Raw genomic sequence first — 72,089 nt, 5'->3', positions numbered from 1 at the left:
GGGTCAGCAGTAGCACAACAGCCTGTTCTGCTGTAGAACCTGTGATTCCAGGTTGACTTGACAACAACACTCTCACTAAGAGCAGTCCCTCTAAAACCACCAGGAAACAACTGTTTGGACCATGTTTCATGAGGATGAGAATAATTCTTTTTGGCTACCACACCATTCAAGTGGAGTCACCAAATGTCTCTACATCCACCCTTATAACACAGAGGTAAGCTCAATTAAAAAAAGACAACCGCCTTGCTGGTTAAGATTTTCTTAGCTCAGCATGAGGGGATATTATCAATGCCAGAGAACTCTGAGGTTGCTTTCGTTATTTCTGCGTTGCAGCACGTGCGTGTTGCAGATTTTGGTGAAGGAATTATTAGGTCAAAGTAGTTGTAGTCCCAGTAGAGAAGCATTGTTGAAAATGTTGGTTTTGCTGCTACCTAAATAGCACATTTTAGTCATCTATAAAATGAGAGGGTTGAACAAAATCATCTCAAAGGTCCCTTTTTGTTCTCAAATTCTATGATTCTGTAATCAATAGCTCAACTTTTTAAAATGTAAACAAGCCTCAAGAAATCTTTAAGCTTCTAGCTTGTTTATGCACATTTACAATTTATTCATTGGGGATTATGTTACATAACAGTAGTAGTTATACATGTTCCTAAAAATGAATTCATTTTATTTCTGTTGCCCTTTGAATACTTTTGATGTTGCATTTTAAAGTTCCTCAGGGTATAGTCTAATACCTTATACTACATTAGTCTCAATATCTAAGTACGTCACTGAAAATTTTATTTTTTTATTGATTCCCAAAATGATGTTTCTATATAAAAATACTCGATTTTAAGAGGAATATTTCCTGGGGTGTGGGGGGGAGGAAATGTTTTGGTCTCTGCTATAAAATAATTTACTTTGAAAACTAAAAATAGAGGTTTTTTTAAATGTTAAACCTTCCTTCTTTAATGAGAATTACTATGCACTGTTCATTTTATTTATAAAAAAAGATCAGCTGAATTTCTTAATACCAAATGGGCTTCTCCTGGTGTTTCAACTCTCACTGAAACTAAGGCCCTTATATCTGAGTGGAAATCTCACTAATTTCAGGGAAAAAATTATATATAATTCAAATGTGTCCCTTAATTCCTTCTTTTATTCTTCTAACCTTCACTGTCCTCTCTCCAGCTATCCTTTTTCTTCTCCTTCCTTTCACAGATCCTTACTAAACAAATAAAAAATTTATGTATCTCTTGCCCATATAGTTCTATCCCAGAATGGTGATTTCAAAAGAACACAATCCAAGAACAAAAAGGACTTTTAAAAAATTCAAATACCAAGAAGAGAATACACAATTCACTTCAACACTTCTTAAAATCCCCTGTATTCTCTCCCATCCACTGTCCTCACACATACCAGGTAGTCCTTTCCTGCTTTTGTACCTGCCCCCAGAAAACTTTTCACCCAACTCTAGCCCTCTGGTTCTTTGCTTCACACCTTTTTTGGTCTCAATTCTTATTTTTAAAAAGTCCAAAAGAACCAGGACAGAAGAAAAGCTGGTAGTTCGTATATTTGTAATTTGTGTTCAATTACCCTTCCCAAGCAGTTTAAAGGTATATGAAGAAGCACAGACTCTACCTTTAAAATCCTATAATCAATGGAGGATATTCAACACTTGTTGGACATCTAAATACATCAAATGCTATGCCAAGCACCATGGATGTAAAGATTAACAGGCAAGAGTCTCTGCCTTAAGGAAGTTGACAGCACAAGGTGCAGGCGGCCACATGGACAGACAACTAGAATGCATTGTGATAAATGCTAAAGTAAACTTTACACAGAAAATGCTATGGAAACTTGACCGAACTTTAAAAATGACTCACTATCCAGTACTCTTAATGGTATTTCTCTTTGTTACAGGAACTCCAATCTTGAATTGAAAATAATTCATCACTATTTTGTCACTGTCTCTGCCTCTCTGCCTAACTTGTCCCCTGAGTTTTGCAGCTTCATATCTATTTCTAATAATATCCTCCAAATATGTGGTAAACTGGAGTGGTGATGGTGAGGGAGAGGGGGGAAAAAAACAAAAAACAACAATAAAAGAAACCCTGGCCCTTATCTCCCAAAGGAAAGAAATTTTGAAAATGTCAGAAATGTGACTGAGTTGTCAGAAGGACATGGATTCAGCATTATGAACTTTGAAACATATGATCTGTGTTTTTGTTATTTGGAGTTTATTTTCTACAATAGCAGTATGATCATCACAAAAATTTCATGAAGATTAAAAAACAAAAGCCCACTCTGTCCAAGCAATCTGTGTCTTTCCTAATATTTTTAATTACATTCTTCCAATGCCCTTAGCATCATATTCAACTTCTGCAACATCTTCCTAAGTGGGCTCTGCCCCAATTTCTCCCAATTAAAGTATATCTAATCTGCTTCCAGATTAATTATCCTAAATAATATTCATGTCACTCCCTTTTAAAAGCTGCAATAGTTCCCAATTTATATAGGATAAATCTCAAACTCTTTAGCTTCACATAAAGATTCTTGAAATTTTGGTACCCCAAACCATCTTTACAACCTTATTTCTTACTCCTAACTCAACCATATGCTCCAGTCAACTCAAATGCTCAGCCTCTTCAAGAAACACTTGCTGATTGATTTGCCTAGAAAAGCTTTTTCTGAAAACTGCTCCTCCTTCCTTCCAACAACATGGTTATAGTTACCTTGCAAAGTAACTCTGATTACCATTGGTGATTGATCCAAGAGTGACACCTGACCCAAACTGATCCAATGAGGAATTTTAAATGGAAACTGGAATAGCCCAGGCTCAGTCTGGTTGTCATTTTCTGCCATTTTCTGGGACCGAGAAAGAAGAGCTGATATGAAGTAAGGAATGAAGCAGATATGTAGACAGGAGCAAAGACAAGACACAGAAAAAAAAGGACTGTAGTCTTCATCTATTGTGTTCATCTGACCCAGCAGTATTCTGCCTTTGGGGCCCAACAGACACTGTGTAGTCATAATAATAAATTACCTCCTTTGCTTAGGTTATTTTAAATGAATTCTGTTACTTGCATCCCAAAAGAGTTGTAATTAATCTAATGATATTTGCCTTTTAGAGAATTCTCTCTGTGCACAATGTGGAAAGAAGATGGGCTAATAAGGGAAGAGAACAGAGGCAATGAGACCAGACAGGAGGCCACTGGAAGCATCCAGGAACAGGACTTAGTGATGATTAGATGTGGGAGGTTAGCAAGGGTGGTGGGGACTATGAATGACCTGAAGGCTGGATGACTGGTTGGAGAGTGGGAAAGAGAATACTAAAGAATTTAAGGTATGATGATGAACTCTGCTCTACATGAGATAACTCATGTTATACATGAGATAGCACAATTCCTAGGCCATAGTAGGTACTCCACACATGTCAGTGTCCACATCCCCCAACTCCATTTACTTTTGTCTCCCTTGTTAGGCCATGTGTAAGCTCCTAGAAAGCACAGATTATACACTATTCCATAGCCCTCACAGTGACTACTCAGGTCCTGGTATACTGTAGACATTCAGTAAATATTTGTTGATTTCATTTTATTTTTATGCTAGACAACTTTGTTTTGATTGCTTATAATAATATATGTTCTCAAAGTGAACACTCAGAATATATTGTATAGACTTGCTTTTTTAGACAAAGAATCAAAAGAATGCTTTCCTCACTATAATCTTGTTTGATTTTGCAGTGGTCTTGAAAAAGTCTGAATTCTAATAAAGGGTCATTTTATTTTTGATTGGTAAAAAATAAGTAAGATCCAGACACAAAAAGAATAAATAAATAAGTTTTTCATTTATAAATATGTGTGAATCTAAAAGTTCTCAGTAAACATCATGCACAATACTTAAAAATAAATCTGAAAGCTGAATACAGAGGCTGACTCCTAATATAAACACAAACTAATCAAACCCAAGAATTTAAAATTTGAAACAGCTCTTGTTGTTGAATCTCAATCTCTATTTCACATATAACTATAAGGCTTTTTGGAAATTAATTCTTTTCTAGTTCTCTATAAAAAAAGATTATTCTTACTATTTAATATATATTATCTATATAAAGATCTAATATAATAATTGTATGAAATATATAATTACATAATAAATTTGTATTAAAATTCTAATATGTATTATTTATAGAGAGAAAAAGAGTGCAAATGTGGCAAACATATTTAAAGATTTAAAAATTCATCTTGGGGGGCGCCTGGGTGGCTCAGTCGGTTGAGCATCTGACTTTGGCTCAGGTCATGATCTCTCAGTCTGTGAGTTCAAGCCCCGCATCGGGCTCTGTGCTGACAGCTCAGAGCCTGGAACCTGCTTTGGATTCTGTGTCTCCCTCTCTCTCTGCCCCTCCCCCGCTCATGCTCGCTCTCTCGCGCTCTCTCTCTCTCTCTCTCTGTCAAAAATAAACATTAAAAATTTTTTTAATAAAAATAAATAAATAAATAAATAAATAAATAAATAAAAATTCATCTTGGGGCATGTGGATGGCTCAGTCGCTTAAGCGTTTGACTCTTGATTTCTATCCGGATCATGATATCACAGTTCGTGAGTTTGGGCTCCACATCAGGCCCTGTGCTGACAACTTGGATCCTGCTTGGGATTCTCTCTCTCTTTCTCTCTCTACCCCTCCCCTACTCGTGCTGTCTCTCTCTCTCAAAAAAAAAAAAAAAAAAAATGAAAAGAAAAAAACTCATCTTAACAAATTATATTGCCATAGACATTTACAATCAATCCGAGAAAAATCATGACTAGGTAGTTAATTTACTAGCCATAACTGAAGAGGAGAGATGAGCCATGATTCATGCATAGCTGCTATACATGGCCAATATACCTCTGCAGACTCCTGGGCATTGAGGGAAGCAGATACAACCCGAGAAAGAATTCTCTAATGTGGGAAATCTAGGTCACCCAATATAAAATGTGATCTGAGAGGCAGTGAACTGCCCACCAGTGGAGCATTCTTTTGAGTTAAGGAGATTATCTCTAGGAGACTTCGGTTACAATGCATATATTAAGGAAACCTGATAAAGCATTGACCTGCTCATATCTATAAACACATTGTTGGGCTTTGTTCGTTTTAGTAACTCCCTATCACCTAAAAGAGAGCCATGGTTTGGCCCTTTGGCCCTACCTACCTCCTTAAGCTCATTTCTTGTCATTCTTTCCTTCCCAGCAGACCCTCTTCTCCCTCTCCATAACTGGTGCCTTCTCAGTGCTTCAGGTTTCAAACTAAATGAGATCTCTCGGGTATTCTAAGTTCCTTGAACAAGCCTTTATTGTGCAAGTCCTGATGTAATTAATATTATGTAAAAATTTCCCAGGAGCATCTGAGACCAGTATGTCTCAGATATTTTTACCTATTATTTTTTTATACTCTAAAAGATTAAGAAAAATGCTCTATCTCAGCACAAATGCATACCAGGGTACATGACTGCAGGTGGCAGCTGGTCTGGAGCAGCCAGACATAGCAGCAGATATGAAGGGCACAGAAAAGAATCCTTCATTTGTATCACCAGCCCTTTTTCTGGAAGGAAGAGAGGAATCAAGCTGATTTAATATACTGGGTATATGGTACAATCAATGCAGCACTCATGTTTATGTCATGATCATCCCTCATTTGAAGGGTATTTCAATTCAGTTGGGTGGGGTGGAGGTGGATGGGTGAAACAGTAAAAGGGATTAAGGGTATACTTCATGATGAGCACTGAGTAATGTATAGAATTGTTGAATCATTATACTGTACATCTGACAATAATATAACACTGTGTGTTAATTATACTTGAGTAAATAAATAATAAATTCAGTTTGGGGGGATTACATGAGCAAAGCTGTACATAGCGGTGACTAAGTTTCTCAGTCCTTTGTCTCATGCAATACCCTAGAGTTACCCTTACATCAAAGCCTGGAAATAAAGAATTAGAGAATTTGCAGCCACTGCCTCTGTTCTCAAGAATCATAAGATCCCATGTGAACCATAACAAAATATGAAATGACTACCATAGACACCAACTGAATGAATATTTAGTAAATTTAAAAAGTAATAAAATATTTATAGTTTACCAAAAGATCCTCTAGACTACTTGAAAGAAAAAAATGTGCTTTACTTTTCGGCCTTAATCTAAAACTTAAATCATGAATGTGCATTTAACTCTTATTTTGAATAATTCCGAGTTTGGGGAACAACCCATTATGCCACTATGCCAGTGTAATAGCTAAAGAAGCATTCTTACAAAGTAATATATTAAAATCAATTCAGTTAGCTTCAAAAAGGGAAATCTGCTATATTTTTTAACTCTCCATACTTAACATATTACATGACTCAAGTATACCTATTGATTAAATAACTGTCTAGAACTATTGCCACTGTTCTCACTATATTTGGTGCCTTTAGAATACGTCTACATAAACATCATAAAAAATACATTGTTCTAACTAAACAAATAATACAACACATTAAGTAAACTAGGAGCTGGTTCTTTGAAAAAATCAACAAAATTGATAAACATTTGGTCAAACTCATCAGAGAGAGAAAGAGAGAAAGAGGAAATTCAAACAAACAAAATCAGAAATGAAACAAGAGAAGTAACAACCAAGACCACAGAAATACACAGGATTATAAGAGAATATTACAAGGGCTCCTGGGTGGCTCAGTCGGTTGAGCAACCAACTTCAGCTTAGGTCATGATCTTACGGTTTGTGAGTTCGAGCCCCGCTCAGGCTCTGTGCTGACAGCTCAGAGCCTGGAGCCTGTTTCTGATTCTGTGTCTCCCTTTCTCTCTGCCCCTCCCCCACTCATGCTCTGTCTCTCTCTGTCTCAGAAATAAATAAACATTAAAAAAAATTTTTTTTTTAAATAAGAGAATATCATAAAAAAAAAAAAAATTACATGCTGGGGCGCCTGGCTGGCTCAGTCAGTTAAGCATCCAACTTCGGCTCAGGTCATGATCTCACAATTTGTGAGTTTGAGACCCACATTGGGCTTGCTGCTGTCAACACAGAGCCTGCTTCAGATCTTCTGTCCCTCTTTCTCTCCCTGTCCCATCCCCATTTCCACACAAGCTCCCCTTCTCAAAAATAAATAAAACATTTAAAAAATTACATGCTAACAAATTGGATAACCTAGAAGAAATGGATAATTTCTAGAAACATATAACCTCCCAAAACTGAATCAGGAAGGAATCCAAAATTTGAACATACCAATTACCAGTAATGAAATTGACTCGGTAATCAAAAAGCTCCCAAAAAACAAAAGTTCAGGACTAGGTGGCTTCACAGGTAAATTCTATCAAGTATCTAAAGAAGAGTTAGTACCTATTCTTCTCAAACTATTCCAAAAAATAGAAGAGGGAGGAAAGTTTCCAGATTCATTCTATGAGGCTAAAATTACCCTAATACAAAAACCAGATGAAGACATTACAATCTCTGATCTATCTCTGATGAAGACAGACACAGAAATCCTCAACAAAATATTAGCAAACTGAATCCAACAATATATTTTAAAAAATCATTCACCACAGTCAAGTGAGATTTATTCCCAGGATGCAAGGGTGATTCAATATTTGCAAATCAATCAAAGGATACAGTACATCAATAAGAGAAAGGATAAAAACTAGATAATCATTTCAATAGATTTAGGAAAAGCACCTGACAAAGTACAGTTTCCATTCATGATAAAAATAACTTCAACAAAGTAGGTTTAGAGGGAATATACCTCAACATAATGAGGTCCATATATGAAAAAACCACAGCTAACATTATATTCAAAGGTAAAAAAACTGAGAGCTTTTCTCCTAAAATCAGGAACAAGACAAGAATGTCCACTTTCACCACTTTTACTCAACATAATACTGGAAGTCCTACCAGAGCAATCAGACAAGAAAAGGAAATAAAAGTCATTCAAACTGATAAGGAAGAAATCAAACTTTCACTATTTGCAGATGACATAATACTATATATAAAAAACCCTAAAGACTCTACCAAAAACTACTAGAACCGATAAATGAGTTCAGTAAGATGGCAGGATACAAAATCAATATAAAGAAATCCATTGCATTTCTACGCAATAATGATGAAGTAGCAGAGAAATTAGAAAACAGTACCATTTATAGTTGCACCAAAAATAAAATACTTAGGAATAAACTTAATCACAAAGGTGGAAATCCTATCCTCTAAAACCTATAAAACATTGAAGAGGAGAGTTCTTGGAGAAGATGGTAGAGTAGTAGGACCCTAAGCTCATCTCGTCCCAAAGATACAACTAGATAATACCCACATTAGTGTAAATAATCCATAAAACAACCTAAACACTAGCAGAACAAACTCTTTACAAATATATGTAGAGAAGAGGCCATTTTGAAGAGTGTAGGAAGGTAGTTGGGAGCTAAAAAGAACTGCAGGACTGTCTATGGGAGGAAGGGATGCTGAGGGCACAGAGAAGGGAAAGAAACAGATTTTCACACCAAGTAGCTCACATAGAGAATCCCCATAACATTTGGCTTTGAAAATCAGAGGGGCTAAATTTCATGCGTTCTTACAATCAGCAGTGATTAACACCTGGAACTTTAAAAATCAATAGCTCAGGGTGCCTGGGTGCCTCAGTTGGTTAACATCTGACTTCGGCTCAGGTCATGATCTCACAGTTTGTGAGTTTGAGCTTCGCGTCAGGCTCTTTGCTGACAGCTAGGAGCCTGGAGCCTGCTTTGGATTCTGTGTCTCCCTCTTTCTCTGCCCCTCCCCAGCTTGTGCTCTCTCAGTCGCTTGGCTCTCTCTCTCTCTCTCCCTCAAAAGTAGATAAACATTAACTTTTTTTTTTTTTTTTAATTCAGCAGCTCAGCTCTGGAAGAACCAGAGGGTGAGAGGAAACTGAGCCCCACCCTTAAAGAGACAACACAATAAACAGACCCAAGATCTACAACATAGAAGCAGCAGGGTTTGTTTGTTTTTTATGTTTTTTAATTTATTTTGGGGCGCCTGGGTGGCGCAGTCGGTTAAGCGTCCGACTTCAGCCAGGTCACGATCTTGCGGTCCGTGAGTTTGAGCCCCGCGTCAGGCTCTGGGCTGATGGCTCAGAGCCTGGAGCCTGTTTCCGATTCTGTGTCTCCCTCTCTCTCTGCCCCTCCCCCGTTCATGCTCTGTCTCTCTCTGTCCCAAAAATAAATAAACGTTGAAAAAAAAAATTTAATTTATTTTGAGAAAGGGGTGGGGGAGAGAGAGAACAAGCAGGGGAGGAGCAGAGAAATAGGGGGACAGAGGATCTGAAGCAGGCTCTGTGCTGACAGCAGAGAGCTCCATGTAGAGCTCAAGCTCATGAGCCGTGAGATCATGACCTGAGCCGAAGTCAGATGCTTAACTGACTGAGCCACCCAGCACCCCCCTTTTTTTTAAGTTTTTTAAATTTATTTTGAGAGAGAGAGAGAAAATTTGCAGGGGAGGGAGGCAGCAGTTTGAAAGACACCTGGGGTATACAGGAGGGAGATTTGTTTAGTAATCTCAGGGCATGTGCTGGAGGGACAGGAATCATCAGGAGAACTTCTCTAGGAACAAAGGACATGGCAGGAGCCATTTCCCTCCCCCCAGCCACCTCAACCTACACACAAGGACACCTGCAGCAACCAGCCAGAACCAACACTTACCACCTAACTTGCTAACTGTGCCCAGTCCCTATGCAGACACACACCTCCAGCCAGGCCTCTGCTCTAGGCCCCTGAAGTACCCGGTTCTGGTGAATAGAGGACATGGCACTGCAGGGCACTACAGATCCTCCTCTTCGTAAGGCCACTACTTTCAAGAGTGGGAGACAGAGCTGAATTTTCTAACACTTAGAAACAGATACAGGGAGTTAGACAAAATGAGAAGACAGGGGAATATGTCCCAAATGAAAGAATGAGACAAAATCACAGCAAGAGAGCTGAACAAAACAGAGGTAAATAATAAACCTGATAGAAAATTCTAAGTAATGGTCATAAAAATACTCACTGGATTTGAGAAAGAGTGGACAATCTCAGTGAAACTCTTAACAAAGAAATATAAAACATAAAAAAGAATCAATCAGATAAAGAACTTAATAACTAAAATTAAAATTACACTAGATGGAATAAATTGTGGAGTAGAGAAAGAAAAGGATAGAGTGGAAACCAATTTGACAATAAATTTCATAAAAAAAAATAAATAAATAACTTATACTAAAAAAATAAAAAGAAAAGGGTGGAGAAAATTTATGTGAAGAAATAATAGCTGAAAACTTCCTGAATCTGCAGAAGGAAACAAACCCAGATCCAGAAGGTATAGAAAGCCTCCAAGAAAATCAACCCAAGGAGGTCAACACCCAGGCACATGGCAATTAAAATTGCAAAAAGTAGTTACAGAGAGAATTTTAAAAGCATCAAGATAAAAGAAAACAGTTACATAAAAAAGAAACCCCATAGGGCGATCAGCTGATTTTTCAGCAGAAACTGCAGACCAGAAGCAGGTGGCATGATATATGTAAAGTGCTGAAAGAAAAAGACCTGCAGTCAAGAATACTACACCCAACAAGGCTATCATTCAGAACAGAGAGATAAAGAGTTTCCCAGATAAGCAAAAGTTAAAGAAATTCATCATCACTAAACCAATGCTACAAAGAAAAACCATAAGTAGAAATTAAAAAAAAAAAAAAGGAAGCACAAAAGCAATAAAAATAAGTGTATCTATAAAAACAAGTCAAAGGATTTACAAAATAAAAGAATGTTGGGGCACCTGGGTGGCTCAGTCAGTTGAGCATCTGAGTCTTGATTATGGCCCAGGTCATTACCCCAGGGTCATGGAATTGAGCCCCATGTCAGGCTTCACGAAGTGTGGAGACTGCTTAAGATTCTCTCCCTCTTGCAGTCTGCCCCTCTCTCCCCACTCATGCTCTCTCTCTTTAAAATAAGAAAAAAAAAAATTAAGGATGTAAAGTATGTCACAATATACCTAAAACAAGGGGTGGGGGAGAGGAGTAAAGAATGGCTTCAAACTTACATGACCACCAACTTAATATAGACTGCTACATGCAGAAGATGTTATATACAAACCTAAAGGTAACCACAAATCAAAAACCAGTAATAGATATGCAAAAAATAAAGAGAAAGGAATCCAAGTGTACCAAAGAAAGCCAACAAACAATGAGAGAAGAGAGCAAGAGGAAGAAAGGAATAAGAAGAACTACTAAAACAACTATAAAATAAAAAACAAAATGGCAATAAGTATATACCCATCAATAATTAGCTTGCATGTAAATGTATTAAATATTCTAATCAAAAGACACAGGGTGATAGAATGGATAAAAAAGCAAGACCCATCTATATGCTGCCTACAAAAGACTCATTTCAGAGCTAAAAACACATGCAGATTGAAAGTGAAGGGATAGAAAAGCACTCAGCATGCAAGTGGAGTGAAAAGAAAATTGGGGTAGCAATACTTATATCAGACAAAATAGACTTTAAAATAAAGACTATGAGGCTCCTGGATGGTTCAGTCAGTTAAGCATCTGACTTCGGCTCAGGTCATGGTCTCATGGTTCATGAGTTTGAGTCCTGCTTCAGGTGAGCTCGAGCCCCACCTCGGCTTCAGGTGAATATGAGCCCTGCTTCAGGTAAAAACAGGATCCCTGCTTCGGGTGAGCCCCACTTCTCTCTCTGTCCCTCTCTCTGCCCCTCGCTCACTGTGCCCTCTCTCTAAAAATATAAAAATAAAAATAAAAAAATAATAAAACAAAGACTGTAACAAGAGACAAAGGACACTATATAATCATAAAGGGAATACTCCAACAAGAAGATATAACAATTATAAATATTTATGTACCCAGCATGGGAGCACCCAAATAAATAAAGCAGCTAATAACAAAAATAAAGGAAGTAATCAATAGTAATATAATAATAGTAGGGGACTTTAACACTCCACTTACATCAATGCGTAGATCATCCAATAACAAAAAATCAACAAGGAAACAGTGACTTTGAATGATACATTGGACCAAATGGATCTCACATATATTCAGAACATTGCATCCTAAAACAGCAGAATACACATTCTTTTCAAGTACATGTGAAACATTCTCCAGAATAGATAACATATTAGGCCATAAAACAAGTCTCAACAAATTCAAAAAGATCAAAATCATACCATGCATCTTTTCTGACCACAACACTATGTAACTAGGAATTAACCACAAGAAAAAATCTGAAAAGAACACAAATACATGGAGGTTAAGGAATGGGTCATCTAAAAAAATCAAAGAGAAAATAAAAACATACATAGAGACTAATGAAAATAAAAACACAACAGTCCAAAGACACCTGAGTGGCTCAGTCAGTTGAGTGTCTGACTTCAGCTCAGGTCATGATCACATGGTTTGTGAGTTCAAGCCCCACATTGGGCTCACTGCTGTCAACGCAGAACCTGCTTCAGTTCCTCTGTCACCCTTTCGCTGCCCCTCCCCCAGTTGTGTGCACACTCTTTCTCTCTCTCTTTCAAAAATAAATAAACATCAAAACACACACACGCACACACACACATACACACACACACACACACACACACACACACACACACAATAGTCCAAAATCTTGGGATGTAGCAAAAGCCATTCTAAGAGAGAAGCTTATAGCAATGCAGGCCTACCTCAGAAGCAAGAAAATTCCTTTTTTTTTTTTTAAGTTTATTTATCTATCTTGAGATAGAACACACAAGCAGGTGAGGGGCAGAGAGGAGAGACAGAAACCAAGCAGGCTCCATGCCTTCGGCACAAAGCCCAACAAGGGGCTCGAATTGACGAACTGTGAGATCATGACCTGAGTCAAGATGAAGAGTTGGATGCCTAAATGACTGTGCCACTTAGTTGCCCAAGAAGCAAGAAAAGTCTTAAATAAATCACTCAGGAAAGAAATTGAAGATGACACAAATGGAAAGATATACCACACTCATATAATGGGAGGACAAATATTGTTAAAAATGTCCATACTGACCAAAGCAATCTACAGATTTATGCAACCCCTATCAAAATACCAATAGCATTTTTCACAGAACTAGAACAATCCTAAAATTTGTTTGGAACTACAAAAGATTCTGAATAGCCAAAGCATTCTTGAAAAAGAAGAACAAAACTGGAGGTATCACAATTTCCAGTTTCAAAATGTACTACAAAGTTGTAGTAATCCAGACCATATGGTACTGGTACAGAAACAGACACAAAGATCAACAGAATAGAATAGAAAGTGCAGAAATAAACCCACGATTATATGGTCAATTAACGGAACCAAGAATATGCAATGGAGCAAAAAGAGTCTCTTCAGCAAATGGTGTTGGGAAAACAGGACAACTACAGGCAAAAGAATGAAACTGGACCACTTTCTTACACCACACACAATAATAAACTCAAAGTGTATTGAAGATCTAAATGTGAGACCTGAAACCATACACAATAATAAACTCAAAATGTATTGAAGATCTAAATGTGAGACCTGAAACCATAAAAATCCTAGAAAAGAACACATACACACACACACACACACACACACACACACATATATATATATATCTCCATCCTTTGAGGATGGCATTTCCAGATACAGAGTATTGTATTACAAGCACAAAATGAGTATCATGCTCAAAATAAAAAGAATATTCAACTGCCTCATTTGTCAGGTATAAACTTATTCTGACTGTCAATGAACAATCAATGTCTTAAGAGAGGAATTTTCAAAAAAGAAAATAAAATTAATGAAAAGACAAAATTTTCAACTTCAAAAAAGGTAAATCAGAATAACAATAAAGAACATTTTATTAATAAAAGATAGTTATTGGTGACAGGTTGTTTTAGCCTTTCTGCTATGTTACGTCAACACACAACTTTTTCTTTGAAGAACTGTCCCTTCCCTATTCCAGTGATCTTGGTAAGATTGACAGTCACAGTTGTCCTGTGACCCTCCATCCTTGGATGAGCATGTGATATGGGTTGGATCAGCCAGAGTCCTTCCCTAGCACTGACATTTGAAAAAAGTGAAAATGCTCTCTTCCCATATTTTTCAATGACATTGAAGAAACATAGGCCTGGAGATGGTTACTGGCCAACCTCTCCAGCTGTATGAAAGAATTCATTTCAGTAGAATAGAAGAGGCCAAGTTGGGCAACGCACAGGAGAGATAGTATAAAGGAGAGAGAAGGAAAAAGAAGGAAGAAAGAGATCTAACCTCAGAATATCATTGATGCTGCTTAGTAAATTCTGAAGCTTAGTTCAACTCCTGTTTTTCCCTTGGTATATGAACCAGTAAATTCCCTTTTATTGTTTAAACTAGTTTAGGTTAGTTTTTGTTATTTGTAATCAAGAGTACTAATACAGTGCCCTCCCCCCAATTTGAGTGACAATACCCATTATTTTGGAGAAATAATTATGCACAAATATTATTAGATTTTCTTTTGGTTTTATGTAACAGAAATATGACTACAGTTTCTTAACTAAATATGGATTAATTTAATCACATAAACAAAAATTCCAGAGGAAGGAGTCCAGAGCTGGTGCAGGAATTCAAGAAAGTCACAAGCTCCTAGCTTCCTGTTCTACAAATTTTAACTTGCAGCTTTCATCCTCAAATTTTCAAGAAGTCTGCTCTAATTTTAGTCAGGAAGAAGAAAGGAAGAAGAAAGAAGAAAAGGTGTGTGCCAACTGGTGCCTTTTAATTAGTAAAACAAAAATATTTCTAGCTCAGTGAAGCAATCTTAATACACCAGAACACAGTCATAGGAACATACCTATCTGCAAGGGAGTCTGAAAAGTGAGGTTTTTATAACAGTACAGATTCAGATTCCTACCAAAGAAAGTCTTTTATTAATAAAAACGAGACTCAGTATTGAATAGGTACAAGTATGATTTATTTCAGAGGCCTTATAAGTTGATACAGCATTTGTGGAAAGCAATTTAGACTAACTGTAAAAATATTCATACCTGCTGATCTATACTACCACTTATGGAAATTTATTCAGAAATAATTCAAAATATGAAAAAGCTTTAATTACAAAGATACTTATATTGATGATTTTAAAAATTGGAGAAAAATCTGAATAACAATCTCAATATTCAAAAATAAAGCCATGATTGCAAAAATTATAGTAAGTTTGCAAATTACATATTGAACAGGCATTAAAAATTATAGTTCTTAAAATTATGAAGTAATATAGGGAAATATTTATGACATAATGTTAAGGAAGAAAATTGACTACCTGATTTTAGATGCATTAAAATTTATATATACTATAAAAATTATTGAAAAAATACATCAAAATGCTAACAGTAGTTGTATCACATGGGCTATTGGGGTTATAATTTAGTTTTCTTACCTCCAAGTTAAAATTTTAATTGTTTCTTTTACTTTAATAAATAAATAAAGTAGAACATTAGTTTCTAAATCTATTAGTTTTATCAGCTATATAACTACCCTTTTTGAAGTGACTCTCAGGTTTATAAGAATTCTCTGCAAATTGATGCTATTCTAGTACTTCTCCCATTGTTCAGGATAATATTAGGATCAAAATGGTACCAAACAGATATTTGTTCATAGATTATTAGATGTTTGTTCTTAGTATTAACAGTGTATAGGCAGAGGTCTCCAGGGAAAGAGAACCAATAGGATATATCTATAGAAAGAGAAAGAGATTTAGTATAAGGAATTGGCTCATACAGTTATGGAGGCTGGCAAATCCAAAATCTCCAGGTCTGATGCCCCAGTTCTAGTCAAAAGCTATCAGACAGAATTCTCTCCTACTCGAGGGAGGGTCAGCCTTTTGTTCTAGTCACACCTTCAACTGATTGGCTGAGACCCATCCACATTATGGACAGCAATCTGCTTTACTCTGTCTACTGATTTAACTGTTAAATCAGTTAGAATCTCTTTCAGAAACACCTCATAGAAACTTGCAGACTATTTGACTGAATATCTGGGCACCCCCTGACCAAATCAAGTTGATAAATAAAATCAACTATCAGGTATAGTCTAAACCAATCATATTTCACATGTTGGACTAGATTTATGCCTTTTTAGATTATCTGTCCTTTTCTCTGTTTTATGTTTGTGTGTTTATACATTTTGCATTTGTTCAGCAAGACTTTACCTCCATACCTTTGCTCATTCTGCTCTCTGCACCTAGAATGCTTTTCCTGTAATTGCCACATTTCTAAATTCTAAATATCTTCAGGTCCTGCTCAAATGCCACATCTTTCAGAAAGCCTCCTCTGATTCCTCCTGTCTGACCACCCCCCACTGACACATCAAACTAGGAGTAATTTTTCTTTCCCAACACCCATAGTGCCCTGATTCTGCTCCTCTAATGGTGTGTCCAACAACTACATTATTTTATAGATTTTATGTACAGGTTTTGTAGACTATAAATTTATTGAGAAAAGAATTCATGTCCAAGTCAGTCTTAAATCTCCTGATTACCATACATGGAGTAGATGTTCAACATTTATTAAATTAATAGATTTTTTTATTATTTTCTGTGCAGTAAGAGTCCATAATTTCTTGGACAACAAATAATTCAAAGACATTTTCTAATGAAGTAAGTTGTCTCTTGATAAATCTACATATTGATTAGTTTGAGATAACCACACCTTTAGCTGATTAGATTTTCACTTTATAACAGCTATGTTCTTCTTCATATTTAAGTGTAATTTTAAGTATTAATTGTCAAATTCACTTAATGTAAAGTATAGAGAAATTGCTTTGGTTATTATAGTATTTTTCCTTTACTGCCACTTTTCTCCCCTGTGAAGCCTGAAGCTAATCCTTTTATCATTCATCCTTAAATATGTTTCTTTATTGCACTTACTCTTTCGGTTTAAAGGCACAAATTGCACAAGACTGTAATTTAGCTGATCAACCACAGAATATGTAGTTCATCATGCTTTAAAGAAGCCACATGATCTTTCTGTTACCTTATTTCTATAGGATCCCATAGAATTTGCAGATGTCCAACAACCAACAGTATCTGTTAATGCCTTCCTTGAATCCTTGTTCGCTACAATTAGCACATTTTACTACTGACATCTAACTAATCTCTCAGATTCATCAAAATTTTCAAAGCTTTTCTTGTTTCTCCCTCTAGTGGTCAATAACATTCATTGAAATGGAAACCCAGACTAGGGTGATCTTAAAGATGGGTGAAAGGCGGAAATGAATATTCAATTCTGTTGTAAACAAATGTGAAATGTATTCAAATCTATGTCTCATAATCTGAAAAGAGGTTTATTTGAGATACAATCTCTTTAGATACCACTGATACTCTCTATATTTATTCTTTGAATAATATATATTTCATACTAATAATTTTTAGACATTCTGTATAATTTATTTTTCATAAAATGTGATTTTCATCTGATTTCTGAAATCATTTGATTTCAGCAAATTATCTGATAAATTTGAGCAAAAAGCACATCATTAATTTTAATTTTTTTCTTTAATAAGATAATCCTTTTCCCTCTTCCCTTGCTTGTCATTGACTCTCTGCTAGTATGTATCTTCTTCCTTTCAAATTCTAATTTCTTGCTTATAACATGTTATGAAAATTTTGATTAGAAATAAATTTTAAAATTCATGATACTTCTCTGAAATAATGAATGGTAGAATGTGAGATAAAGAGAATATATGTGTGTAATAACCTCTGATTTGAGAGATGGAACTATGGTCAAGTACTTCTAAACAGGAAAGCTTATTTTTTAAAATTTAATTTAATAAGATTAGTAAATAGTAAATCATCTTAAAAGGAACACTGTCAAACATAATGATATAAAAATTGGCCTGTTTTGCCAAGGTTCACAAAACCATACTCTTAAGAATGAGAAAGACCATTTTATTAAAGATAGTGTGACCACACAAGTTATCATTCAAATCAGGATGCTTTTGAGACTGAAAAGAACACTATTAATAACATGAGACAACAGGTATAAACCAGGATCATCCCAGGCAAACTAGAATTAGGTCACTCTAATGATCTCCAATTTATTAAAAACATAAATTAATTGATTTATTAAAAATGTGAAGGAAATTGTAGTAGTCCTTCTACTAAGAAGGTTATGATGAGTGAGTCACACAGTTTTATTTGCTTTAGATTAAAGGTTTTTTTCTTCTAAGACCACTTAAGGACCCAGGATCCCAGTTCTATTCAAATCTTTATAGGGTAACCAACTCATAGAAGTTTCCCCAGGACTTTCCTAGTTTTAGAAGTGAAAGTACCTCGGGGCACCTGGGTGGTTCAGGCAGTTAGCGGTCTGACTCCGGCTCAGGTCATGATCTCACCATTCGTGGGCTCGAGCCCCACAACAGGCTCTGTACTGACAGCTTGGAACCTGGAGTCTGCTTCAGATTCTGTGTCTCCCGATGTCTCTCTCTCTGCCCCTCCCCCACTCACACTCTGTCTCTCACTCTCCAAAATAAAGAAACATTTAAAAAAATAATAATAAATAAAGAACTGAATGTTCCTCACCTCAGAAACCTGTCTGACCAAGGCAAACCAGGCAGATTAGTCACCCTAAATCCTTACAGCTGCCTTTTAGCAAGGCTGTATCTCCTCTTTAGCCCTTGAACTAATGTGGGGAAGGGCACTCAAGAAAATCTTCTATTACCAGGACTGACCCAGCTCTTTCCTGGTCTCTGACTTAGCTCCAGCCTGCTTCCAGCTGCCCCAAAGTTCAGCCTTCATTTCAAGGATACCACTAACTGTGACCATGGTGCCAAAGCTCACTGCCTCTTGACACTGCCTTTCTGTTCCCCATCTACCACTAACACACCCTTGCTCCCACTGAGGGGCCATCAAATCCCCACAAAGCTGTACTGCCTGGGACTCTATGTTGCCACTAAAAAGGCTCTCTGTTCTACCATCTACATCAGAGTTTTACAGACCTCATTTTTAGTGCAAGACTTCATCCTTTCCTAAGTTCTGGCATGCAGGAAGGAAATGAAAAGATTTGTTTTATCCTCAAGAAGAGGCTTTAACATTAGGCAATTTCCTTAAGCATGTTAAGTCACAAGTCAAACTAAGAAAAATTGTTAAAAGAAATATTCCACAATATTGACTATAAGAAGCTACCAAACCCTAGTCTAGCAAACTTTGAGAATAAATTTCTAAGGATGTCAAGAGCACATTTTTGAAGAAGGCTACAGACTTTTCCTTAGAAAGTAAATTAAGGGCCAGGTAAGAGCAACTTTGTCTATTATAGACGTTTGTATATATGATAATCAGCTCTGCCCGTTACAAAGGCTGATTCCTTCTCCAGTAAACAATCTACTCATTATCTCCACCTGATGACTGACAGGCACCTCAAATTCAACATGAGAAGAACGAAACCCATCCTCTTCCCCAGAAACCACTGTTCTATTTCTCCACTGTTCTTTATCAAAATAAAGTGAATCACTATCTAGCCAGATGCAAAAACCAGAAACGTAGGAGTCATCTTTGACTCCTCCCTCTCTCTGCCCCTCACTCAGATCTCATCAATCCCCCACCAAAATCCTTCTCAGACCCGTTGCCCTTGCTTTATCTTCACAACACACACCCTCATCAGGCCACCATCGTTTTTCTCAATAGACTCCTATGGGTATTCACTATTGCCCTTCACCAATCTATTTTCCACAATACAGGCACATTAATAGTGACACAATAGGGCTGAATTGTGTCCCCCCCCCACAAGATTCACATGTTGAAGTCCAAACACCTCAGAATGTAACTGCATTTGGAGATAAGGCCTTTAAAGAGGCAATTCAGTTAAAATGTGGCTATATGGAAGGCCCTAATCCAATCTGGCGGTATTCTTATAAGAAGTGGAAATTTCCATACATAAAGAGACCCTGGGGGCATACACACACAAAGGAATATCATATAAAGAGGCAGCAAAAGGGCAAAGACCATCTGCAAGCTAAAGAGGGAGGCCTTAGAGAAACTGATTCTTACAGCACCTTGATCTTGGACTTCCATCCTCAAGGACTGTGAGAAAATAAATTTCTGTTGTTTAAGCCATCCAGTCTGTGGTATTTTGCTATTGTAGCCCTAACAAACTCATACAAATGATATCTTCCCTCTTCCCACTACCCTTAAATAAAATGCAGTGTAATATGCATGGCCTATATAGCCCTATATGATTTGGCCCTATGCATATCTCCTGCCTCATCTCTCTCCCTAGCTCTTAGCCCTCTAGCCTTACTGCACTTTTCTCAGTTCTTTTTTTGTTAGGTTTCTTTATTTATTTTGAGAGAGAGAGATTCACAGAGAAAGAGAAGAGGAGAGAGAATCCCAAGCAGGCTTCGTACTATCAGCAGTATGGAGCCCAAAGCAGGGCTTAAAACTACCAACCAGGAGATCATGACACAAGTCAAAACAAGAGTCAGACATTTAACCAACTGAGCCACCCAAGGTGTCTCTTTTCTCGATTCTCAAACACACCTGGGACTTCTCACAAGATGTTTCCTTTGCTGGAAGTGCCAGTCCCCCACCCTCATTACCCATCTAAACTCAAGTCTCAGTTCAAATGTCACTTCCTCAGGGAAATCTCCTTGAATTCTGGTCTAGGTCAAGTTTCCCTAAACACAGTTGCCATTATTTGCTTCATATCACCTGTTTTTTACACTCATTCAGAAGGTCCACAAGAATTGAACTATTCCCATTTGTTTACTTCTCTATCTATGGTGCCAGCACAGCACCTGACAAATAGGAGGCCTTCAATAAATATTAATTAACCATATAACAGGTTCTCTCTTTAAATATTCACAACCACCTCTGTTGAGGAATTGAGACATCAGCTAGCTTAGTTGGAGAAGCCATCAGGACAGCACCATAAGATGTCAATATGCAGCCCGTCTTCCCAGCAGTCTCTATTTTCACCAGCATTCATAGCTCAGAGTATCCTCCTCAAGAGATGTAACATATAGGAGGAACAGCTAGCAATAGACCTCAGAGTTCTTCTCGTAGATCCAGCCCTATGTGACTTAGGAGACATCATGGAGCTCAGCCCATAGGATCTGTGTCAATCCCAGAGCATCTGAGACTACTTCTATAAAATGGTACTCAGAGGACAACTATGAACTAGTCTGGCGAATGTTACATACAGTGTTATGAATTGCAGCCAAGATCATTTACAAAAATAATTCTTGGAATGTTAAAGAGAGAATTTTAAAACTAGAAATGTAGTAGGAGGAACACACATTTTCAAATAGAAACCTGAAGTGTTCCTCATGTTCTGATAATCTTCCTTAAGGGGAAGGTCATTAACTGAGTTTTGTTTCACAAGGAAGGGAACAAATACTTCCAGGGTGCTGGAAATAAAGGACTTCACAGAAATGAAAATTAACTTTCTGTTCTGAGAAATGATCTCTGAGAAAACCTCTGAGGGTCTGCTGGCCTTCCAGGTCTAGAACCAGTTATAATACATATTTTTGTTCTCGAAAAAGCATCAATATTATTCCATTATCTACCATCAGACATACAAATATCTCTTATGCAGGTCCCTGAACTACCTTCGTTCTGATGCCTATGGTGATGTCTGAAACACATGAATCCTGGTCCTGACATAGGAAGCAATTCTGTGTGGAGGTATTGCTTTAAGGGGGCTGGAGACCACCTGCACTATGGTGGCTGGCTAGCAAATGTCAATCACCAGGCTAATTATATGAAATCTGAATTTCAATAACATTTATATCCTGTAGTTGCTTTTAAATTATTATATGACAGTTATATGCACATATTTTATCACATTTAAACCTCAAAATCATTTGAAATGGAATATTACATGATGATACAGATGTATATTTATTAACATAGTTTATTCATATGGCAAACATTTATAACATATTATTAAATGGGAACACAGCAACAAATCTAGTGAGTTATATACTTGATTTTTATTATTTATTTATTTATTTATGTATTTATTTTTTGAGAGAGAGAGCATGCACAGGAGGGGGGTTGGGGGCAGAGGCAGAGAAAGTATAGGAGAGAAAAGGGAGGGGCAGAGAGAAAGGGGAAAGGGCAGAGAGGCTGGGAGGGGCAGGAAGGCTGGGAGGGGCAGGGGATCTTAAGCAGGCTCTGCACTGACAGCAGAGAATCCAATGTGGGCCTCAAACTCATGAACCATGAGATCATGACCTGAGCTGAAGTCAGACACTTAACTGACTGAGCCACCCAGGCACCCCTGAATTATACACTTGTTTTAAAAGCTCTTTAAGATAAACAGGGGACATCTCAAACTTAGAGAATCTAAGTAATAATACTGAGGCCATATCTTATAAAAAGTAAAGCCAGTATTTGAATCCAGGTATATCTGAAGCCAAAGATCCAAAGCTTTTTTTTTAATGCTTTCTTAGGTTACTTACTTGGTCACCCTTTATTTATTTTATTTTATTTATTTATTATTTTATTTTATTTTATTTTATTTTATTTTATTTTATTTTATTTTATTTTTGAGAGAGACAGAGATGGTGCAAGTGGGGAAGGGGCAGAGAGAGAGGGAGAGAGAGAACCCCAGGCAGGCTATGTGCTACCAGCACAGAGCCCAATGCAGGGCTCAAATGCACAAAGCTATGTGATCAAGACCTGAGCCAAAATCAAGAGTCAGAGACTTAACAAACCCAGGTGCCACCAGCCACCCTTTAAGTGGTGGCCCAGGCTTTTCAGGGGAATCCTTCATTTATAAAACAAGGAAGTCTATTCCATACTCCCTAAAGAGTTCATAAAAATGAGATTTTGGTAGTTAGTAAACTTATCATCTCCAAATTGGGTATGGCTTATGTTGATTAAGCTACCATAGGCCCGAGTTGCCTTAGTTTTTATACTGTCTACATGTACAAATTGGGAGAAAAACATAAATGAGCCACATTTGACCTTGGCTTTCATAAAAGTATCTTAAAGGATGCAATTATGTAAGTGTAAGTACATTAAAATATTTAATTCCTTGGGGTGCCTAGGTGGCCCAGTCGGTTGAGCTCAGGTCATGATCTCACGGTTCATGATTTCAAGCTCCAAGGTGGGCTCTGCACAGGCAGCAATCCATAAGCCATGGAGAAAAGTTGAAAAATCATGAGCCAAAGATTCCAATAAACGGAGATACACAATTAGAAGAGCAAGAGCAGATAAGAAATAGAACGGAGCCAATATGGAACTGACAGACATGGGCAAGACATAAAGTAGGTCCAAGGTAATGCTCTTCCTCTTTTGTGGGAGGGTGAGGGGGGCAGAGGGAGTTAGATGGTAATTTTTTTTAAATTTTAATTCCAGTTAGTTAAAATACAGTTTCATATTAGTTTTGGGTATACAATACAGTGACTCAACAATTCCATATTATCACCCAGTGCTCATCACAACAAGTGCACTCCTTAATCCCCATCACCTATCTCACCCATCCCCCCACTCTCACCCCTCTGCTAACCACCAGTTTGTTCTCTTTAGTTAAGAGTCTGTTTCTTGGTTTGTTTCCCCCCCACACACTTCTCTTTTTTCCCCATTGCTCATTTATTTCTTAAATTTCACATATGAGTGAAATCATATGGTAATTGTCTTTCTCTAACTGACTTATTTTGCTCAGCATTATACTCTCTAGCTCCATCCATGTTGTTGCAAGATTTCATTCTTTTTATGGCTGAATAATATTCTGTATTCATAGATAGACAGATAGAAAGATAGATGTCACACCTTCTTTATCCATTCATCAATAGATGGACACTTAGGCTGTTTCCATATCTTGATTACTATAAATAATGTTGCTATAAACAAGGGAGTGCATGAATCCCTTTGAATTAGTGTTGTTATATTTCTTAGAATGGTAAATTTTTAATGCTTTTTGATGGTTCAACATTTGAAGCCAAGAATCAAATACATTAAGTATTTGACAAATACTAGATAAATGAATTAAGTTTCAGGCATACTCTGCATTTTCTTTAAAGACCTCCAAGTGATTCTGACATCAGCCAGAATGGAAACCACTGGGCTAATACCTACACTGTTGCTCCCCTTTACTGTCCCTTTACTGGGACATAAAGGGTGGTGAGAAATGATCTTGAAAAATGTAAAACCAGGCCAACAAATGAAGATTGTTGTCTTTTGCTAAGCCTTTTACCACACTTGTTCCAAAGCCTAGCGTTTGTTTTCCTCAACATTCCTAAGCTAGTCAGTTCAGGAATCATCTTTTTTAATAACTATAAACACTGAAGACAATTATTTTGAATTATTTACTTTGTTTCCCAGTCTCAAACACTTTGGCATGTATTAGATACTCAATAAATATTCTTTTATTTTTAAAGTTTATATATTTATTTTGAGACAGGAAGAGACACAGCGTGAGAGAAGAAGAGAAGGAGAGAAAGAGAATCCCAAGCAGGCTCCACACTATTTGCCCAGAGCCTGATGCAGGGCTCAAACTCAGGAACCGTGAGATCATGACCTGAGCCCAAATCAAGAATCCGGTGTTTAATCGACTGAGCCACCCAGGCGCCCCCTCAATAAATATTTCTTGAATTGCACTGCTCAGAGATTTTTCTTCAGCCTGATGGGCTTGCTACAACTTACATATTAATACTAGTTATCATTAATTTGATACTTACCATTTGCCAGGAACTGTGCCAAGCCCTTACCTATAATATCTCATTTACTCCTCAAAAGAATACTTCAAAAGAGAGGTGCTTTCTTTCTTTTTTTTTTTTTTTCACATTTACAAATGAGAAAACAGAGGCAGAGAGGTTATACATATGTAAGTAGCAGAGTTATATCTAGGAGGGTTTTTTTTCTATCCTTTCCTTTATTGTGTAGTCATATACACATCAGTATTTTTAGTGTACATTATTTCTGCCTCAACTCATTTATTAACTAATAATGAGATCTAGGACAAGCTCTCGAATACCTGTATGGGTCTTAGTCTCTTCACTTATAGGATCAGGAATTAGATGAAATTAACCTCTTGGACTATTCCAGCTCTAAAAATCAGATGCAAACATGAGTTCCTAGACTTTTGAGCATTTGATTTTGCAACACTATCTGCTTCTGCATTTCTATATATTTCATACTGTGATTATATCAAATCTGCATAAAACAGTTTCCATTTCTCTGAGTTTCCCTGGTTTCTTGAAACCACCTCACTTAATTTGAAATGAAAAGTAAAATGAATGCAGCCACATCAACAAAGCCACAAAAGAGAAAATACTTCCTCAAAAGCAGTGTGCATATTGCCCAAAGGAGTTAATGTCATTGGTTTAATTACCTATTTGAAGAAAATGCTCACTAATGAGAGTATTTCTGAGAACAGTTAAGAAAGAGTCAAATTTTAGGCTATCTAATGGTGGTACTAGTCCTTGTGCATTTGGTGAGAGGGGTGTTAAACACTCGTCCTTGATATATTTGTTATTTATGAATTTTACTAATTGTAAAATTTAGAAATACAGAGTGAAAGGAAGAGGAGCAAGAACCTAATCCACACACATCCCCCTTTTTTAATTAATGAAATAGCATAGGACAGTGGAAAGAGCTCTCTCATTCTTTTGTTGCTGAAAACCTCTTCTGAATCACTTAACTCTGCATCTCAGTTTGCTAATCTTCAAAATTAGCAGGTTTGAACTGAATAGTAGCTCAGGTTCCTTCTAGATGTGTGAATTAACCCAAAGGGCATGAAAACCTAGCAAGAAATCACTCTTAAAATGCAGTAGCAAGTTTGAAAACTTATCCTGAAGCAAAGATCAGTTCTTAGGTTGAAGGTCACAGTCCCAAAGAATTAAGAACTAAATTTAAGCCTATTTCTAATAAGTTTACAGTAGCAATGAAAGCTTTAAAATTCTAACGCAAACTGGATAACTGATTCCCAAGCTTCAGCACTGAAGCCACACACAGGTTTTGATGTATTTTTCTCTACTGGCAGTGCAGAGATCAAGAGGAAACCAAGCAGGAAAGAAATCAGGACACTGAGGTCAGCACAGAAGCTGATCCTAAAAAATGTCAGATAGGGACTGGAGAGAGGCAAATAGAAAATGTAAGATTCAGTTCATAAATACATGATCTGTGTTCAGGATTTTCTTATAATGAGATCGTCTTCCAGGATATGGTACCCAACTCTGTGTTCTTTCCAACCATTATCAACAATTGTACAGATGTAAATGAAAGATAAAAGTCTTCATCTTCCCAAACTAAATAATATTAATCTTTGGTCTGTACTCATACATTTCATTTTAATGTGAAACTCAGTGTTTGCTTTTCTTCCTGACCATCTTCACTCTAAGGGGATTAGATTGCTAATTTCCAGATTCAGTTTTTTCCAAGCTTGGTATTTACCCAGTCTCTCTATGTACCCAACAGCATGCTCCATATGCTAATGAATGTGCTACACTCGAGGCAGAGTGGGTGCTTAGTGGGATGACCATATACAGAAGATAATTTTTAATCAGCATTTTAACACCTGAAATGAGCTTATCAACCTTAAGTAGAATGGCTTTGTTTATGGAATTTTTTAAATCTCCTCTTAAAATGGAGAAATGATTTGAAGAAGTACTTAATTTTCTATCTCCACCTCTTTATCATACATTACACAGAAAAAGGAACTGGAAAAGAGCAAGAAGACCTCACGGAATATTTAAATAGTAGCTTCAAAGTTGGGGAATACCATCGGCCAGAAGAAAGGCAGATGAAATGAAGTCAAAGTGTCACTGATTTTTGCCTGTCCGTGGAGAGAAGATTGCTGATTTAGAGTCACTCTGGCCTACCTAAGACTATCTGACATGGGAATATAACTCCAAGGTAAGGATCCCGGGGCCAGCAGGTTTATCCTGGTGCTATTATCTGAATAAACCCTCCAGGCATGCTCCACAGCAGCTTTCCAACCCCAGAAACTACACAGGTGGCATCTCTTAATGATTCACTGAATCACATGAATCACTTGATGATTAAAACTGAATCACTTGCTGTAAGGAAATTTGGGGAAATGAGTGTGCAGCTTTCTAGTCCCTGTAGCGGGCAGTGAGGAGCAGATTGTAAATGGCTGTGCTATTTGCCAGGGAACAGTGTCCACCAGAGCAAGTAACTGAACAGAAAATTCAGATGTATGGCCTAGAGACCCTGCGACCTCCAACATGTATCAAAAACCTCCAGATGTGAGCATCCTAAAGGAAAAGTATCATTTGGGGGAAGGCCAGTGCTTTATGTTTTAATTAAATGCTGTTACATTATATGGGACAGGCCATTGCTAATGATGAACAAACTGTTGAGGGAATATCACATGAATCTGTTTAATTCTGGGGAAAGTTTTTAGAGCTTTAGTGGAAAGGTTAGAAAAGAACATACCAATTAATGTTACTTCTGTACTACTACATTACAATAAAGTATCTAAATTAACACAGATCAGTTTCTGGAGGTTCTCATGCCTACCCTCCCATAGAAGCACAGTGTTCCTAAGCAAAGGTGGCATCTATCTGAAAGCCACTATGCCAAAGGTGTCACTACAGCAAGGCCTCAAAATAACTCTAAATCTGAGAACTTCTGTCCCAATAGATGAACACTTGGATTTTTTTAGAAATCACTGGTAGTACTCTAGAATTCAATAGGGAGGCTTTGAGGACGAAGGAATGTGGACTGCCGTATTAAAAGGGGGAAAAGGAAGTACTTGCTAGCCTTAATATAACAAGTTGAGCAAAATAATAGGTAAAAAGTTACTGAGTGCTTAATATGTGCCATGAATGGAGCTAAATTATGTCATTTCATCCTCATAGAAGCTCATTGGGGTTTAGAAGGTAAAAGGGACTCAGAGTTAAGAGTCCACAGAGCTGGTAAGTGGTACAAATAGAATGGAAATCCAGTTCTGTGGGATGCCAGAGCCCAAGTTCTGCCCCACTAATTTATACTCATGTACTTTAAAACCATGCATGGAAAAAGATCTTTAAGAATGAAGAAATCTAAAAACAAAGGAGAAGAAGAAATCCCCTGGTTATATGCAATAAATCAAGGTTCCTAGGAAACTTAATATGCTATTCAGAACCACTACCCATGTTGATTTTGCTCAAGTCCCACATTTCTTTCAGATGCCCTTCCAGATCTCAACCACACAATTGTTTAAAAAACCTCCCGAGGGGCGCCTGAGTGGCTTAGTCGGTTGAGCATCCGACTTCGGCTCAGGTCATGATCTCGCAGCCAGTGAGCTCGAGCCCCGCATTGGGCTCTGTGCTGACAGCTCAGAGCCTGGAGCCTGTTTCAGATTCTGTGTCTCCCTCTCTCTCTGACCCTCCCCCGTTCATATTCTGTCTCTCTCTCTCTCTGTCTCAAAAATAAATAAACGTAAAAAAAAATCTAAAAAAATAAAATAATAAAATTAAAAAAATTAAAAACCTCCCTATAGGGGCACCTGGTGGCTCAGTCTGTTAAGCGACCTACTCTTGATTTCGGGACATTACACCACGTCAAAGCATAGCACATGGATTAAAACTGAATATTAGAAATTCCTCATTTTAAACCCTCTCTGTCATTTCTGCTTTTCAGAATATCTCATTGAACTTTTCTCCTCTTCAAGCCTCCTAACGTCCCACATGTCTTTCCTGTGCCCTCCTCTCTGAAAACCATCCTCACTCCTCCTTCTTCTCATGGTCCCAGGACCCTCCCACAGCATCTTTCCCAGGTTCCCACTCTGTCATTCGCCATTGCCTCTCCATTCATTGTCCTTAGGCTTCACTTTTTATTCAAAGCAGACTAGTAAGGCATTTTCCCGAAGAGAGCCATTTTTCTACTTTGGAGAAAAAGTTTGCAACTCCCTTAGAAGGCAGAATTAACTTAAGGAAATTGTGGTCTTGATATAGCAATTATTTTATTTATTCTCTCTCTATATTCTTAGAATGTTTTTGCTTAGTGGAAAAAAATCATTAGTAATTTCTACTGCTATATCCAATTTATCAAAAACCAATTTGTTGATATGACTGTTATATATATTAGCTATTTCCAAAACATTCTCAGGTTCATATTTTCAATACTCTAGGAATCATTATCCAAGAAGTGGGATGTTTTGGATAATCAAATATTCTGATTCATGGAGCATTATCAAAACACTACACATGAATTACCAATTCTCAAAGAAGTAACACAACCACTGGTAGGGTTCCCCACCTGCCACAACGAGGGCATGGTGGGAAATGCTGATAAATAAGAAATTTAACTCCTGCAAACCTCACTTTCTCTTCTGTTTAAATATTTGTTTTGTGAGAAAAAAAGAAATTACTTTTATAGAAAGCTATTGGCATATAAAAAGTATTAGATAAATATCAATTCCTTGACTTCTCTGCCTCTTTTCCCTTCCCAGGTAAGAAAGAACTACCACTATATTCAACAATTCATGTTCCCCTTTGATGATTGTAAAGGCACCTCACAATCATACAGTGCCCTAGCCTAGGGTTCCCAAATGAATATTGGTTCTTATTACATGCTGACTTTAATACTAGCTAACAGCATTTACTGTATATAATTAGCTCATGGAAGAAATCTAATTATAGCTCCAAATTATTATTGATTTGCAGCAGTTGCTATTTTTGTTACTCAATTTCATTAACAACATTTGCTCTGATCAAGTCTTAGTCAAGCAAAACTGATCCTACAATGGCTTATTCAAGAAGCTATGACCATCAAGGAAGGTCAGACTTACGGCTCATGTCTAAATAGAAGATTTTTAGCTACCTAAATTAATACTTAAAGTCAAAATATTACAAACTTCATTTCTCTTTCACATTAATTTCATCTGTAGTATTTCCATTTTTGATGCTCAAGTTAATCTGATCTTAATTCTTCATACCAAATAAAAATATGGACCTTAGGAAAATATCTGATTTGCATTTATTGTGGAAATATTATGCTTGCCATTTTACAATTTTCTTTTCTTTAAGTAGGCTCCATGCCCAATGTAGGTCTTGAACTCAAGACCCTGAACTCAAGAGTCACATGTCCTACTGAATGAGCCAGCCAGGTGGCCCTGATGTTTGCCATTTTTAAAATAGTGTCATTTTGGGGGCACCTGGGTGGCGCAGTCGGTTAAGCGTCCGACTTCAGCCAGGTCACAATCTCGCGGTCCGTGAGTTCGAGCTCCGCGTCAGGCTCTGGGCTGATGGCTCGGAGCCTGGAGCCTGTTTCCGATTCTGTGTCTCCCTCTCTCTTTGCCCCTCCCCCATTCATGCTCTGTCTCTCTCTGTCCCAAAAATAAATAAAAACGTTGAAAAAAAATTTTTAAATAGTGTCATTTTGACTTTTACTACGCACAAATTACTGTTCAAATTTCTATATTTAACCTTTTTTTTTTGCTTCTTTTTTGTGATTATTTTCAGTTTCTCTCTCCACAGGTAATTATGGATCTGATCAACTTCACCAATTTGCTCAATGTCTCCACTCTAGTAAGAAACAGCACTCACTTTCCAGCTCCTGCCTCAAACGTGATCATTGCCCTTCTTCTGTACTTGTCAGTTATAATTGGTACCATCACCAACGGGCTCTACCTATGGGTGCTCTTTTTCAAGATGAAAAAGACTGTCAATACGCTCTTATTTTTTCATCTCATTTTCTCATATTTTATTTCAATATTGATTCTACCATTTATAGCTGCCTCCTACCTTCAGGACAATCACTGGAGCTTTGGAACTGCCATGTGCAAGGTCTTCAATGCCACTTTGTCTACAGGGATGTTCGCCTCTATTTTCTTCCTCTCAGCCATCAGTGTTGACCGTTACCTTCTCACTCTTCACCCAGTGTGGTCACAGCTGCACCGAACCCCACGCTGGGCTTCCAGGATCATCCTGGGAATCTGGATCTCTGCCACAGCCCTCGGCATGCCTTATTTGGTTTTCAGAGAGACACATGATGACCATAAAGGAAGAGTGACCTGCCAAAATAACTATGCTGTGTCTACTAACTGGGAAAGCAAAAAGATGCATACATTCAGGAAATGGATTCATGTAGCCTGTTTCATTGGCCGTTTTTTGCTAGGCTTCCTTCTGCCTTTCTTTACCATCACCCTTTGCTACAAAAGAGTAGCCAACAAGATGAAAGAGAGGGGCCTGTCTAGGTCCAATAAGCCCTTCAAAGTCATGATGACTGCCATTATCTCTTTCTTTGTGTGCTGGATGCCCTACCATGTGCACCAGGGCTTAATCCTCACTAAGAACCAATCAGTACTTTTACAGTTGACTCTGATACTTACAGTCATAACCATTTCTTTCAACGCTATTTTTTCTCCTACACTCTACTTGTTTACTGGGGAGGACTTCAAAAATGTTTTCAAGAAGTCCATTCTTGCTCTGTTTGAGTCAACGTTCAGTGAGGACTCTTTGACAGAAAGGATACAAAACCTAAATTCAGAAGCCTACATTTAAATTTTGGATCCCAGAGCAAACAATGGACTCTTAGTCAATTATACCACCAGAGATGTCCCCTCTGCTTTCATATAATATAGTCCCTATATTAGAGAGACATCTAAACTATACTATAGTTAGATCTATGAATATTAAAAGGGTTGTAAGAAACCAAGCAATGGGTGGTGTTCCAAAAGTAATTATTTTTACTTTGTTTTTATTGTGGTAAACTACATATAACATTATATTTGCCATTTTCACCATTTTAAAATGTACATTTCAGTAGCATTAACTACATTCACAGGGCTTTGCAACCACGACTATCTATTTCTAAAAGTTTGTACTACCCCAAAGAGAAGCTCTGCTCTGAGTAAGTAATAACTCCTCATTTCACCCTCCCTGCAACCCCTCATAACTTCCTATCTACTTTCTGTCTCTATGAATTTGTTATCCTAACTATTCCATGTAAGTGGAATCATACAACATTTCTTATTTTATGTCTGGCCTATGTCACTTAGCATAATGTTTTCAAGGTTCCTCCATGTTGTCAAATGTATCCGAACTTTACCCTCTGTGGCTAAAATAGTATTTCATTGTATGTTTATTCCCTTGTGTGTTTTGTTTATCCATTCTTCTGTTAAGGGACATTTGGATTGTTTCTACCTTTGGCTATTGTGAACAATGCTACCATGAACACTGATATACAAGTATCTTTGGAGTCCTTGTTTCCAAATGTTTTTAATTATTTTGAATTACTGGGTCATATCGCAATTTTGTGTTAAACTTTTTGAGTAACCACCATACTTTCCCATCACAGCTGTACAATGTTACATTGCCACCAGCAAGGTGCAAAATGTCCACTTTCTTCATACCCTTCATACCCACCCTTATTATTTTCCTTTTTTTTTTCAATTATACCCATCCCAATTGGTGCAAATGTGATTCTTAATCTTTGACTTTTGAGACTTTAGGAATATCAATTTCTAAATACGAATAGTATCTATTGATCTGAATTTTCTGTCACAGAATCTTCTGGCAAACAGACATTTGGACCAACATCCCTCTTAATTTACATAGCATCTAAATAATTTAATTGGTATAGACCCAATTTAGCATGGGGATGACAAGGCACTAATCTTCTCATATCTATGTTAAAATAATTTATGCTTTAACGTTTTCAGTGTAAAAAAGATATCTTAAATGTCTCTTTTCAATACCCATAGATTAAACTATCTCAGAAATATGTGACTAAGATTATTATAAATATTTAAGAATCTGCCCAGGTAATGTCATAATGTACTTGATTTTAGAATAGCCATAACAATATTAACTTATCTTCCCTGGTTTTCAAGTTTTGCTTTAAATTTTTGCAATACCTTAAAGCACCAAAATTATGTAGGACCACATAGTATCGCTGACCTATTACCTTTTATATATTTAATTCATTAGTTCTATCTATCACCCAATAAATATCAATCGGTACATAGTTCTATCTATCTAATTCAACTGATGCAGAATGCAGACATTTAGGCCACATCACACACAGTCCCTAAATATTCCAGCTAGCTTTGCACAAACTATTCCAAGCCACAGACATATATCCTACTCAGAAATCCCCAGAATGGATGATATTAATTACAAGGGGTTACAGAAATGAAGGGAAATTAACCTTCATTACTAACTTTTTTTTAGAAGGGAAATAATAGTAGTTTGATGCCCTAGAAATGCTGCTAATTGACTTGGCATCACTGCCTCCCTGGGCATTTAGGGGCTTAGTCTCTCTCTTTCTCTATGAGTATGAGGAACAAAAAGCTTTGGGTAGATGAAAACTTTCATTGTTGGCCCCTATTACAAGCTTTTGGAGCTGGAACAGTCTTCCCAGAGCAGGAGGAATAGGATTGATGACTAGGCTGTGGCTCCAAGTGTCCCTGCAGCAAGTAAGGGCCAGTGCCTCATCCCTCCCCACACTCCTCTGTCCTGACAAGCCCGCTGAAGTGTATAATGCAGGACTTAAGAAAGCTGTTAGATGGAACATATGATTCTTTGAAATGAGAAGAGCATTAGGGGCAACTGGGTGACTCAGGAGGTTAAGCATTCGACTCTTGATTTCAGCTCAGATCATGATCTTATGGTTTGTGAGTTCGAGCCCCACATCGGGCTCTGTGCATCAGGCTCAGGAAGTCTGCTTGGGATTCTCTCTCTCCCTTCCTCTCTGCTCCTCCACTTACATGCATGTGTTCTCTGTTTCACTTTCTCTCTGTCAAAATAAATAAATAAACTTAAAAAAAAAAAAAAGAATAGCTTCAGATACCTAGAAGCTACAGAGAGAGCCTTTCGTCTCCAATAATAAACAAGAATGTGCTTTCCTGGTTTTTCAAAAATAAATATTTTGTTCATCTCTCTATAGATTGTGAACTCCTCAAGAACAGAAAGAAGCCTATCAGTCCCACTATTTCTTTTCTCTGCTATTATACACAATTGTTGTTCAATAAAAGATACTCAATGAAAATTGTATATGGGTAATCACAATTGTATGTGATTTGCAAAATGACCTTAGGTATAAAATAATAAGATTGAACCAGAGTTTTATTTAACAAATACTTACATCAGACTTATCTTGTGTGCAGGCATGATTCTGTGTGCTTTATAAATAGTAACTCACTGGGGCACCTGGGTGGCTCAGTCGGTTAGGCGTCTGACTCTTGGTTTCATCTCAGGTCATGATCGCACAATTTGTGGGTTCAAACCCCGTGTCAGGATCTGTGCTGGCAGTGCAGAGCCTGCTTGGGATTCTCTCTCTCTCTGCCCTTTCTCTTTGCCCCTCCCCTGCTCGTACTCTCTCTCTCTCTCTCAAAAGAAATAAATAAACATTAAAAACAAAAGCAAATAGTAACTCACTTAATCCTACAACAATTCTATGAATTAGGTCCCATTTATTACCCCTATGTACCAGACTATGAAACTGAAACACTTGTCCAAGGCCATATAGTAAGCAATTGGAAGACCCAGTACTGTAAGCCCAGGGAGTCTGGTGCTAGAATCCATGTTCTTTACCATTATACTCACTGCCTGACATCCTTGCTAGGGGCCAGTCAGGCTGGGCTTTAAGCCCAGATCCACCTAGGCTATTTATTTCAACAAAAAGCACCTTCTTGGCTATAAAAATGCTAAGTGAAATTAGTCAGTCAGAGAAAGACAAATATGATATGGCTTCACTCATATGAGGACTTTAAGAGACAAAACAGATGAACATAAGAGAAGGGAAACAAAAATAATATAAAAACAGGGAGGGGGACAAAACATAAGAGACTCATAAATATGGAGAACAAACAGAGGGTTACTGGAGGGCTTGTGGGAGGGGGGATGGGCAAAGCGGGTAAGGGGCATTAAGGAATCTACTCCTGAAATCATTGTTGCACTATGTGCTAACTAATTTGGATGTAAATTTTAAAAAAATTAGTTAATTAAGTTAAAAATAAAAAAATCAAATAGAAATGCCTAGACAATGTCAGGATCCACACACAAAGTAAAAACCGAAAAATAGCATTGAACTTATAATCAGATTTGGGTGGTGGTCTGGCTTTGCCTCTAGCTTGGTGTTTTATATGAGGCAGTTATACAAATTTTCTGGGCCTTAGCTTCCTCATCTATAATATGGGGACGTCTCTTAATGAGATTGTGAATATGAAGCTACTTCTAAAATGTAAAACACTATATAAATGTACTCTTAAAAGGTTTTTTTTTAATTTGTCACTTTACATTTTAAGAAAATGGGATGTAAACTTAAGAAAATTCTCCCAAACTGTATTTTTTAACTTTCCATAAAACAATCATTAATTTTTAGAAAACCTATTTGTTATAGTTGTATTGATCTCATCCACGTTCTCACTATTGTGAATTCTCGGGGCCCCTTTATAAACAAAGAATTAGTGGCTTCGCTTTTGGAACTGGTGCTTGGAGACAATCTTACAAAACAATGTGCCTATTAGCATCCAATTATATAAACCTGCTTCATTATATCAGGATCAAACTGGCTCAAGAAAAGACTATAGAGATGACTAGAGATATTTTTCAAATGCCAGCTTGAGTTCTTTCCTCAAGAAATGGCTCCTTGCTTTAATGAGATGATTGGGCTGCTCAGCGGATGACATGTGGGAGGCGGGGTGGGGTGTAAGGTAGGACTGTGTGTACACAAGAAGTCAAATCCATGGCCCTGAGACTAGGGCAACGATTTACTACCAGAGTTTATGTACCTGGCATGTGAGAATCTGAGCTCTCACTGAGAATACAACAGTGAAAAGACACAATCCCTGTCTTCAAGGAGCTTAAAGTGTTGTGTGCAGGATTTGAATGTGGCTTCACATAATAATCATCTCGAACACCTTCTTAAAATGCCAGTGTCCATGCCTTACTCAAATCGAGTAAACCACAATCTCTCAGGGCGCCCTGGTGGCTCAGTCCGTTAAGACCCTGACTTTGGCTCAGGTCATGATCTCACAGTTCACGTGTTGGAGCCTCTCCTAGGGGTCTGTGCTGACAGCTCAGAGCCTGGAGTCTGCTTCAGATTCTGTGTCTCCCTCTCTCTCCCTGCCTCTCCCCCGCTCACACTCTGCCTCTCTCTGTCTTTCAAAAATAATAAGCATTAAAAATTTAAAAAGAATCTCTAGTGACAGGACCCAGGAATCTGTCCTTTTTTTAAAATTCTTGGGCTGACTCTAAAGTAGAACCAGAACAGAAAAGCCCTGTTTAGTGGGAAAGAAATAGAAGTTAAAGGTCATTATGGTACAAAGAATAAGTGCCATGTTTGGGGAAACAAATGAAAGCCCCAGCCCAGCTTTCACCAGTTTTCCCAGATGAATCCTGGAGAACAGAGTTAAACATATTAAGAAAGGGAAGGGTAGTACAACAGAGGAAGCCAAGGTGTAAAAGCCCAAGGGAAAGAGAGCACAGGGCCACAAAGCAGCACTTTCCAAACGTAAATATGCATGCGAATCCCATAATCATCTTGTTAAAATGCTGATTCTGTTTCACCAGTACAGAGTAGGGCTGAGATTCTGCATTTCTAACAGGATCCCATGGGATCCATTACTGCTGGCTCAGAGCAAGAGAAGAGTAAAAGTGGGGTATAGATGTGAGAAGCAAGATGAGTGGGAAGGGTCAACCGGAACTTGATCCTGAATGCCCCTGCTAAGGAGTTTGGATTTGATCCTAGACTTTATCCTGAGGGCATTAGGGAGCTGCTACCAGATCATAAGCCAAACAGCAATAGAATTCTATTTTCATTTTATTTTTATTTATGTTTTTTAAATGTTTACTTATTTTGAGGGAGAGGGAGGGACAGAGAGAGAGGAGAAGGGGAATCCCAGGCAGGCTCCAAGCTGTCAGCACAGAGCCCGATACGGGGCTCGAACCCACAAAACCATGAGATCATGACCTGAGCTGAGACACTTAACCAACTGAGCCACCCAGGTGCCACTCTATTTTCATTTTAGAAAGATCATTCTGGCTACTCTGGTGAAGAGGTCAAAACTGGAGGTGAGGGGCGCCTGGGTGGCTCAGTCAGTTGAGCGTCCGACTCGGCTCAGGCATGATCTCACAGCTGATGAGTTCGAGCCCCGCATCAGGCTCTGTGCTGACAGCTCAGAGCCTGGAGCCTGCTTTGGATTCTGTGTCTCCCTCTCTCTCTGCCCCTAACCCACTCACATTCTGTCTCTGTCTCTCTCCAAAATAAATAAACATTAAAAAAAAAAAATTTTTTTTTAATAAAAAACTGGGGGTGAGCAGTCAAACTGGACAGTGTTGGAGTAATCCAGGGAACAGATGATTGGCCTGAACTAAGATAGTGGGAGTAGTGGGAGTGGGGACGGAGAAAACCAGAGTCTTGTCCGGTTAATTCTGCTGGTTGCAAAGTCAAACCAGAGGGCAAAAGTTGAAGGTGATGCCTGTATCAATTACTTGCAAACAGTAGATTTCATTCTGCTGGTTTGACCACAAACTGATTTATTAAAGGATATTAAGTAGCTCATAGAACTATTGGGGTGGCTGGGGAAACATTCAAGGCTAAGCTCCCAGGAACAGTGCCCAAAACTCGACCACAGAACCACCCAGAACAGGAACCTGTCACTGGTATTCTCTATTTCACTATACAGTGCCAGCCTCTGCCACTGCGGCCACTGAGCCCCAAATACCAGCACTTGGTTTTATTACAACTGCTACTGACATCAATGCTGCGTCTGCATCAAATCTTGAACTGTCCTGTGCCTAAAAGCTCTGCCAACATGGCCATCAGGTACATGGAAGCCCCATGCAGACAGAGCCTGTTTTATTCACATTGCTCATTTCCGAATATAATCTTGCATAAAGGTATCTAATTGGCATGCCTGCATCCTAGCTGCAAAGGAGGCTGGGGAGCTGAGTTCCGCTTTCCACCTGGGAGGGAAAAGGATGATTGTAACGTAGGAATTTCCCCAAACATAAAAGCTACTCGAAAGACAATGACGTCCATTAAATTTAACCTAAAAAGCTTTTTGAAATGATTAGCTTCAGAAAGAGACAAAATTGCACCATGCTGAGGAGTGTCTGAGAGGTGAGAATCCAGAGCCTTCCGAGAGGAGCAACTTTTTTAAACTTGGAGAATTAAGGAGTAATTCCACCTCCTGTTTCCCACAAAAAGTAATTCTCACACATTCTACCAATTAGAGATTAATTTGTGCTAAGGGACTGCTATTAAAATGCAAATATACCTTTTAAGAAGGTTACGTTTCATTCACAAGTTAATGGGAATTACTTTAATCAGCTTCACACCCAGCAGAGTGTACCTAAACACAGTACTTAGAATATTAGACTTTGGATTGTGGCCTAAAGGAAGGAAAACTTTTGAGTTGAAGGTTAAGATTGGAGTGAACTTTGGAGACCCTGAAGACCGTATAATTCATGTATAGGGAAGTGTTATAAAAGAGAAAGAAGACAGAGAGGTATTCCTAAGAGAGAGTCAGTTGGTGACTAAGAAGTTGCCTAGGTATGATACAGCCCTGGGGTGTCTGGGTAGCTCAGTCAGTAAGGGACCAACTCTTGATTTTGGCTGTGGACATGATCTCATGGTTGTGAGATCAAGCTCCGGGTCAGGCTTCTCGCTGAGCATGTTATCTGCTTGGTAGTCTCTCTCTCTGCCCCTCCCCCACTCAGGTTCTTTCTCTCTCCCTCTCTCTCTCTCTCAAAAATAAATAAATAAACATTAAAAAAGTGTTTCACTATTTCTTGTATATAAAATCAAATCTGGTCCTGAGTCCCTTCCCTCACAATCCAAAGGATTCCATGAAAGCTCTAAAGACTTTGGTCTTTTTTCTTTTTTAATTTTTAAAAAATGTTTATTTATTTTTGAGAGAGAGACAGAGTGTGAGTGGGAGAGGGACAGAGACAGAGGGAGACACAGAATCCAAAGCAGGTTCCAGGCTCTGAACTGTCAGCACAGAGCCTGACGTGGGGCTCAAACCCACAAACCGTGAGATCATGACCTGAGCCGAAATTGGACACTTAACTGACTGAGCCACACAGGTGCCCCAGGACACTGAAGTCTTTCATGGCCCCCTCTAACATGCCTTTTTCTTTTTTAATTTTTTTTTTAAAGTTTATTTGTTTTTGAGACAGAGAGATACAGAGCATGAACGGGGGAGGGTCAGAGAGAGAGGGGACACAGAATCTGAAACAGGCTTCAGGCTCTGAGCTCTCAGCACAAAGCCTGATGCGGGGCTTGAACTCACAAACCGTGAGATCATGACCTGAGCCGAAGTCGGAAGCTTAACCGACTGAGCGACCCAGGCGCCCCTAACATGCCTTTTATTCAATTCTGCAACACCCCTTGGAGGCAGCAGCTCCATCTCTTCTCTTGGCATTTTCACCAAGGCTAGGATCCCAGCAACCTTTCTTTTCTGATGTCTTAGCCATACCTCCAATGGCAGAAAAAAGAGGGTGGTGGTGCAAGGACCTTGACTCATGTTATGCTGATAACTCACAAAGTCTAACTTCACCTCTCTCAACTTTTAGAGAAATTAAGGATTTCCATTAGAGATGTTAACTGCAGCTATCTCTGTCTCCCCAGCTTCCAACAAAAAGATGTTGGCCTTTAAAACCCCTTCAGTCCGTGTGCTTGGTGTCTTACTTGCCTTCCAGATTCACATTCAAGCATTCTCCACCCTGCCTTTGCCCTGGAGCCTGGGAGAGCAACAGGTCCCTTGCTTGCTAGCTTCTGGTAGGGTTTTGCCAATGAGGACCTCTGGCAGGAAATACAAGGAAGATAGAGTATGGGGCCAAGTATTTATTTCCTTAGCTCCCTCCCTAAAGGGTCAACTGGAGTTGGATGTGCTTCTTGACAGAATGTCAACTCCTTCTCTTAAGGGTCTACATAAGTCTCTACCTCTGGATTCCAGACTCCCTCCCTTTTTCCTTTCATCCCAAGGGGCTGGTTACATATCAGCTGCTGCTATGCCCTGAGATACTACACTACTCCTATAGTTCTCCTACACCCACAACTTTGTGAATAGTCCCTTTGTAAATAACTCTTTCTCAGGTTATCCTATTTAGAACATATTTGATTGCTAATAGGACCCTGACTGATACAGTCAGTATGATAAAATAATTTATGTATTTTTTGACTATAAATAATGTTCAGTATCTTCTTTCCAAAAATAATATATTTGTATATGGCATTTACTCATGGTTGTCAAAGAACTGTATAAATGATAATTCCCACAACATTTCTTGGTAGGAGGATATGAGAGGATAATTTTTAAAAGAGTAAAATCACAACTGTCATACAAATATAAAATAGACATGTGTCAAAGATTTTCATTTCATTCATATTTAACTCAGTAAGGAAGAAACCAGTAATATATTACAACCAGTTCAAAAGAGAGCTCAAATGTCCTGTATGCAGAATTCCAAATAATTTATGCAGATACTCCCCACTTAAAAAGGTGGACAGTAACACCACCCCTTGAATTTGGGCTGTGTTTAGTGATTTGCTTCCAAAGAGAACATTGTGGAAGGGAGAAGAACGTGTAACTTAATACTGGAGAAACTTGGCAAACTCCACCTTAGCCAGGAGATCAAGGTTAATATCATCAGCAAAAAGACACGATGTCAGCATGTATCCTTGATATGATGTAATAAGAATGTCACTTCACTTCTGTGATGCTCATTCAAAAACCCATAACCTTGGTCCAATCATAAGAAAAATATAAAATTCAATATAGGAACATCGTACACTGTAGGTGACCAGTATTCCTCAAAACTGCCGAGGTCATCAAAAACAAGGAAAATCTGAGAAACAGCCACAGCCTGAAGAAACATCATGACTAAATGTAACATGGTATCCTGGAAGGATTCCAGAAAAAGGATTTAGTAAAAAGTATGGAGTTTAATTAATGTACCAGTGCTGGTTCCTTTAGTTGTAACAAACATATCATAGTCATTTGAGATGTTGATAAAAGGGGAAATTGGGTGAGGGGGTATATAAGAATTCTGTACTATTTCTGCATCTTTTCTATAAATCTAAATCTATTGTAAAATTTAAAGTTTATTTTCAAAAGAGAGAAAATTCAAGGTGCTATACATTTATAGTCAGATAAAGAATGCTAAAATGGATTTACAAGAGTATGCAAAACTGACAAAATCAGTCCATATCCATAGAGTAATAATCAAATTTTACATTTTTATGGAAAGTAATGATTTATTTACTATTCATGTTTAACAAACCAACTCTATCTCTAAAGAGCTGTAAGACAGCCTAGACTAAGACAAATCCAAAATAGCCTGATAGGACCAAAGTAATCCCCAGAGGCTCCAGCATTCCTTGAAAAGGATATCTAGGAATCTCCTCTGCCCATTCAAAATCTTTCAGTTTTTTTTTTTTCCTACAAAGAATGTAGGTGTCCAAATTATAAAAAGCCCTTACAACAGCCAGGCATGACTTGACAAAATGACTAACAGAAGTATACAAATATTCAAAAGGTTATACAATACTTTGCTAAGTTATCACATCACTACAGACTGAAAAATAACCCAAAGATCAAGATAATTTATCAGCCTACCAGGGGCTACAGATTGCCAGATATACATCATTGCCTTAGAGTTAAAAGCACTTGCAATATTAAGTTTCCTAGGCAACATACCAGCAAATGGTGCAGTAATAAAATAAAAATTTAAAAAAGCAAATTGAACAAAGGAACAATCAATACCAGGTTCCAAAGTCCACCCCCTACCTGGCTATACAAACTACTCATGTTAAAGATAGACTCAGCTTTTAGGTGGGGAACTATCATTTCTCCAGTCCTCATATTTCCATATAGAGGAGCTTCAACTAGATTAACACTCCTGGCCTCAGTTTCTGCCTGTGTAAGAAGAGGCTCCATGACAAAATATGTGATTGCAGTTTGGAGCATTTGCCTTTGGCCTTTTTGTTTCAGGCACTACTTAAATATGTTTGTTTCCTCTTTCCTCACAGTCTTAATGCATGTGGTAAGTGTCTTAAAGCCAGAATCCACATGGGTCTTTCAAACCTCAGTTTCCCATGCCCTGGTAGAAGAGTGACTATCTCTCATAGTACATTAATAAAGAGACTTTTGAATATAACCTAGTATAAATGCTTGAACAAAAGGGAAAATGTGTTGATCATGCCCTATGTGAGAATTTCCACTCTATGTCACAGCAATATTTCTTATTATAAATGAATAAGTATTCTAGTTCTACCCCAATTCATGTGCATTTATTTTTGTATGAACCAATTTCTCAGAACTTGATCACCTCCCTAGCTACTGAAAAAAATAAATCCCTGAACTTTCAAGTGGTGGGGGGCTAGATTTCTTCCAGCCTCTGTAAGATTAAAACACCTACCTCTTTCAGTTGCACTTCTACTGATGAACATACGCCTAGGTAAAGAGGTAAGAGGCTCAGGTAAGAGGCTCATTCTAAAGCTGAATCTTAGGGAAAGCTCTGCTTATTTTGAGAACTATGAAACAGGTTACAGTTCCTCTCTCTTTCCTTTCCTCTTTCACATCAAGAAGCTTAGCATCAACTATAAAGGATCTTTGAGAAGTAGTTCTCAAATTTTTCATGTTTGTGAAATACTTTTGAATTTGGGGCAGCCAATGTGAATGAATCAAACAACTTAAAAAACTCTAAATCAATTCTTGTCACATCTCAGAGGGCCTAGAATGCATTCCTACATAACCCACTAACCATACAGTCCCCTTTTAGCACTACAACAGTTTGAGAACTATTCCTGCTCAGACAGTGATTTCTTGCATACTCACAGGCAAAGCTCTCTTGTGTTCCTATTCAACCACCATCCTCCTCTAGAGCCATCTTAATACCGCACTTCATCTTTTACTTCTAACCTCAAGGAAATCGTAAATGTGCTCTACCTCAACATTACATATGATAGTGTGAAAGAAAATTCCAAAGTTAAATAAACATTGCTAAAAGAGTCCTTCAAAAATAGGATCAGGAGGATACTGGAGAAGCAAGGCCCATAGACCTCGGTTTCAATTTTTGGAACACCTTGGACTTTTGACTTTTGTCAATTGCACCTTCACTACCTTCCAGAATGCCTCCTTCTACTTGGGACTAAAATAGAGACAATGTAACATGTATCAGCTAAATAGTCAATTGTTTATTAGATAGTTTAACTGTCAGCACCAATCCTAATTCAATCAAAGAAGTCATATAACCTTATGGGCTTTGCCTTTGTGAGCCTGTGCTTTCCACTTACAGTTCTGAACACGCTTTCAATTTCAGTCCACTCCGTCCCCAGGACTGTAATCCCTAATACCCCAAAATAAATACTTTGGCTGCTTTACAGCTTCTTCTTCTTGATTGACAATGGATATAATTGTTTTACAACAATAAGTAATGTAGCTGTGAAAACTTTGCTGCTTACTGTATACTCTCAGCACTCTAGGCAAGGACCAGTGTGTTTACCTATTTGTTTTCAATTTCCCCTACTGGGACTTACTGATAAAAGTCTATTTTCCTTCCTCCAAGTGCTTTATGTTTATTCACATTTTGTTATTTTATTGCATGTATGTCTTGCCTTCTTGAATTCTTTGTAGAATGAGACTGGATGCTGAAAAACATTAATAAAATACAGAAAGGAATAGTTTAGTGCCTACCCTCTACTGCCCTCTGCAGGTGTAAGGAGAGAATAAGGGAGTCACAACCTATTACTACCTGCAGCAGTGTCCAAGAGATTCTCACCTAACAGAAGGTTTAAAGCAACTGGTGATTCTTGAAAGGATAACCATTACCAACCAGACTCCACCTATTCACAGGAAGGATTTACCAATTTGCTAAAGTCCCTTCACCGTGGAAAGATCTCTGGGAGCCACATATCCTATTTTCAAGGGAACTTGCTATCTCCCATACTTACATACAAATCGACATCTTAGTCCTCTCTTTCTCTGGGTCATGACTAAAGGCCTTTATGTTAAAGTTCCTTACAGTCCTGTAAAACTTGAGTCTGGGAGTGAAGAAAAAAGAGACTCAATAGTTATAACGACATAAAGGCAAAAACAATGCAACTTGTCTGTGCTTTGCAGACAAATGTCAACAAACACAGGAACCCCTGCAATGCAGCAGAGATCATGAGAGTTTTTGCTTTTTGTTCTTGCAAAAAGTGTAAAGCAGCCTGCTTTAGATAACCAGCAAACAGGCAGCTTCCATTTTGTGTAGAAAAGACCATTGATTATGCATGGATTATTTTCTTCAGTCATACTACTTTATATGGGTAGCAACACTGTCAGTGATGTCATCTTCTAAGACAACAGACCCGAATGTATAGGCATATTGTGCCAACTGAGCCCAAATCAATGACCTGAGTAATGCAATCATGGTAACACTATTATTCCTCATCTAAACCCTCCAAGCCCATAGAAAAATAATGCTAATCTGATGCATGTTCAAGAAATACGTTGTGTGGGAAAGAAGATCAAGCCTTTGTTTAATTTTATTTACATTCTAATTTGTACTTAAAGGAAACCCCCCAAAATTATCATTATGTGCATCGGACTATGTTGTTTTCTTTTTCAGGTTAAAATATTTATTAACAATGACACACTTTCTTGGATAAGAATAGTTTTAGTGAGGGTATTTTCCAAAAAATTGAACTCCAAATGTGCATTCACATAGCATACCAACATCTTTCCATAACTACTGGATCAGAATGATTTACAGCATTCCTAATAAAGGAGGCATCGTTAGAATACGGGAAAATTTTAAAGACATGGCTTGTAGTTTCATCTCTGGTTGTTTTGTGATTCAATTGGTTCACTCAATTTACCTACCTTTATAATGGGCATAACATAGACTTAAGCAGATTTAAAATTTCTCAGTGTCTGAAAACGTAAACTCTTTGAACTGAAAAATGTGTCTTTAAATGGTGCGTAGGGAAGAGAGCCAGTGAGTCTTCTCACACGTTTAAAGCATACACTGGGCGCTTTCTGCAAAGTTGGAGAGGCTCAGCGTAGGAGTCAGGTCTTTGTCTTTGAATGCAGCACATCCGGGTCACCCTAGAGCCAGGCAGAGGCCCCGCCCCTCCAGGGGTGGCTCCACGGGCGTTAAGGACGTCCCTCCGCCTTGAGGCGCCACGTCTTCCCCGCGCGCTGGAGGAGGAGCTTGAGCGGCTCGGTGCCTGAACCTGTTGGACTGCTACGAGGGTTCGAACTATGGCTGACAGCGGCCGGATTCCTCAGGCCCGGGCACTTCTGCAGCAGTGCCTGCACGCCCGCCTGCAAATACGCCCAGCCGAGGGGGACACCGAGACTCAATGGGTGGAGGTAACGCCAGCCCCGCCACTTCCGTTACATTCCGGCGCGCAGGGGCGGTACTTCCCCCGTTTTCTTGGTGCTCTGTCCCCGCTCTCTACGTTTCCTAGCGCGGGCGGTACGTGGCCCTGGCACGTGCTGTAGGCGGTGCCGATTTCCGCCCGGCCCGCCCACCTTTTCTCTCAGCAGCCTGCCAGGCTCCGTCTGTCTCCTTGGTTCTGGAGCTTTCTGCCTTAGACCGTTCGGCCAGCGGAAGAGTGTGTCCCCTGCTCAGGACCGCGAGAATTTGAACTTCCTCTCACCTTCTGCCTCCCTGAGCTCGGTGCACTTGAGGCTTGCTTCCAAAGAGCCAGGACCTTGGCATGCCCTTCGCATTGGTCGGGCTACTGTTGGCTAGTGCTGGTCTGGTTGGAGCTTGTAGATTAGATTATTTGCAGACTTTCAAGTCACTTGTACTCCATTTCCCGTGGAATTCCATTTTATGTTGCCTGCAGCTAGGCCTCAGCATAGAAATAAGATTTCCCATGAAACAATTGTTTTTTCAGGAGACATAAAATTTTGACTTATTTCCAACTAGAAACAAACACTACTACTGCTAATGTAATGTGTTATTAAACACTGTTCCTCCAAAGAATTTAAACCATTTACACTGATAGGATTAACTTTTACTTGAATATTTGCCTTTAAAAGATTTATAAGCATATATATTCCTGTATTTCCCCTTTCCCCATTTCTTTCTCAAAAATTCATGTTTCTTATTTTTGTTACCCCCCGCCCCCTTTTTTGACGACTTGATTTCTCTTCCATGTTGTGGAATTTTGTTCTTTCCATGTTTTCATATTTGCCAGCCTATCCAAATTGCTTTTTTTATGGCTAACTCCTGGGACTATAAATCCCAAACTGTTAATCATTTAGCTTTCTTCCATCTATTTTATCTTTTTATATCTTCATGCCGCAACTCCTTATGCAAAATCAGATATTTTATTGCAGCCTTCCAAACTACCAGTTGTGTTGATAAACTTTTAAAGCTATTACAAAGCTTTCCCTCCCACTCCCACACACAGCTAAATACTATGAAGAGCTGACAGGTAATTAGATAGTTAGAAAGTAAATTTTTTTCCTTTCTCGAGCATCCTCTTTTCCTATTCTATTAAAAGTTACGATTTAGGGGCGCCTGGGTGGCGCAGTCGGTTAAGCGTCCGACTTCAGCCGGGTCACGATCTTGCGGTCCGTGAGTTCGAGCCCCGCGTCGGGCTCTGGGCTGATGGCTCAGAGCCTGGAGCCTGTTTCCGATTCTGTGTCTCCCTCTCTCTCTGCCCCTCCCCCATTCATGCTCTGTCTCTCCCTGTCCCAAAAATAAATAAATGTTCAAAAAAAGAAAATGTAAAAGTTACAATTTAAAGAAAATATTGTTTTAATTGTCAAAAGATTTGAAGATTAGTGTTCTCACTTTTATTCATTTAGACCTTTGCTGTCACAGGCTAATGTTCTTCCTGAGAGCTGAACTTTTTAAAACTATGCTGAGAATTAACCTGTCATTTCCTACATATTTAAAATGTTTTATACCACGGGATGCCTGGGTGGCTCAGTTGGTTGCACCTCAGACTTTGGCTCAGGTTGCAATTTCAAGGTTCACAAGTTCAAGCCCCATGCCAGGCTCTGTGCTGATAGCTCAGAGCCTGGAGCCTTCTTCAGATTCTGTGTCCCCCTGTCCTTCTGCCCCTCCCCCTCTCACACTCAGTCTCTCTCTCTCTCAAAAATAAACAAACATTTAAAAAGTTTTATACCAAAAGAAACTATAAGAAAAGTGGTTTCTGACTTGAAATGGGGATTTTGTAGGTCACAACTTAAAATCTATTATTGGAATAAACTAAAAGAAAATACCTTAATGAGATAATGTGGTGTCTATTTCTGCATATAATTAGATACTTAATAGAACTGGTGTCTATTTTTGTATGTAATTAGATACTTAATTCTGACATCGGGAGTGTCCAAATATGAATATGCCTGAGATTTTGAGTAAATGTGCTTGAGATTTTGTCTGGTACTAAAATAATCCCAGTGGAGAGACCTCTGACAGTGATAGAAGTATCTGTATTATTCATCCTGTCTGCTTCTAATTGTGGGTGTGCTTTGGAGACCTTTGCTTGTTCCAGAAGCACATTTGCACTTAAAAATTGCTGATTTTCCAGGAAATCAGGTATGAGTGCAAGCTGCATTTATGTTTATATAGAAGGCTATTTAGATAACACACAGCCTGTAAGATACAATTGAACTTAAATGCAAACAACAGATAAATTGAGTCCCTATCGTGTACAAAATAGTCTGTAAAATGCTTTGGGAATTAAAATGTAAAATAAATTGTGCTTTAGCCTTTAAACTTATTTTTACTTACTCATTTAATAAACATTCATTTAGTTCTTACTGTGAAGTAGGCACTGTTTTAAGCACCTTACAAATATTAATTAGTCTTTATAATAGTTCTTGGAGTCAGCAAGGTTAAACTACAAAATAAACAATTTGATGATTCAGCGGCAAAATCAGGATCATTTATCAATTCTATTTTCTGCAAACTACAAGAGCTAATAAAGAAATATCCAAGTATTTATATAAAATTAAATTTTTAATATTCCTGATAACAGTCAGGACTTAATATCATAAATGCAGTTTCCGGTGCTTAATCACTATGTTGATTTAAAACAATAACAATAACAAAAAAATAGTTGGACAGTTTCTTGGTAGTTTAATGAAGTAGCTTGAGATCCTCATTTTTATTAGCTGCAGGTAAATGGATTAGGAAGAATAAAGAGTGATGACGTCAAAAGATATCAGTCATGCTGTTTATAAATCAGCCATATCTAATGTGAATTCATTTGTTGAATAAATGCGGCCCTGCAAACTAAACATTTCTAAGTGTCCCAACCTTAAGGGAGAGGAGACTGGGTCATAGTCATAATGACTTTGATTAGAAGTAAATGTTTGAGGGTACAACTTGTGGTCTTCACTGCTCTTGGATATATTTTTTAAACTTAATTTTTGAAAGAAATGATGATTGAGGTGATTGAATATTGGAAAAGATTTTGTTTTATCACATTTAAGAAATCAAATCTGTTGTAAAAACTTATTTCTCTTTCTTTGGGTTTAATCTCTATATAGCAGTTTTGAAATTTTATTCACTTACCTTTGTATCTCTGTGTAGAAGTTTTTTTCTAATCTAAGTTTTCTCTGCTGATTTTTCATAGGTTCAGAGGGGATTAGTGATCTATGTGTGTTTTTTCAAGGGAGCTAATAAAGAACTTCTTCCCAAAATGGGTACGTATTTGATGTTTGTTTTTTAAGAGTGAAAATGAATAGTGATAGATGAGCCAGAAGGGGCAAAAAACACAACCTTAAACTGTACTGGTAAGTTATAAATGAGTTGACTCTATGGTTGTTGGCTTTTTTTTTTTTTTTTTTCCTTTATTATTAGGTTATTTTTGCCTTTTCCAAGTTTAAAGTAAGAAAATGTGGTGGAATTTTTTAAAAACCTCAGCACCATTTCAGATGGCTTATAGTTTGGTTTAGAAGAGTATACATACACACACACACACACACACACACACACACACACACACAATACACTTGAGTTTCAGCCAGGGATACAAAAGCTTGTTAAAAGCAGGGTGGCCACATAGGAAGAAGCAGATGCTTATTTCTTAACATAGTTTCCTTATCTCCCAGAGTCCCTGACAGGGGCATGTAGCTGACACTGTATGTGTAAGATGTGGTTCCCATCAAACCTGGACAGCTAGGACTTGCATCATTCTTATGGAAAAATTTAAATTAACCATTTATGTACTTTTTTAAATAAAAAATGTATTTAAATGTAAGGTTTTTCTGATCTTGAACAAAGCTCAGTGTCATCACAACCACACCTCCTCCAGGGACAGGAAAGCAAGGTCAGTGTTCAGGTACCTCTGAACAGGTATTTACCTGCCTGCAGTTTTCCAGTGTCCTGGATAGCCCATAGCACTGGACATTCCTTGTGATAATTACATAGGTTCAGATACATCACATCAAATCTTAAGACAGTATTTGATAAAATAATAACGTACCCAAAAAAGCCTGAACTAATGAAGCTATCCCTAAGGTCAGGGACAGGTTATATTCTCTTCATTAGTAAAGGACAGTACCCAGTTTGGATTAATAAGAAATATAAAGTATACAAATGGAAGTTGCATCATGCAGAAATTAGCCTAGAAGAGCTTCAAGTAGTGAAACTCAACAGTAAATAGCCCAGTGAGGAACAACTTAGGCAAAAGGCTGAAAGTTCCTAGAGGTAATTTTATACTGAGACATCAAACATGTTTGACAACTTTGTCAGAGGGTGAAAACTAGACTTAAAGTGAGGATGGAAAGCCAATAACTGATAGTTTGAAATTTGAATCTGGAAGGTAATAGGGAGCTTTGCAGGGGTTAAAGAAAATGCAGGGTATCTGGCTTAGTCAGTCAGTGAGCATGCAACTCTTGATCTCGGGGTGGTGAGTTCGAGGCTCATGTTGGATGTAGAGATTACCTTAAAAAAAAGAGAGAGAGAAAATGAATTGAGGGCTCCTGTTACAGAGTAATTTTCTAGGACCTATGGCATGGGTATTGGACATGCTGTCCATTTTCCTGAGTTAATATATTGCCTGGAATTAAATCTTTATTAACTATAAGGAGTATAGTAGAAATATGTAAAAACAGGAAGAGAATTTTTGTCATTGTAACTTAAGATTGACTCCTAAAGTTGTTTCATACTTTCTTAAGTGACTTTTAATCATAATAAGATGAAATGAACCAACCAAATCCAAGCACATTTTGGTTTTTTGTGTTTTTTTTAAATGTTTATTTATTTTTGAGAGAGAGAGTGTGTGCACACAAGCAGGGGAGGGGTGGGGGTGGGCGGGGGCAGAGGATCTGAAACCGGTTCTGTGCTGACAGCAGCAAGCCTGATGCAGAGATCGAACCCACAGACTGTGAGATCACGACCTGAGCCAAAGTTGTATGCTTAACCAACTGAGCCACACAGGAAACCCACATTCTGTTTTATAGTCAGTAAATCCTATGTGCTTCCATATACTTCTGAGTTCTCTCTGAATACGTGCATAAGGTTGTAGTAAATTAAAAACACTGAGGGAGGTCCACCTTAACTCTTTTAGTGGACAGTCTAAAACAAAACTTCATATATCATGATTCTCAGTAAAGAACTGTGAATCTAAGAATCACATTCTGCTGATGTGAGTGATGAGCAAAAAGAGTCCATCTATTATTGATAGCATTAGCCTGTACTTCCCTCTATTCCAGGAGGCAAAGTAAGCCAATGTGATGGGATTCTCTTAAACCCCACCTCATACTTATTACATGGATTCAGATCTTTCTAATCAAATCATGTACCCCTTGGGAACATAACCAGTTATATCCACAGATTCTGAAATAACATGGCTAACAGAGAGATGTGCAGAATCTTTCTCAATTCATCTTCAGTATAATTGAACTGAGATCCAGGGACCTGTCAAAGCTTAACTTCCCATATACATCGTTAGAGATACTTGATTGATAACCTGTCTTTGGATCTTAGAGTTTCCAACATGCCATTAATTCATTGTCTCATTTTAATTCTACATACTGACATTCGTATTTGCATTATAATTACTTGTACATACTGATATTTGTATACCAACAGCATTAATTGAATTCTTAGTTATCGCCAGTAGAGGGAGGTGTGTGGAAGTATAATAAATTGTACTTACCTCTCTGGCCTGTTATTCCAGAATTGTCTACTTAGTCTATCAGTAGCCTGAGGCCTGGATAACTGGGTAGAGATTTCCCTTGGAATGAAGTGCTCTGAAGAGTTAGTTTCCTTAGAAGCAATCAATAACGACCACTGTCCGTAGAGCAAAGTCCCATTCATAATAGAGAAAATTAGATGTATTTTAAAATAGCTGTTAGTTGAAAATGGATAGTGCTTCTTGCATTGCTTAGGAATTCATTTGGGTATTCATCTTGGCAGGATTCTACCAGGTTAATTCCCTAATTCGTAGAGTGGAGCAACCATTCTGAATCCTTACTGATACTTACTACAAACCCTCCAAGACTTAAAACCATGGATACCCTATTAGGAAGCATACCTTTTCAAGCCTAATTACTGGGCAGGACTGTGAGATTTATATAGTTTCTTTTACCGTTCATCGTTTCTTTTACCGTTTATCGTCTGAGAAAGATTCTTTTTTTTTTTTAAATGTTTATTTTTTGAGAGAGAGCAAGTAAGAGAGGGGCAGAGAGAGAGGGAGTCAGAGAATCCCAAGCAGGCTTCTCCAAGGTCAACACAGAGCCTCATGTGGGACTCGAACTCACAAACCATGAGATCATGACCTGAGCTGAAATGAAGAGTCAGACGCTTAACCAACAGAACCACTCAGGCACCCCAGGAATATTCTTTATAAGCAGAAGTTATTTATACCTTTTATAGAGTCAAGAAGACTCTTAGGCTATTTCTATTAGGTATTTCTTTTATTTATTGTTTTGAGAATGGCTAATGTTGAGATGAAAAGGTTTTCTAAGATTAGATTTTTAGCTACTTATAGATATTTATGGCATTTGTTTGGCAGTTCTTACTATAAAAAGAATATAATTTCATAATGCCATAAAAATAATACCATGTTTTCTTGTGTATGTATGAACTTAATGCCAATACACCTTTTGATTTACTTTTTCAATTGTGATAGTGAATTCCTGATGATTCTTGCCTTCACCTTTATGGTTACATGGGTTACATTTGTCAAATGATTAGACATGATAATAGTGCCTTGGAGGTTATGAAACTGCAAAATTATCTGGTTTATGATGAGAATAAACTGGAACCTTTGTCTCAGCTTAGAACTCTAGGCAATTAAGTTACACTAAGATTTCTATTTAATATTATTTGTTGTAAAACAGAATTTTATGTGAGGAGGATTTATCGTGACCTTTTCCAATGAGATTTACTTATGGAATATAAAGGAACAAAAAGGTAAAATCTGCTCATGTATCCCCCTGGGGCAACAATATTTAAGGTTTCAGTATACAGTTAATTTTTAGTCTTTTCTGCCTGAATTTATCATTTAGATCTTGACTGCCCAGTTGGATTTAGAACATCATGCCATTTTTTGCCTGAAATTTGCCTTGTTTTTCATGCTTAGATCATTTAGCTTAGGGAAGCAGTTTTTTAAATCTGGATAGAGACTTTGGGTAAAAAAGCATGAGCCGACAAACTGGGTTTTAAACATGAGATGTGCTGACTGGATGATTGTTGGTTTTCTTCATATTTGTTTCTCACTTCAAGATGTTTTCCCTTTCTTCCCCACCCAGTTAATACTCTGTTAAATGTGAAATTAAGTGAAACAGAAAATGGCAAGCACGTGTCTATATTGGATCTACCTGGCAATGTTCTTATCATCCCTCAAGCCACTCTTGGAGGGAGAGTAAAAGGAAGAAACATGCAGTATCACTCTAACTCTGGAAAAGAAGAAGGGTTAGAACTTTATTCCCAATTTGTGACTCTGTGTGAGAAAGAATTAGCTGCTAACAGCAAGTGTGCTGAAGCTGGGGTTGTGGTGGAACATGGTACTTACGGGAACAGGCAGGTGTTAAAGCTGGATACCAATGGACCATACACACACCTAATTGAATTTTGAAAAATTAAAAGTCAGTTTCTCTAGTTGTTTTCTAGTATAAAATGATTTTGACTATATTTAGATTTTCTTCCTCTTCTTGAATACACAATCTGCAGCATTTTTAGACAAGAAAATCCTGGTTCCCACTCATAACTATGCAGCCTGATAATGGAACGACCTTGCCAAGTCACAAACTCAATCTCAGTCACCTTTCATTCTGCTTTCCCCTACACTTCCACGTGAAAACTTGAAAAATGCTTTCTATTCATTTCATAGTCATTGTGGAAATGTTCTTAGAGAGCTGTATTTAAAAGCATTTTGTAGTGAAGAATATTGTGTAATCTAGTAAGATATATTTCTTGTACCTTTAAATGTATGTAGTGTGTAATAAAAATAATTATTTTTATTAAAATTAGGTGAAATCCCACACAAACTAATTACAATTTTGTCAGTTAGGTTTTACTATTTCAGTTTTCCATATTTTGAATGGAACAATATGCCATTGACTATTCCTTTTAATAATATCTATGAAAGTGTAAGATAGAAATGTTATTGTGCATTATGTTACTTTCTAAGGACATCTAAGTGCTTTAAATCATTTTAAGACTCTTTAGTTGATACAGGAAAGTGTGAGGTTTAAAAATTGTTTTTATTTAATATACGTATGGGTTAATACTTCAGTTTCTGTTTTTTACCAAAATAATGTATGTCTTATTTTCTGTCTTTGGTTTTTAAAAGTTACTGCTTTGTGAAATTAACGTTCATAAGAAGTCCTTTCTTATTTAATTATATTGCTGTAAAAGGAAGAAGAAGAAAAAGGGAAGCTTTCTACTGAAATTATTTGGAAACAAGTCAACTTGTTCCTTTCCATATTACTTACCTGACGATTTGGAGCCACTGTCATTTTTTCTGTTAGTGAATGTTTGTGCCCATCACCCCCCATTCATATGTTGAAGTCCCCCAACATGATGGTTTTGAAGATGGGGCTTTGGGAAGTAATTAGGGTTAATAGAGAAAATAAATTTCTGTTATTCAAGCCACTCAGTCTATGGTATTTTGTTAGGACATGAGCTGACAAAGACAGTGATAAAAGATAGACAGGTAATAAGGTAGATTTTTCAGTCAAGAGAGGAAGATATATAAGAAACTCAAAGAATAAATGGATCAGTAAAATATAATATTCAGGTTTTTCAAATGCCTCTGACTTGATTTAAAAAGGTATTTTAAAGAGCAAACACCAAATAATATTTCTAATTACCAAAAGATGAAATTAACTTGAATAAACATCTTAAGTAGCTTCTGAAGATCCCTTTATGTCATAATTCCTTTAGGTCTACCTTCCTAAGATACTTAAAGTTTTTGTTATCACAAAAAAACCTATTTCTCTATATCCTTCCTGTACTATTCTATTTTGGAACTTAAGAATCAATAATTGGCTTGGTAATGAGCTCATTGTCCTTAACTTTTGCTTTATTGATTCATGATACACTTATTGAAATGTAATAAACTATTCATAAACTTTCGAACTCCAATTTTCTCAGAGTTTCTCCAAGGAGGTATATATGTCTTTTGAAAAATTATGTGTTACCTATTTTAAATCATTTTGATTTTGTATGTAGGTGAAATGCTGACTCATAGCTCTAGATTGCTGTTTTATAGTTCAGGCAGTTTTGATTTTTTTTTTTTTTTTAATTTGCTTGAGGTACTTGTGGAGAAGAGCAAATTCAACTACATGAAGGGTTATTAACCAAAAAGTGATGGCCAACTTTCATTTCCAAGGAGGCTAGAACCAGAGAGTAAAGGCAGAAGAGAATAGTGGATTTAAAAGTAACTACACCTTGGCTTTCTGTAGCTCTTCTAGCCCAGGATGTTCAAAGAACCTTCAATAGGTACCTCCTTTATCTTCCCAGTATATAACGACGATAGTGCTATAGAAAATAAGACAGTGCTTAAATAATTTACCCAAGATCACACAATAAGGGGGAATAATTTCCATCTTCCTAACTTCCTGTAGTGAGAATTATTTAAAAACTGAAATTGATAAAGGATTAGCATCTTCCACTGTGGATCATTTGAGAAAGAACAGCCAGTAAATTGGTTTACTTACTAAATTTGATGGTGGTAGGTTTGCACCTAATTTATATGCCTTCTGCCTGTTTTTTGAAGATTCTAAAATGTCTCAGAATGTCATTTCTAAGTGTTATTTTGTGTGCCCATTTAGAAACGTCATGGGTTCAGTTATAGAAAATACTGTATATAAGACACAGATGATCAATGAATGTGGTTTTAATATCTTAAATATACAAAGTAAAATCAAGCACACTTACTCAAGTAAAAAAAAGACATGCCATTTATGAACCATATCTGTATTGGTGATGATTTATTGACTCCATAACGAAAGAGCTGAATTTAACAAGTATAAGGATCAAATACAGTAGAGTCCTATGCCACTTGTTTTGGAGAATAAGAATTCACATTGGTGTTTTAAGACAACAGTAACCTCTTGGCACAAAAACAGACACTCCAATCAATGAAACAGAATAGAGAACCCAGAAATGGACCCACAAACATATGGCCAACTAATCTTTGACAAAGCAGGAAAGAATATCCAATGGAATAAAGACAGTGTCTTCAGCAAATGGTGCTGGGAAAACTGGACAGCGACATACAGAAAAATGAACCTGGACCACTTTCTTACTCCATACACAAAAATAAATGGATGAAAATGGATGAAAAACCTAAATGTAAGACTGGAAACCATCAAAATACTTGAGAAAGCAGGCAAAAATCTCTTTGACTTTGGCTGCAGCAACTTTTTTTTTTAATGTTTATTTATTTTTGAGAGACAGAGTACAAGTGGGGGAGAGCAGAGAGATAGGGAGGGAGAGAGACACAGAATCCAAAGCAGGCTCCAGGCTCTGAGCTGTCAGCACAGAGCCCGATGTGCGGCTTGAACTCACGAACAGTGAGATTGTGACCTGAGCCGAAGTCGGATTGTTAACCGACTGAGCCAACCAGGCGCCCCTGGCTGCAGCAACTTCTTACTCAACACGTCTCCAGAGGCAAGGGAAGCAAAAGTAAAAATGAACTATTGGGATCTTATCAAAGTAAAAACCTTCTGCACAGGGAAGGCAACAATCAGCAAAACTAAAAGGCAACCAACAGAAAGGGAGAAGATACTTGTTAACAATGTATCAGATAAAGGGTTAGTATCTAAGATTTATAGAGAACGTACCAAACTCAACACCCAAAAAACAAATAATCCCGTAAAGAAATGGGCAAAAGACATGAATAGATACTTCTCCAAAGAAGACATCCAGATGGTCAACAGGCACATGAAAAAATACTCAACATCACTCATCATCTGGGAAAAACAAATCAAAACCACAATGAGATACCACCTTACACCTGTCAGAATGGCTAACATTAACAACTCAGGCAACAACAGATGTTGGTGAGGATGCTTTTTTTGCACTGCTGGTGGGAATGCAAACTGATGCAGCTACTTTGGAAAACAGTATGGAGGTTCCTCAAAAAATTAAAAATAGAACTACCCTATAACCCAACAATTGCACTACTAGGTATTTATCCAAGGGAACAGGTATGATGTTTCGAAGGGGCACATGCACCCGAATGTTTATAGCAACACTGTCGACGATAGCCAAAGTGTAGAAAGAGTCCAAATGTCCATTGATGGATGAATGGATAAAGAAGGTGTGGTATATATATCCAGTGGAGTATTATTTGGCAATCAAAAAGAATGAAATCTTGCCATTTGCAACTACGTGGATGGAACTGGAGGGCATTATGTTAAGCGAAATTAGTCAATCAGAGAGAGACAAATATCCTATGACTTCACTCATATGAGGACTTTAAATTACAAAACAGATGAACCTAAGGGAAGGGAAGCAAAAATAATATAACAACAGGGAAGGGGACAAAACAGAAGAGACTCTTAAATATAGAGAACAAACAGAGGGTTGCTGGAGGGATTGTGGGAGGGGGGATGGGCTAAATGGGTAAGGGGCATTAAGGAATCTAATCCTGAAATCATGGTGGCACCATATGCTAACTAACTTGAATGTAAATTAAAAAATAAACTATTAAAAAAAAAAAGAACAGGGGCGCCTGGGTGGCGCAGTCGGTTAAGCGTCCGACTTCAGCCAGGTCACGATCTCGCGGTCTGTGGGTTCGAGCCCCGCGTCAGGCTCTGGGCTGATGGCTCAGAGCCTGGAGCCTGTTTCCGATTCTGTGTCTCCCTCTCTCTCTGCCCCTCCCCCGTTCATGCTCTGTCTCTCTCTGTCCCAAAAATAAATAAACGTTGAAAAAAAAATTAAAAAAAAAAAAAAAAGAATAGAGAAGAATAGTAATGAACCAGAAACAGTTCCTGCCTTCAAAAGGATATGTGCCCACAAATAGGTAAAGGAAAAAAAAAAAAAAAAAAAAGACAACAGTGACCTGGGGTGCCTGGTGGCTCAGTCGGTTAAGCATCTGACTTTGGCTCAGGCAGGTCATGCTCTCATGGTTCTCAAGTTTGAGCCCTGCATCAGGCTCTCTGCTGTCAGCAGAGTCTACTTCAGATGCTCCACCCCTCTCTCTCTGCCCCTTTCTGCTCACCCCCTGCTTGTGCACGCGCCAACACACAATCTCTCTCAAAAATAAACAAACATTAAAAAAAAAAAAAATGACCTGTCCTCTTTTTATTATGTATGGGTAACATTACAGAAAGCTTGACTTGTTATACTTAAATGTATTTATTGGTAAGTTTACATTCCCCAACTTACTGAAATTAAAAAAAACAACTAGAAATGTCTTACATATTAATTTATTGAAATACTAGTTTCTGAAAGGAAAGATCCACGAGAAAAGTAACCTTTTCATCCAGAAGCCACACCTTGGTGACAACTTTAAATGTTTGATAGCCTCCTAGTTATTCTCCCTTCTTCCTATTTCTCCTATTTCTAATCCTTGTTTGCAGACCATCTCCCAAGTTGATGATCCTAGAGCATTCTTTTCTCCATGATATTCCACAGTTCAGAAACTTTTTTTTTAATAAAATTTATTTAATGTTTATTTTTGAGAGAGAGAGACACAGTGTGAGCAGGGAAGGGTCAGAGAGAGAGGGAGACACAGAATCTGAAGCAGGCTCCAGGCTCCAAGCTGTCAGCACAGATCCTGACATGGGGCTTGAACTCACGAACTGTGAGATCATGACCTGTGTTGAATCAACACTTAACCAACTGAGACACCCAGGCACCCCAGAAACTTTTTAATTGTTTATTTTAACCCCAGGATAGTTAACATACAGTGTTATATTACCATTCAGAAACTTTTATAACCTTTTATCTACAGATCAAAGTCTAAACTTCTGGAGCGGGAATGTTCTCCATACTTGAAAGGGGTGAATGAAATCAGGCAAGGAGAACTGTAGAGAGGACCAATGTCGGAATCTTGGGGAAACATAAAGAGCAAACAAATGAGAGGCTAGAGGACACTATAGAGGTCAGAAATGCAGAGAGAACCCCAAAGACGTTAATAGAAGATAATTTTCAAGATGTAAACAGTGACAAAGTCAGTACTACATACTAAGAAAGTGGATAATGTAAAGACTGAGGAAAGACCTCTAGGCCTAGCAGTTAGGTGTTTTCAAGCTTCTGGGAAATTAAAGTAAATCTTACAAGAGTTAGTAGAAATAGAAAAAGATTCTTAAACTTTTTCCTTGGGCAGAGTATCTCAAACTGTACCAGTGTTCCAGGAATCACCTGGAGCCTATGATTTTAACAAAATGCAGTTTTCTAGGACCATGCCAAACATCCTGAATTAGAGGAGTTAGAATCTATCTACTCACCAGTATCCCCCAAGGGATTTTTGTGTACCCTGGTATCCCAGAACCACCGTTGCTCAGAGTGAAGCCCAGACTTCCAAGGCTGCTTTCACAGATTTGTACTCTGGCTCCCTTTCTCCCACAACTCCTGACAGAAATTTTCCAGTTAACTCTGTATTTTTTCTTAGATCATGCCCGTACCTAAGTTGCTCTCTGCTCTCCTAAATCTGTCATCGTTCAATATTTAGTTGAAGGCAATCTCTTCTGACCCCAGAATAATTTGCCCTGCCTCTACCTTCCTCAGCATTTGTGGTTGTCTCATTCTTGACATTCGTGATGTGTCTTAAGAGACTGAGTACTTTGGCCTTAAATTTTTTATATTTCATGTGTTTTAACGGCAAGAGTATAAATAACATTGGGCAGAGACAATATAATAGTGAGCACACATAATATAGTATAATTTTTTTAATCTCCCACAGTATTTCCACAGCACTGTATATGTTGTCCATGCTCATAAGTCTCAGTAAATATTATATAAATTAACATGAAGATATGTCAGTGGCCAGAATACCCTTGATTTTGGATAGTAATACCAGTACATCAGACATAGATTTCTTTGCTACTGAGGAATAAAAAGAGGTTGGAATGTACAGGAAGTGAGTTTAATATAGCTACGCCTTGCTTCAATACAATAGATAACACCATTAGAAAAGGTAGAGACAAACTGAAACAGATTGAGATTCAATACAATTGTGAGAATTTCTGTTTCTATTTTATTACTTTATTACATCAGAGCGGTCACTTTATGTTTTCTTAAGGTTCTCTATGGATAGTGTAACTATTTACATAATAGCCCTGTATCTAAAAAACGTGTGCAAAAATCAAGCCTGTCTAAAAACACAGAAGGGGAAAACTATTTCATTTAGGAAAACCTGTATTTGAGTCCTTCGTAAAACAAATTTCTTGTGAAGCAAAAAAATATCTTTACTTTTATAAATATGAATTTCGAAGCATCAAGCTGTATTACAACCCTTCTATATTACAAAATAAAGCAGTTCTGTGGGATGAATCACAAATAGCCAACTTTGTGATAAATATGACCCTAATTCTTTTTACTGGACTTTTCCATAGGAATGAATTCTTTTGCACTGGGTTAGCTGCATTTTTTCTCTTAAGAAGCTTAATAAAGTTTGACCTATTACATCAGCTTTTCTTCCAAATGTGAGAAGAATTTATGTAGAGAATTCACCACACCCTATGTAACAGTGTCTGAGAACCATTAGCTGTAAACAGTGGGGTTGGCAAAGAAATTGTGGACTTTTTTTAAGGGGAGGGGGAATTAGAGTTTTTTAGGGAACATCTGACCATGCTAGCAAAAATGCCATCCTTGGCTCCAACTTAGATTATTTACTTAGCTTTGTTCTCCCATAGATAAACTAAAGTACACTTTCTTTTTCTTTTTCTTTTTTAAATTTGTTTATTTTGAGAGAGACAGAGAGCACAAGATGGGGAGAGGCAGAGAGAGAGAGGGAGAATCCCAAGCCCGTTACACACCTGAACCATCAGTGCACAGAGCGTGACTTCGGGGCTCAAACTCAAGGAACCATGAGATCGCAACCTGAGCCAAAATCAAGAGTCAGATGGTTTACTTACTGAGCCATCCAGGCTCTCCAGGTACATTTTCTACTCAAGGCATTCTTTTGATTCACTTTGCAGCCAAGATAAGTATCCTTATGAGTGGATATGATTATCTTCAAAGTTTAGTTTGCTCAGTGCCTGGATTAATTTATATCCTCATTACATTCAAGTGTTCCTCATGGCTTTGATTTCTTTTCATAGTGTGCATACTTGCCTTTTTGAAGCCAGCCGTTGAAAAGTTTCTGTTAACATTTGCTTAATTAATATTGCATCATGGATAGTTGCTCTCCACTTAAAGGTTGTAGTCTTTAGAATCTGTGGGCCAGTAGTTGAGCTGAGAGCTGTGTGAAATATAAATTGTTTAAGATATGACCCTTAATCCCAAGGAATTTACCACATAGTAAGGGACATGACAAACACAGATATACTCAGATATAAACACATGATACACACAGATATGTGATCAGTGATATCCGGACGATGCTATCTATGAACTGTGGAATGCCAGCAGATAGAGGAGAAACTTCTGGCTGGAGTGGTGAATCTCTGTTGTTAAAAAAGGCATGGCAACTTGAGCTATCCCTTGAAGAATGGGTAGAATTTCTATAGGCACAAGGGGTGGAGGAGTGAGCATTTCAAACTCTGTCCAGACTAAAAGATAATAAACTTCCATTGGAGGCTTTTAAAGAGGAGTGACATAATTAAAACAATTTTTAATTTTTTTTAGGTTTATATATTTATTCTGGGAGAGAGAGCACCTGAGCAGAGGAGAGACAGAGACAGAGAGAGAGAGAATCCCAAGAAGGCTCTGCACTGACAGTGCATAGCCCAATGCGGGACTCAAGCTCACAACCCCATGAGATCATGACCTGAGTTGAGATCAAGAGTCAGACACTCTACCGACTGGGCCACCCAGGTGCCCCCATAATTAAAACAATTTTAAGGAAGATAAACCTGGCAGTGGTACATAAGGATTTCAAAGAGAAGAAAATTTGGTGCCAGAAAGACTTTTTTTTTTTTTTTTTTAGTAAGGAGACAGGAGATTAGGGCTCACTTACAACACGATAGTGTCTGTAAATGTGGAAATAAACATAACTGGAGGTATTGAAAGGTGTTTGAAAACAAACACATTTCAAGGCAGCTGACTAGTCGTGGCAGGGCTAAAGAGAGGAATCAAAAATTACTCTAAAATCTCATGTGTGAGTTACTAGAGAATATGAATTCGGATTTTGATATGTTGAGTTTGGGACACCTGAAGTTTATCCAAGTGGAAAATGCCAAACAGATTTCTTTCTTAGGGCAGAGAGAGTACAGATTTGGAAGTCTTATTTATGAAAGTGATAGTTGAAGCCCCAGAAATAGACAAAATTTAATCATCCAATATTCACTGAGTGCCTACTCTGGTAAGTATAAGAAGTACATTAAAACAGAAAAAGGTAATTTCAATCCTTATGGAGATTATAACAACTGATGTGTTAAGATAGTTCACTGGAACACAGAGGAACTGGAGGTGCTAAAAGAGAGAGATAAAAACAGTATTGTGGAAGTTTGGAGATGGAAGAGATTTCATCTAGTTAGGGGAGCACTAACATTTCAGTGTAATTTTTCAAGATTAAGAGATATGAGAGTGAGGATGTAGAGAATAACCAAGAACCTGAGTTTCAACCAGAATTAGGGCAACAGATGGAAAAGGAAAAATTGACAAAGGAAAGAAACATCAGACTGTTATAGGTAGGTGTACAAAGTGGGAAAAATAAGTGGAAACACCAGTATCCTGGAAGTTAAGATTTCAAGAATTGGGGAAGTGGGTACAAACATATGGAAAGTTTAAAGTATTATATAATTAACACCCATATGCCCACCACCTAGATTCTGCAGTTAGCATCTTGCTATGTTAACTTTAATACCTATCTATCCATACATCCATTTTTTTTTTTTTTTTGCCAAGGGTTTATTTCTTTTCTTTCCTCATTTTTTGCCTCTACTTGTTAGCTTCTCCCCTCAGAAGCCCAGGTTGAGTGTGAGCATGCTATATGCCTAAATTCACTATATTTACTTTATGGCAAAACCTCTTCTGTCTTTAAAGAAAGATCCCAAATGATGGTTCATGGGAGAAATTATATTCCCACCCTTCAAGTTAGTTTAGCTAGATATCCCTGGAGGTCTTCCTGAGAATAGAGTAGCTATTTCTAAATGACTCCAGGATTTGTCTAGCTTTCTAGCAGTTTATCAAAAAAATGGTTTGAGGAAGACCTTAATTAGAATTGCTAGGAAAACTTGTTAAAAATGCAAATTCCTGCATCTCACCTTGGAACTACTGAACCGGGATTTCTAATATGAGGCCTGGAAATCTGCATTTTAACAGTCACTTTGACCCACCTGTGACTCTTATACAGACTAGCACCTGAGAATTTTTTAGTGGTAATATCTCCAAACCAAGAGCCAAGAGGCTTTTCCGTTGCAGTCTCAGCTTTCCCACGGACTGTATGTGTTACACTACCCTAGGGTAACTCAATTCCTCTAGGACTTATCATGAAAGGGAAGGAATTGTTCTTGATCTAAGATTCTTGATCTCTTGATCCTAAGATTCTGTTCAGCACTACCATTTTGTGGAACTCTTAAAACTGAATCTTGTAAATTAGAAGCTGTTGGTGAAACTTTAATTGGATGAACCGGAAAAAAAAAAATGTTCAGATTTATATTCATTTGAGCCATCGTTGTTTCCTTTAATTCAAAGTATGTGAGTTACTCACCAAAATAACTAAATTCTCCTTGCATCTCATGAGTTTTCATTTGGTTTTTAAAAGCTGAGCCATTTAATGAACTTCAAGCGTTTCGGGAAACATAGCTCCATGTTTCCTTGGTGATTCCAGTGTTCATAGTCTGCCAGGTCCACTCTGAAATGTTGCCACTCTGCATTCCTTTTACATTGTTGATAGTAACCTTCTTCCCCTTCCATGAAGAAAGTGACTTACTTTCTCAGGGTCCTGAATTGGCTGAAGTTAATGCAAGTTTTAAAGCTGTATTTAGTAGAGAAAGAGAAAATGTCTGATTGTCTTCAGCAACAATTAAATTTTGTGCCCTCAATCACCCTCGTGTTGGGTAGGATTTTTTTTTTCCATTATACATCTGGACCGAATTTTAGTTTCAAGATGATTTCAGAATATTAATTTAAATGTTACTCAGTGTTCCTGCTATCATCTCATAAATAATAATGGTGAGTGTCCATACCCTCCAACAACGTTTTAAAAAACTTAAAAAAAAATCTTTCTTTTCAGTGGTATTACAAATTTGCTCTTTGCTAAACTTTTCCAAAAATCTTATTGGCAGATTCTTATTTACTGAGATCATGTAACCAGAATAAAGTCCACCCAGTATATAGCCCACATTACGTTTACCCTAATATATGTGTAGGAATTGAGTAATGGCATATTAATTCCCACATTTTCTCCTCTTTTTTTCTTGATCTCTTTATTTAGAAATAAGAAATTATGCAAGTATTTTAATACTGAGCCACTATTCTCAGTTTGATTAATATTTGAGATTATTTAATTAACCAGATACTACTTAGTATGTGAAAAGCAGTGGTAGACATAAGCATACCGATACGTGTATTGCAAGATACCTAACCATTAAGTTTACAACCATTAAGTTTACAACCATTAAGTTGCAAGTTATCTTGCAACGTGTATTGCAAGATACCTAACCATTAAGTTTACAACCATTAAGTTTACAACCATTAACCATTAAAATTACAACATTAAGTTTACAACTGAATTACATAGTAATCAGTAGAAAGAATATTGGACTTTAGTTCTCCTAGGAGTTCTTCATTAGATACGCTCAGAATTCAAAAGGCATAGTCTTTTAAATGTTTATTTATTTTTTGAGAGAGAGAGAGAGAGAGAGCAAACAGGGGAGGGGCAGAAAGAGAGGGAGACAGGAGACAGAATCTCAAGCAGGCTCCACGCTGTCAGCACAGAGTGCAATGTGGGGCTTGAACTCGGCAAGATCATGACCTGAGCCAAAATCAAGAGTCAGATGCTTAACCAACTGAGCCACCCAGGTGCCCCAAAAGGCATAGTCTTTTAAATAAGAATTTAGTTAGACTTGCTACATACACAGTTTTGGGTAACAAATATAAAATTTGAGTATACTTAAACCACTGAACTATAAACTTAAAAAAAATTCACTGAAATGTAGGACATTGTCTAAGAGTGTGTACAAAAGATGTCAAGAGGGCACCTGGGTGGCTCAGTCTGTTAAGCATCTGACTTCAGCTTAGGTCATGATCTCATGGTTTGTGAATTCGAGTCCCGCTTTGGGTGAGCCCTGCTTCCTCTCTCTCTCTCTCTCTCTCTCTCTCTCTCTCTCTCTCTCTCGCTCTCTCTAGCCCTCGTGGGATTCTCTGTCTCACTCTGTCTCAATTGTGCCCTCTCTCTCTTAAAAAAAAAAAAAAAGAAAGAAAGAAAAAAGAAAAAATATGTCAAGAAATAGTAATAAGCTGTATATTTAAGTAACAGGCAGATTAAGATTAAGTAACAGGCAGATTAAGATGCCACCAAGAGGCTAACAAAGGGTGCGAAGAAAGGAAGCAGAAAAATTAAGAGTATAATATCATGGAATCCATGAGAAGGAAGAAGTTCTATTCAAGTAGGTTGTAGTAAACAATATCCAATCCACAAGTGAGGACAAATAGGAAAGAACTTTTAAAAAGCTGTTGGAATTGACAATTAGGAAGTTAGTGAACATTACTGAATACAGATTCCTTGGAATTATGTAAGCCAAATATCTGGAGGATTGAATAGGAATTTGGAAAATAAAAGTATAGACAACTCTTTCAAGGAAGTTACGGATAAAAGAAATCAGAACTATAGTTTTGTATGAAGACAGTATTAAGGGATTTTTTTTAAGATGCAGAAAATCTGAGCATGTTTTTTGAGGAAGTAGGAAGAGAAATTGAAGGAAAAAAGGGAGGCTTATGGAGCAAAATCCCATATCAAAAGCATAGGTAGAAAGATGTTTTTGGAAAACTTCATATATCCTCTGAGGTAAGAGGAAAAATCTGTGGAGTGGAGGAGTTCTAATCATGCCCTCTACTTCTGCTATAAAATATAAAGCTGATTATCTGGGAGAGAGGAAGATGGTGTGGGGTAGTGGCTGAAGAACCGCAGTGAGTGTTTGACATAGCCACTTTAGGAATTGGGTAAGTGAGCCAACTAGTTGAGCCTAGCAGCAAACTAGAAAGCAGAGTTATATAGCTCTTGTGGCAGTCCAAGAACAGATTGGAAAAAGCAGATGGTTGGGTTGACCCTCATTTAGGGATTGGCAGGAGAGATACAGTGTATTATGGTCATGGAGAGGAAGGAATTGGGAGTGCAAGTAGGAAAATAGTTGAAACAACTGACCTCATAAACCAGAGAGCACACGGAAAAGATTAAATAATAATAATAAAATCAGCAAGGAGTTAACAGATTAGATGAGGGAAGAGGTCGAGAAGACTAGAAGGGAAAGAAATTAGCAGGGAAAGTTCAAAGAGAGTTAGGGAGATGTGGAAGGATTAGAGACTGGTCACAGCATGAGACCTTTGAGGAAGAGCCATTATGAGTCAAAAAAGATCTGGGATGAGACCATGGGAATGTGTAGTTGCAGTGGAGGTGTCAAGGAATTTAAAAGGTAGTGTATTGGATGACTACCTCGTCTGGACAATAAAGGTAACCAGAATGTTAAAACTCAGAACAGAGAGAAATGCCCTTAACCCTGTGCCCAAATCTTTAATCACTGTGAGAGTGTAATGTGAAGGTCAGCAAAAGACAGAGTTGAGTATGGGGAAAGAGTAATGTTTCAAAAGAATGTGAACTTCACAGGAGGAGCATAGGAGAACTAGTCTGAACACCCTGATACAGCCAGGGAAATGTCAGCTCCATTTTCTGGTCTTGAAATAGGAATCACTTTCACTTAAAAGGAGCTGTGTGGTCCAGAGGAAGTTGGGTTTCCATTATGGCAAAGAAATCACAACATTGTTAGGGACAGGTTAACAGTACAGAAAAGTTTATTAGCAATTAGGATGATACTTTAGAAGATAAAGTGGGATCAATAGGGGCATAAGCAAGCTAAGTTGTATGGGAAAGAGAGCAGATAAAAGAAAAGTGGCTAGAGGGACTCACATAATGAAGGGACAGGGCATTGGGAAGTACACAAGAGTTGCAGGGAGGTGAGAGAAGAAATGAGAATGGAATTATAGTGCTAATTTTTCGCTGAATATTTTGTCAGAGATAAAGCAAAAGAAATGGAGAGAGGGAAGGGATGTTAATACAACAAAAACACTAATTATGCCTCAATATTGTCCAGGAGAGATGAAGCAAAATGGAGATGATCTAGAAGCACTATTTACTATTAGTGTAGCATCTCCTTTAAAGTTTTAGATTTCAGGGACACCTGGTTGGCTCAGTCGGTTAAGCTTCGGGCTTTGGCTCAGGTCATGATCTCAGGTCATGAGTTCGAGCCCCTGGTTGGGCTCTGTTTTGACAGCCCAGAGCCTGGAACCTGCTCCAAATTCTGTGTCTCCCTCTCTCTCTGCCCCTCCCCACTTGTGATCTGCCTCTCTCTCTCTCTCTCAAAAATGAACATTAAAAAAATAATAATAAAATAAAAATATTTTTTAAAACAGTTTTAGATTTCAAGTTTAAACATTTTGTTTTGGGGAAAAAACATTTAGGCATCTTCTCCAACCCCAACTTTTTCCAAGTATTTATTTATCTTTCAGGATTGGAAATACATTGAATGCCTGATCTGCAATGAGCATAATTCAATTCCAGTTCACCCCATTATCCTAGCCTGATTATTTGTTTGTTTGTTTATGTATGTATCTATTACTGATATGTAATTCACATGCTATAAAACTCACCACTTTAAAGTATCTATTCAATGGGTTTTAGAATATTCACAATATTGTTCAATATTGCATATTGCAATAGTTGTATATCATCACTATCTAATTCCAGAATATTTTAATTTTTTTAAAAGTTTATCTATTTAAGTAATCTCTACATCCAACATGGGGTTCAAACCCACAACCTTAGATCAAGAGTCGCATGCTCTTCCGACTGAGCCAGCCAGGTGGCCCCCAGAATATCTTCATTTTAAAAAGATGTTTTGGGGCGCCTGGGTGGCGCAGTCGGTTAAGCGTCCGACTTCAGCCAGGTCACGATCTCGCGGTCCGTGAGTTCGAGCCCCGCGTCAGGCTCTGGGCTGATGGCTCAGAGCCTGGAGCCTGTTTCCGATTCTGAGTCTCCCTCTCTCTCTGACCCTCTCCCGTTCATGCTCTGTCTCTCTCTGTCCCAAAAATAAATAAACGTTGAAAAAAAATAAAAATAAATAAAAATAAAAAGATGTTTTGTACCCATTAAATTCACTCCCCATTTCACTCTACCACAAACCCTTGGCAAACACCAACTACTTTTAGTCTCTATGGATTTGCCTATTCTTGAAATTTCTTATAAATGGAATCATAATATTTCACCTATTATGTCTGGTGTCTTTCACTAAGCATAATGTTTTCAAGGTTCATCCATGTTGCAGCATGTATCAGAACTTCATTCCTTTCTATGACTAAATAATGTTCCATTGTATGGGTATACCACATTTTTGTTTATCCATTTACCCAATGGATAGCCATTTGCCTTGTTCTACTTAGCTATTATGAGTAATGCTGCTATAAACACTGAAGTACAAGTTTTTGTGTGGACATATTTTTTCAATCATCTTGAATGTATACCTAGGTGTGGAATTGCTGAATCATACAGTAACTATAACTTTTTGAGAAACTGCCTAACTGTTTTCCAAAGCAGCTGCACAATTTTACATTCCCACTAGCAATATATGAGGGCTCTCCACTTTCTCACCAACACCTGCTATTTTCTTTTTTTTTTTTTTATAGCCATCCTAGTGCCTGTGAAGTGGTATGTCATTTTGGTTTTCCTTATTTCCCTAATGACCAATTTTGAGTGTATTTATAGGTGCTGATTCCTCTTTTGTATATCATCTTTGGAGAGATGCCCGTTCAAATTATTTTTCCACGTTTTAGTTGGGTTGTCTTTTTATTGTTGATTGTAAGAGTTCTTTATATATTCTGGATAGTACACATTAATCAGTAAATGATTTGCAAATATTTTTCCCCATTTTCTGGGTTGTCTTCTTATTTCCTTGATAATGTCCTTTGAACAACAAAGGTTTTTAATTTTGATGAAGTCCAATCTATCTTTTTCTTTGCTTGCTTGTATTTTAGGTGCCATGTATAAGAACCCAGTGTATTTATAAATAGCTATGCTTTTCACTCTCAAAAGTGTCCTGGTAGACAACAAATTATATGGACAATCTACAAATGACAACCTCAAGGATAGGTAATTAGAAGCCCCTGAGCAGGTGGTTGAGTAAATACTGATTTATTTTATGCTTACCTCAACATATCCAGTGCCATCACTTGGCATCTCTTAAAGGAAATATGCCAGCAATTGTAGTTGCCATTTTGTATACTTACCCATCTAATGTATGTTGACCACATAATATGTGTCAGGTACCTTTTCAAAGGGGGGAAAGTAGCAACAGGAAATTACAAAGAGAAAACTTTCCAAAAATGCTTTTCTTGGGGCACTTTGGTGGCACAGTCAGTTAAGCGTCTGTCTGACTTTGGCTCAGGTCATGATCTTGCAGTTCCTGAGTTTGAGTCCGGCATTTGGGCTCTGTGCTGACAGCTCGGAGCCTGGAGCCTGCTTCGGATTCTGTCTCCCTCTGTCTCTGCCCCTCCCCTGCTTGTGCTCTGTCTCTTTCTCAAAAATAAATAAAAAATATTTTTAAAAAAATGCTTTTCTTTCCTTCCTTCTTTCTTTCTTTTTTTGTAAAAGCAAAACAAGCAATTACAAATATTGAAGAGATAAAAAGCCCTGTAATCTCATTGTTCAAATACACTAATTTTTATTTATTCCCTTATAATCTTTGTTCATAACCACACACATATTTTAACATGGTTCAGTTATAAAGGGCTTTTATATTTTGCTTTTGCTTTTTTAAGGCTTAATATTTTATCATAAATATATAAGAAATTGTTTTTTTATTTTGATCTCAGGGAGTGTAAGGGAGAGGAAGCAGACAAAAGGAGAAAATGTGTAAGTCAATAAAATATTATTAAGATGAGCAAGTATAGTCTATAAATGGATTTGTGCTCTGGTCTGTGAATGCCGGTAGGTTGGCAAATTGAGTTCAAGAGTATATAATTGTATTCCATATTATTAACATTTTTCTTTTTCTTCCTGATCTATGACTCTGGCTCCACTGATTACCATAATCATATTATATGGTTAATTTAATTTTGAGTATTGTTCATACTGGTCAGTTAAATATTTGCATCTAGATAATGTTCTCTCTTCTAAGTTTATAGCTAAACAAGAAGTTTGACATATAAACTAATTTTTATTAGAAGTTATTTCAAGAATAAGGTGTCCCGGGGCGCCTGGGTGGCGCAGTCGGTTAAGCGTCCGACTTCAGCCAGGTCACGATCTCGCGGTCCGTGGGCTCGAGCCCCGCGTCGGGCTCTGGGCTGATGGCTCAGAGCCTGGAGCCTGTTTCCGATTCTGTGTCTCCCTCTCTCTCTGCCCCTCCCCCGTTCATGCTCTGTCTCTCTCTGTCCCAAAAATAAATAAACGTTGAAAAAAAAAAAAAAAGAATAAGGTGTCCCAAAGAAGTTAATAATAGACCTGTATTCATAAACACAGTAACTGATATGAACTTTCATAAGTATGTTTTATAATATTGTATGTAGTTTTTCCTCATATATGATAATTCAGTAAGAATACTGTTAATCAACCAGGTGGAGTTTTGTCCTTTTACTGGGTAGGTTCAATTTTATGAGTTACACAAATAATCTTAGATTATGAATTTTACAACAACTCTTTGGATCTTAATATTATCATGTTATCTTTTATGATTATTCCAATATATTTCATTGTTAAGTAGATAATTATCCATCATGAGTTCTTACATTCATATGTCTCTAATTTATGAATAAGGTTTGGTGGGATGCCTTCTATGCTATTTATATAGGCTGAAATCCCCCTAAATTAAAGGACTTAAGGGACCCCTGGGTGGCTCAGTCCATTAAGCCTCCGACTCTTGACTTCAGCTCAGGTCATGATCTCACAGTTTGTTAGTTCAAGTGCTGAGTCCGGCTCTGCACTGATAGTGCAGAGCCTACTTCGGATTCTCCCTCTTTCTCTGCACCTCCCCAGCTCATGTACTCGCATTCTCTCTCTCTCTCTCTCGCTCCCTCTCTCTGTCTCTCAAAATGAATAAATAAACTTTAAAAAATTAAAGCACTAAATTCTCTTAAGGTACATATCTATAGGTAAACAGTTTACTTGACTAAAGTGCTTGCAGCTGAAGTCTATAGTTTATGTAATATTTAGTATAATAGCCCTCCTTTCAGTCCTAGCTCTGGCTTGACCTATCCAATTCCTTGGGTTTTGGCTCATTTTTAGAACCAAGCTGCTAATGACATTAAATTTTGTTCCTTCACCTTGATAGATTAACTTCATGATTAATTTGGCTTATGATGGTGCTTCCTGTGGTTCCCATCAGGAACTTTCTGGCAGGGAAAAATTGACAAGCTGACCAAAAACTCTCATCTAATTCCTCTCAGCCCCATTTTTATTGATTCCCCACAGACACCTCCTCCCCTATTCCTGGAATCTGCTCTAGATCCCATCATCCAGAACCTTCCTTCCCTGGCTACTGTAGGTTTATTGCTGCCCAATCCTCCCCCTCACCATAGTAAACCTTCCTGTCCTGATGCTCATTCCTTCAGGGTCAGTCTCCCCATGTTCCAAGGTGAAACTGTATTAAAGGAATATGCCAGAAGAGATCTCCAGGATTCTCTCTCCCAACCCAGGTAAGAGCATGTTAACCTTGACTTCCTGAAGTCTCCTTCCTTATGTTATGAAAACCAGAAGAATGATTCTAATCATTCTAAAGCCAGATCCTAAATCATTCTAAAGCCAGAAACGAGGGAAAAGGAGTATAATAGCAAACTACAGAGTCATTTTGGGCCCTCTTCACTCCTTGCCAATTACACCTACCTACAAGTAGGAGATGGTAGTTTTTCCCTCTCCTCTCAGGTCCATGTGACTAAATGCTAGCAATGTTATAACCAGGAACTGATATTTGTATGGCCATTAGTAATGAAATGACTATGAATACAAATTCGATGTTCCATATGATATGGCTTTGCTTAGACATGTGAGTAACCAAATAAATGAAAACCAAATAAATGAAAATGACTCTCATGTGGAGGTAGTGGGGTTATGTTTTTGTTTCCTTGAGTTTTAAAAGTCATATTTTTAAGCTAATATTTAACGATGTTAATAATAATATTTTAAAATAAATATGACTACATATGTGTAAAAGAAAAACTTTTAAAAGTGCTGTTAATTTGATAATTTTGTACAATTCTGAATATGTATGGTACTGTGATAATATGAAAAAGATATCAAAGATCCAGAAGGCCTGGCATTTATTTAATTAAGTTTATTTATTTATTTTGAGAGAGAGAGAGAGAGAACGCCAGAGCTTGAGCAGGGGAATGGCAGAGAGAAAGGGAGAGAGAAAATCCCAAGCAGGTTCCATGCTGCTGTAAGCACAAACTGTGAGCCAAAATTAAGAGTTGGAGCCAAGGGGCGCCTGAATGGCTCAGTCAGTTAAGAGT

General features: G+C 37.7%; 2 protein-coding genes and 1 long non-coding RNA gene across 3 annotated transcripts; 2 read left to right on the top strand and 1 right to left on the bottom strand.

The window, feature by feature from the left end:
- Positions 1 to 30,185: 30,185 nt before the first annotated feature.
- LOC121031624 (uncharacterized) lies at positions 30,186 to 44,911 on the bottom strand. The gene is made up of 3 exons (XR_005790807.1): positions 44,720 to 44,911; positions 43,393 to 43,503; positions 30,186 to 30,226 (listed from the first exon to the last, which is right to left on the bottom strand). It is a non-coding gene; the product is annotated as an uncharacterized LOC121031624 (long non-coding RNA).
- Positions 30,384 to 32,100, top strand: GPR33 (G protein-coupled receptor 33). Its single transcript, XM_040476883.1, has one exon. The coding sequence runs from the start codon at positions 30,384 to 30,386 to the stop codon at positions 31,401 to 31,403; it is 1,020 nt and encodes a 339-aa protein (XP_040332817.1). The 3' UTR covers positions 31,404 to 32,100.
- A 90-nt stretch (positions 44,912 to 45,001) lies between the features above and the next one.
- Positions 45,002 to 54,399, top strand: DTD2 (D-aminoacyl-tRNA deacylase 2). The gene is made up of 3 exons (XM_040476884.1): positions 45,002 to 45,211; positions 48,442 to 48,511; positions 52,568 to 54,399. Exons 1-3 carry the CDS (start codon positions 45,101 to 45,103, stop codon positions 52,891 to 52,893), a joined length of 507 nt encoding a protein of 168 aa, XP_040332818.1. The 5' UTR covers positions 45,002 to 45,100; the 3' UTR covers positions 52,894 to 54,399.
- Positions 54,400 to 72,089: the final 17,690 nt, after the last annotated feature.

Source organism: Herpailurus yagouaroundi, unplaced genomic scaffold, assembly GCF_014898765.1.
Source record: "Herpailurus yagouaroundi ecotype Mexico unplaced genomic scaffold, PumYag 141, whole genome shotgun sequence".
In the NCBI taxonomy this organism is placed as follows: domain Eukaryota; kingdom Metazoa; phylum Chordata; class Mammalia; order Carnivora; family Felidae; genus Herpailurus; species Herpailurus yagouaroundi.
This window is presented reverse-complemented; position numbering and strand designations above follow the sequence as displayed.

Excerpts from the sequence above, each read along its gene's own strand:
- GPR33 (XM_040476883.1), top strand. The coding sequence starts at position 30,384 with ATGGATCTGATCAACTTCACCAATTTGCTCAATGTCTCCACTCTAGTA.
- DTD2 (XM_040476884.1), top strand. The coding sequence starts at position 45,101 with ATGGCTGACAGCGGCCGGATTCCTCAGGCCCGGGCACTTCTGCAGCAG. Across the intron at positions 45,212-48,441 it reads CCGAGACTCAATGGGTGGAG|GTTCAGAGGGGATTAGTGAT; the intron begins GTAACGCCAGCC and ends GATTTTTCATAG. Across the intron at positions 48,512-52,567 it reads AGAACTTCTTCCCAAAATGG|TTAATACTCTGTTAAATGTG; the intron begins GTACGTATTTGA and ends TTCCCCACCCAG.